At 39.7% G+C, this 72,089-nt stretch overlaps 4 protein-coding genes across 6 annotated transcripts; 1 reads left to right on the top strand and 3 right to left on the bottom strand.

Moving 5' to 3' along the window:
- Nucleotides 1-8,941: 8,941 nt before the first annotated feature.
- On the top strand, nt 8,942-18,816 carry gal (galanin/GMAP prepropeptide). Of its 2 annotated transcripts, XM_039809285.1 has the most exons (7): nt 8,942-9,035; nt 9,442-9,522; nt 10,290-10,344; nt 13,015-13,086; nt 16,492-16,578; nt 17,610-17,681; nt 18,401-18,816. In XM_039809285.1, exons 2-7 carry the CDS (start codon nt 9,442-9,444, stop codon nt 18,460-18,462), a joined length of 429 nt encoding a protein of 142 aa, XP_039665219.1. In that variant the 5' UTR covers nt 8,942-9,035; the 3' UTR covers nt 18,463-18,816. The 2 variants fall into 2 exon arrangements, with proteins under 2 accessions (XP_039665219.1, XP_039665220.1); XM_039809286.1 differs by lacking the exon at nt 13,015-13,086.
- A 13,189-nt stretch (nt 18,817-32,005) lies between these two features.
- LOC120564046 (CD209 antigen-like protein E) lies at nt 32,006-39,694 on the bottom strand. The gene is made up of 6 exons (XM_039808683.1): nt 39,652-39,694; nt 34,699-34,743; nt 34,328-34,495; nt 33,354-33,517; nt 33,156-33,268; nt 32,006-32,265 (listed from the first exon to the last, which is right to left on the bottom strand). Exons 2-6 carry the CDS (start codon nt 34,736-34,738, stop codon nt 32,106-32,108), a joined length of 645 nt encoding a protein of 214 aa, XP_039664617.1. The 5' UTR covers nt 34,739-34,743; nt 39,652-39,694; the 3' UTR covers nt 32,006-32,105.
- A 209-nt stretch (nt 39,695-39,903) lies between these two features.
- Nucleotides 39,904-52,811, bottom strand: LOC120564045 (CD209 antigen-like protein A). Of its 2 annotated transcripts, XM_039808681.1 has the most exons (8): nt 52,657-52,811; nt 48,901-48,972; nt 45,699-45,785; nt 45,240-45,473; nt 42,490-42,558; nt 41,228-41,361; nt 40,669-40,769; nt 39,904-40,570 (listed from the first exon to the last, which is right to left on the bottom strand). In XM_039808681.1, the coding sequence occupies exons 1-8, from the start codon at nt 52,736-52,738 to the stop codon at nt 40,429-40,431; spliced, it is 921 nt and encodes a 306-aa protein (XP_039664615.1). In that variant the 5' UTR covers nt 52,739-52,811; the 3' UTR covers nt 39,904-40,428. The 2 variants fall into 2 exon arrangements, with proteins under 2 accessions (XP_039664615.1, XP_039664616.1); XM_039808682.1 differs by lacking the exon at nt 48,901-48,972 and having other exon boundaries at nt 39,905-40,570.
- Nucleotides 52,812-61,362: 8,551 nt separating this feature from the next.
- On the bottom strand, nt 61,363-69,706 carry LOC120564047 (CD209 antigen-like protein A). The gene is made up of 6 exons (XM_039808685.1): nt 69,537-69,706; nt 68,148-68,234; nt 65,639-65,713; nt 62,581-62,714; nt 61,953-62,053; nt 61,363-61,855 (listed from the first exon to the last, which is right to left on the bottom strand). Exons 1-6 carry the CDS (start codon nt 69,616-69,618, stop codon nt 61,714-61,716), a joined length of 621 nt encoding a protein of 206 aa, XP_039664619.1. The 5' UTR covers nt 69,619-69,706; the 3' UTR covers nt 61,363-61,713.
- Nucleotides 69,707-72,089: the final 2,383 nt, after the last annotated feature.

The raw sequence follows: 72,089 nt of genomic DNA, 5'->3' as shown, positions 1-72,089 counted from the left end.
GCACCACTGTGCAACTCTGTTAGGAATGAACGGGGCTCTGGCTCCAACGCTGTATCCAGTTTTTATAATACATCTGTTAAAAGGGGAATACGACTTAAGAATTCTTAATACTCCAAATATCCCAGACTAGTGTTTTAGGATTACATACTGTTAGTTGTTGCAAAAGTAGACATTTTTTGGGTTATTAACTAAGTTTGAATTTATCTTCCAAACAAAAGTCTTGGAACAGTGGCCCATTTTGATTTAAAGGAAGAACACAGACAGTGTGTTAGACGGTAAAGATCATAAGAAGCAAAGAGAGAGAGTCCCCACAAAGAGAGCCAGCCATTACACCTTCTCTTCCCAAATAACACATAATTGCCATGTCACGATGTAATGTGTTTAGATGGCTGGCGTGCGGCTCTGTTTGAAGATGACCTAAATGACGAGTGATTAAGTGTAATTTGCACATATTATTAACAGCGGGAGGTGACAGAGTGGTGCTCCTCATCTGCTGGGTTTAGTGGAGAGGACAGCCGATTAGCTCTGTGATCAAAAACACAAACCAAGGAAAATGACTTGATGTTTAGTGTTGTTTGATTGCGATGACCGTTAGCTGAGAGAGAGCTCAATGATCAAACCCTCTGGAGTGCTTCCTCCTCTCCAAATAATCTGATATTTTATATTACAATGTTACCAACAGTGATGCTAAGATACTTTAATAATTAAAACCAAAAATATGAATACAATTTTATTTATACAGCACCTTTTTATATGCAACTCATGGTGCTTCAGAGTAATGACAAAAGAGAAAAAACAGTTAAACAGTTTCAGTATATGAACCAAATGGGGAACGTCCATGAGTATTGAATAGACAAGAATGTCTTTTTAAGAAAAACTGAAAGGGTTCAAATGAAAATTATTATTCAGAGTTAACTTTATAAAAAAAAAAAAAAAAATGTCCTAAAAGAATACTTTAATAGAAATGGGGAATATAATTAAAACATGACACAACCTGATCAGAACAGAACACTGCTCAAGAACCTGAACAGTTTTTTCTCGTGTTGCAGCTGTGCATTAAGGAGACGGAAGAAAGAGTTCAAAGTTAGTTCAGAGGACACAAAGACGATGAGGACAAATTAACCCTTACACAATACCGGGTCCTGAGCTGGCCCACGGTCCCACTGAGGATGAAACTGCTCAGGGACAGATGCTCGTCATCCAACAGAAATAGAATTTTAATCTGAAATTTCTGCTGTTTTTTCTGTTTCTGCTTTTGTGTGTGACTGTGAGAGTCTTAAAACCTCTGATGGATTTTGTGTGTGTGTCTGTGTGTGTGTTGGTGTGGATCTCAGGATGGTTGCAGCCTCTCTAAATGCTAATGATGTGTGCAGGTGAGTGATCCAGAGAGCCCAGCTTTAGACCAGCAGGGAAGCACAAGGAATATAACTGACCTACAGATACTCAGCCTTCTTCATTCACTGCGGAATAATCATAGGTTCAGATTTAGGAGCTGTATTACCTGAGGAAACCTCTCTTGTGTGCCTTATGTGTCCAAATTCCACATGATGAGGCAAGTTGGGGGGGTGGATGGCTCAAACATACACAGGACTTTCAGCGAGGAGAACGTTTTTCAAGTTTTTTGTATTAACTTTATGAACAAACAGAACTATGTCACGTTCCGGAAGTGAAGTAACGTCTATTTTGAACCCAAACCACCATCTTTTTCTAAACTTATCTTCTTTTATCTTTTGGTACTTAAACATAACTAAACTGCGACCGTTTCATAACGTTAATGGTGTGTTTAAAACAGAACGTTAGGTTCCCAGGATGCCATCCATTTAACTTGATTTCTGGAAAGGAGCACTACAGACCCCATCTAGCAGAATTACATTAGGTTTTATCCTATCTAATATTTCCTCTATTTCTAATCAGATATCTATGCTGTATTCCCCTGTATCTTCCTGTAAATCTGTGCCAGAGTCAAAAGGGTAGATTCTAATCTTGAAAATAAAACCCAAGTTGGAATCAGTCCTAATCATCCTTAATTGCTTCGAGGGACCCAATTCCTGGTTTCAAGAAAGTTATATCATGACAATTACTATCATCCTGTTTAAACTGCTTTAAGACAGTTTCACTTCAAACATTAAAAACCCTTTAGATAGATTTCTCTTATTCTGGCGTACCGGTCTGTCAGTGCTGCCGTGTAATTTCCCTTTAAATAAAGCCGATTTCAACCCTGACATGCTCCGTGTCCTGCTGAGGCTGTCCTATTGTGGCCGTCTCTCCAGCTACCTTTTCCGGGATCTGTGAATGATGCTGAAATAGCTCACTAGCCACATCCTTTTCTCTTTCTTCCCAGCAAGACCTCTGTTCATTCTCAAAGAACAGAGGTCTGTTCCGCGCCGCTGCTGCTGGCTCTCCTTTGATGATGAGGACAGACCCCCCACCCACAAACTCTCCCTTCTTGGTAATTGGGAATATGGGGAAGAAAAAAAAGGCTTTTCCTCAGTTTCCCTCTCCCTGAACTTAAACATAAGGGTGTGTTAATGAAGTCTATTACATGGCAATAAAGTGCCCGTCATCTTCCTGACCATGGGTCATTATTAGAGATGGTCCGATACCATTTTTTCCTGAACTTGCGTACCGGCCGATACCGAACACAGATCCGATACCAGTGTGTTATATATTTTATTATGTTTTAACAGCAGTATGCTACTATCCCTGTATGGATGTGATATGATTGCAATCATTGTTGTTATACTCTATGTGAAACATGAAAAAACACAAACAATAAACGCCACAGAACTTTCTTTTATTATCCAGTTTGACAGTCAGTCATAACGGAAAAAGAAAATAAACTACTTTAAAGTAGATTCTGTTCAGGGCTAAATTACGTATCGGATGGGGGCATAATCTCCAGTATTTGCCTATACCAGCATTTTAGGTGGTATCAGAGGCTTTTCCGATACTGGTATCGGTATCGGAACATCTCTAGTCATTTGCCTCACTATGTTCATTTTTGGATGTTACCATGACCTAGAGGTCCTGATCCTTTGTGTGGAAGATGAATTCCACACACACTAAGTAATACCAAACCTGATTTGAAGACATGGATCCAGACAGGTCAATAGTTTACAGTGTACAAGATCTACTCCTAGCTGTCACTTTAACCCAATTCAGCCCTCCACAGCGGTCTGTATTGACAGAGGTGGAACAAGATTGAGGCAAAGCAGAGCAGGATGATCAGGTTCCGAGCACCAACGCAACACTTCGACCAATTGTAACTTAATCCATCCAGCTCCACAATGATGTGGCATCCAGACAGCTAGAGATAACCAACAACATCACGTCAGCCACAAGACAGAGGAGGCGCTACATTACAGTAGAAGATAGTTCTCAGTACGGCTGAGCAAGAAATCAAAGGCCAAATCAGTGATTCAAATATAAACCAAAGGTTAAAGGGTGATTTAGATTTTCTTTCAACATGGACCCTATTTTCCCTTGCATTGGTGTCTAAGTGACTGAATGTGTTGCCAACCGATAAGTAGGCAAATGTTCATTTATTGAGACACGTCTCCTGCATGAAAGTCAGACGCACTACACACTCATCCACCTCGAAAGACTTACTTTGCAGCTCTATACATAAAGGCTTTACTTCCTGTTTGGTGCTGAGCATTGGGACATAGTGTACATTGTGAGGTTCAGAATTAGACACTGGCCTGCACGAAGTGCTTGGCTAGCTCATTCTCCTCTTTCCTCTTATCCTCTTCCTTTTGTTCACCTTCTCCACTCTCTTTCACCTACTCTGCCGTCTTCTGTTTGTTCTCATTTCATTCCCTCTTTTCCTTTGTTCCTTCCTCCCTCTCTTTTGACATGTTACACTCCCTTCCATTTCCCCTTGTATCATGTCTCACGATGTCTCTGCTCCATCATCACCATCCGGTGCCCTGACTAGGTGCTAATTTGTGACAGCAGTGACCGTCATTACAGCCAGTAACGGTAAATCCTCAGGCGGGTCAGTGTGTTATCACAGAGGGAAGGTGCAGCATGAAATGGATTCCTACCTCTCTGCTGTACTTTTCACCTGCGGCGGCATTTACTATTACCATGGGTTTATTTGGACCTCCGCAGGGAATATGTTTAACACATACCAATATATTTTGTATGTTTCCCCCCATACAAACATTTTTAGATGAATTTCATTAGTGTGTTTTTCTTGATCTGGGCTTCTAAATGGGTTCTAATAACCCTCAAATATAACTATGATAGTAATAAAACAAATCAATGTTACTGTTACTGAAGGCTGTTGCGTCTCAGAGGCTTTAATCTACCATCCCTGCATGATGTCCCTCTGTACGAGCTAAGCACCGGCCTGCAGACATGCAGAGCAGTGTCAATTGGCACATGATATAGTGTCTATCCATATTAAGAAGAGTGTGAGCTTTCATTTCTGTTCCTGCGTCAGATCGGCTCAACCTATCTCCACAGCGCTGTGGAGTAAGGTCTGGCTACACAACAGATGCATTCTGGGATAGGAGAAAGAAACCTCTCTGGGTTGTTTGCATTTCTTTAAACCAATCACAATCGTCTTGGGCGGAGCTAAATTTAGGATGCAGTGACGGTGGCTCTGCTAAATAGTCTCAGGAAGGAACTTGTTTTGGTGGAACATTTGCACCTCACAAATGAAAATGCCACATACAATATTAAATGAAGTTAACTGTTGACACAACACAGTAATGTGAGGTATTTAAATTAGCTGATACATGGTTAAACCTCATTGGCTCATACCAGTGTATCTCCGTGTGTAATCCCACCAATCAGTCCCAAACGTCCCAGTTAAAGAGGAAATGCCCTAAACATAATCTTTATAAATCTTTACAATCATTCCCTGAAAGAACCAAGCAGGCCTGCCTTAATGCACCATCCAAACTTTGTTTCATAACTTGACATTTTCAGCGTGTAGCTCGCTAGCTCGAAGTTTGTTGTTGTTTCCTGAAACAAAGGGTGAGATCGGCAACACACAGAGAGCAGACATGTCAGGCTTTATCCTGAAGATGTACTTCCATTGATCCAGACTACAACATTCTCTCACACAAAGCTGCTCAGGTTGTACACTTCTGAAAAGAAATCCATTGTTTAATCTCCCAAACCAAGTGCTGATTAATAATTTAGGATAATGGTGTTGAGAACATTAGCAAAATCCAACACAAATTCACAATCATACTGTAAGTTACATATGACCAACCCAAACAATGTAACATATTAAACTATATACCTACAATTCAGCATGCACTTTGTTAATTTTCCCATACAAATGCAATGAAATGCAGACAGATATTGTCGCGGGCCACTTATGCCTCAATGGCTGTTAATATATACAGTCATACCGTTAATACACACATTTCTTAAAGTGCCCTCCACTGCTTTGAAAAATGTTTTAAAAAAATGCAACCTCTCTTTCCATAAAACAATGTCCCAGTCCCTCAGGATAATCCACAGACATCACTGCCAGCACTCTCACCTCTTCTCACATTTCCAGTCATTTATGAAATACATGCCATTCAACATCACCCGATGGGTCCACGTAAACACCCTTCCCCCCTCTGTTCCACTCATTGTGCTCACTGTGCTCACTGTTCTACGATCCAGCCAAGCACCGTATGATTTCCCTCATTTCAGGAGCTTGGTAATTTTGTGTGAGGATGTTTAATGTGTTTGCTTTGCAGAGATGTGCCCAAGGACCAAAAAAACGGAATGTTATTACAATTGGTTATTAGTTTTGTGGCCTGATTAGCACTCAGTGTGGTGTCCAGGGAATCTTAAAGCTTCAGCAGTAGGTGCCACTGGGGCCTCACTGAGATGAAACATTGTTTCATTTATGTCCGTAATATATGTAATAATCGTGATGATGTTTCTCTCTGTTGTTGTAGGTTGTGCTCACGCTGCACATATACAGTGTGCATTACCATACCAAATTAAAATCCCAACAGAAATCATCTCACAAGGTCCAATCTAATCAAAGAGCATTTACAAGGACTGTGAACCCGTCTGCACGCATTGGAAATAACACAATAATTCTTGATGGGAAACTTTAAAAGGGTTTGTCTAGGTTACAGAACCTCATTGGAGTCTTTTAAAACATAACAGGTTTCTATGCAACACATCCTCAGACCTAAACGACACAATAGGTCAATTGTCAAGGACTCCCAAAACGACATTCAGTACATGACCGTTCTATTTGCTGTCGCACGGTGGCTGCTTTAAACACGTGACAGTAATATGTGACCGTAATATGTGACCGTAATATGTGACCGGCGGTGGAAAAGCAGAGGTTGTGGATAGTACCTGGTACTTTTTTTGGTACCACCTTGGTTGAAGATCCAAGTGGAGGCAAAGGTGGAGTTAAAACACTGCAGACCAGTGATTGGGCAAAGAGAACCGTCACTAGATCTAATATTTAAAGCCCTGAATAGCCTGGCTACTGCCTATATCTGTGATTTGCTAACTCCCTACGAGCCAGACCGATGCCTGAGATCCTCCTGATCTACTTATGGTTCCAAAACCTTGTGAAAAGTGCTTTACCCTAAGCTGTACCATGCAGTGGAACTGTATTGTGATGTATGAGCGCGGAAGGGGTACAGCAGTTGGTTACTCCGAATTTGTGTAAAAGAAAGTTCAAGAAAGAAACTCAACTACATCTGGAAGAGCTTTTCTAAAAAATGGAAAGGCTGAATAAAACTCAAAAACTCCTACAATAGAACCAAAAAGGCAGCATCCATGGGATGTACACTACGTTCTACCAACAATCCCACAATGCAATGGGTTTGATTTTATAGATGTGAAAGTGGACGTTTTGGAACACTACATATGTCAGTGATGACACAAAATGATGCTGATCGATAGAATGTACTGTTCAGGACACCGAGTGTTCATAATGCTGGGAGCCCGGGGAGGACACAAGGATTTGGGACACTTTCATGGAAATTAGCTTCTGCTATGTCCATGGTACTGAATTATTTTGGCCCTGTCCGTGGTGCTGAAGCATTTGGGCGCTGTCCATAGTGCTGAACCATTTGGGCCCTGTCCGCGGTGCTTAAGCATTTGGGCCCTGTCCGTGGTGCTGAACCATTCTGGCTCTGCCCGTGGTGCTGAAGCTTTTGGGCCCTGTCCGTGGTGCTAAACCATTCTGGCTCTGTCCGTGGTGCTGAAGCATTTGGGCCCTGTCCGTGGTGCTAAACTATTCTGGCTCTGTCCATGGTGCTGAAGCATTTGGGCCCTGTCCGTGGTGCTGAACCATTTTGGCCCTGTCCGTGGTACTGAACCATTTGGGCCCTGTCCGTGGTCCCGAACCATTTGGGCCCTGTCCGTGGTGCTGAAGCATTTGGGCCCTGTCCGTGGTGCTGAACCATTTTGGCCCTTTCCGTGGTGCTGAAGCATTTGGGCCCTGTCCGTGGTGCTGAACCATGGCCTCCCTCCATGGACCATCACACTTAGCATTATCCATGGCATACTGAGCCTTTAACTGGGCTGACATGGGCTCCGTTAAATCGACAACACCTCCTGCTCTGTCAACCATTGATGACTTCCCTGGAGTGAGACTATTTAATGGCCAGAGCAGTAACACTGGAGCTGGGGCCACAGCTTCATGGTTATTCATATCAGGAAGGTGGAAAACCTAATCTGTTATCTGTAATGTGCATTATTTACTGCTGGGATAATTTCACCTCTTGCCTTTTTAAAAATTTAACATGTTTTTATGTGTTACATTTGTAGTGTTTGTTGTTGTGTCTTTTAATACTTAGGGAGTAACGCAGTTTCGTTGTAATACTGTCAGACAGTGGTGCAATCACAATAAAGCTTCTTATCTTGTCTTTTCTTATTTTTACTTGAATTTGTGTTAACCTGCATGAGAGATGTTAAAAAGTATATTTGAACTTGATTTGAAGGCTGTGATGGTCTGCAATCCAACCACCTCCCCTATCTATGGCTACTTTAGACATCTGTGTAACTTGAGCAAGGCACGGCAGCTTTATTTCTACAGCACATTTCAGAGACATTTAGTTTTTTGTACATTCTGCACTCAATTCATTCAGTCAATCCTCCCATTTATTATGTTAAACAGCTATTTTGTATACATATTTGTTTCTGTATTTGTTTATTTCATTAATATGTTTGTTTATGTATGCACAAATCATTGAAGCGAATTCCACGTAAGTGTAACTTACTTTGGCAATAAACCTGATTTATGATTCTGATTAAAGAGCAATTAAAAACAAGTAAAAACATGTGTTAGAGAGAATATATGAACAGCTTAAATAGAATGAGACACGACAAGAATACAAGTTACAGTACAGTGTAAGAAACGAACAATTACTTACTTAAAAATGCAGCATCAAAAAGAAATGTCTGCCTGGATTTAGGACCTGTACTGTCCCAGCCACAGTAGCCCACATGTAATTTACCATTATTCTCCATCGTTATCAATACTGGTCTGCTGTTACAACGTTTCAATTACATAATTTGATATAAAATGCTTAATAAAATCTGCACCAAAGACAATGATGACAGCAACAAAAGAAATATAAAAGACATTAAAAACGTAAGGCACTCATAAAAAATCACCATCCATAAAAATCGATGCTGATCATTGATAAGACCATGTTTTATTGTGCACATATAGAGGCTATGAAGCTGGAACATTGTTAAAGTCACATATCATCAGATTAGGACAGAAGAATAGCGTATGGATGTATATTTTTTTTCTTCCCTTTTTTAAATTCAATTCAATCCAATTCCATGTCTCTGAGGGCGACATAGAAAAATCTGATGATGGCATTATATGATATTATTGAGTTTCATTATGCGTTGTGTTCGTGACCTGTGTGTGTGGGACACACATACAGGGAGGGGGGGCGGTTGTGACGTGCGCGTACAGCAGCAGTGTCGGACTAGAAGGACATAAAAGGTGGACGGAGTCCTGATTTCATCCGAACCACAACAAGAAGCTTCTGCTGCTGATCTAGAGTGCAACAGGCAGGAGAGTCTTTTCAAAGGTTAGTTACTGCTTCAGACTCCTCGTTTTACTCTCTGAGGAAGATTAATTATTACTGTTCTAGTTTCCTCTTTTTAATCTCTGGGGAAGGTTAGTTATTACTGTTTTAGTTTGCTATTTTTATTCCCTGGGGAAGATTAGTTATTACTGTTCTAGTTTCCTCTATTTAATCTCTGGGGAAGGTTAGTTATTACTGTTTTAGTTTGCTATTTTTATTCCCTGGGGAAGATTAGTTATTACTGTTCTAGTTTCCTCTATTTAATCTCTGGGGAAGATAAGTTATTACTGCTTTAGTTTACTCTTTTTGGGGAAGGTCGCTGATGGAGAAAGTTGTTCTGAATGTTCTCTGATGTAGAAACCTTTCCAAATACTCTCTCTCTTTCTCTCTCTATCTATCTCTCTCTCAGATGCAGAGGGGCTTCGGGATTGTTTGTGTGTCACTCATCTTTTGCGCAGCTCTGTCTGAGACCATTGGCTTGGTCATTGCGGTAAGCTGTTCACATTTAACCTTCACACAGCTTTAGGTATTGTTATTACCCTGTGTGTGTGTGTGTGATGGAAAATGTAAAACAAACAAATAGCAATGTAGAAAAACTACCTTGGAGTAGAGTGTTGTCCATAGAAGTCAAATGATATATCAACATATTGGGGGATATTGCATGAAGCACTTTACATGTATGAAAAGTGCTATATAAATCAATGATTGATTGATTGATTGATTGATTGGTTGGTTGGTTGATAATATAATGTGTGTAATGTGAATACAGTTGTGATCTTATCCGGAGGCAAACCTTTCAGTTTGTCACACAGTGAATGTAGAGGCTGGCAGTGCGGACCGGAGCTTTTATTCAGAGATTTATTTGGCTGGAACCGGTGCATGTTTCCCCCCTGATAAATGGCACGGAGGTCATAACCTGCTTTTATTCTATTTAACATGACACCAGAGCTTTCTGAGTATTTCTTTTATGTAGTTTCACTGGTGCAAAGATAACAGAAATAGACTAAATAAACCTCAGACAATAAAAACAGCCTCAATCTGAATATCTTTGTCAGGGAGTGTAGTCGATGTACTTTATTTTTAAATGTACACTAAATATGAACATATTTCATATTTTGAGAGACTGAAGACACACTTGATGAAAGAAACAACATCACAAACACGGATTAGAACTAGTCAGCATTAAACAGAAGACGTGTGGTCTGATCATTGTGTGTGTGTGTGTGTGTGTCTGTGTGTGTGTGTCTCTCTCTGCAGGCAAAGGATAAACGTGGCTGGACACTGAACAGTGCTGGCTACCTGTTAGGTCCCCGTAAGTACACACACACACGCACGCACACACGCGCGCACACACACGTGCACACACACACACACACACACACACACACACACACACACACACACACACACACACACACACACACACACACACACACACACACACACACACACACACAAACTGCAGCAGTAATCAGCTGCAACACATCTGGAAATGTAGTTTGGGACAACGCATCTTGCTTCCAACATGTCTAAAAACATTTCTCTGTCATATCCTGAAAACATGTTACACATTTTGCAAACTAACAGCTTTCCCAACACATGGACTTTGTTGAATTATTAACCTAACGTTGATTATTTTGGTGACTATTACAGTAATAGAGATTATTTTCATGCAATGAATATACATGTCCTGTGAGATCAGGCTTTTCCTCACATCGTTACAAATGTGAATTGAAACTTTGGCTCATAGCAGTATACTGCATAGTGACCTAGTGCAGTTTTATTTTATCTATACTAACCTGCTATAAGAAGTGAATAACCAAGATATCAATATATTGTCTGTTACGTATATTACCATTTGTCTGTTAGTAGGCAGAGAACAATAATTGAGTTCTGGATTCCTGAACAGTGTTTGTACTAAATGACACTTCCAGACCGGCTGAAATATCAACATTTTAACACCAATTTAATCCATGCAGCTGATTTTCAACCCTCACATGCACGCCTCTGCTGCTGCTGGAACGTAATCTCTCTGTGCGCTCAGACTCAACTCTTTTACATTTGATCATCTCATCAATTCCATGCTCTGGTCAAGTGTCAGCAGCTATTTAGCACCTGAATGTCCATTAGTTTAGTTTTAGTTTATTTATTTTGTTTGTTTACACATATACAAATACTACAGATTAATATACAATCAATAAAAGATGTGATGGAGAGATGCACAACCCCCCCCCCCCCAGAGGGGCTTAATCTGGGCACTCTCCAATGTATACTCTAATTAAAATAGAAATAAACTAAAATACAACATTATGTCTTGGACTGTATTCAACATAGTAGTCATATTTATCAGCTGTAAAACTGAGTTTCTCCACAAAGAATCATGCAAAAGCACCACTTTAAATATTGGGTTTAGCAGAGATGTGCTCACGAGTTTCCAGGAAATAAATCATTCAGCATAAAAAAGCATAAAAAAATGTCTAAATGGACTAAAGATATCTTAGTGGACAGAGACCAAAACCAGCGATTAGTTGCCTTATCGACTCAGCCAGGGCAGCCACAGTTATGTTCACTAAATTAGTGGATGGAAGAAGGTTTGGAGGTTTTCGTGATAGATCAAATGAAACAACAATTTTACCACATTGAAAGCCTTTAGCAAAGGCGGAGCCAGGAGTAGAGCCAGTGAGTGACGCACTCTCCTGTTAAAACAGATAAATAAAAGAAATGGGGCTTTGAAGGCTGTAAACCAATCTTCAGACTGAAACACATAGAAATTGTGTAAAAGTGATGCATTGGCAAGTTGGCATTATTGCCTTTAGCGGAGTTAGGATCAAAGTCTCAGCAGATTACACAGCGCAGGAGGAATGTGAAGCCGGCACACTTTTTGTTTCGTCAAAGCAGAAAAAAGCTCAGGTGGAGTTAATAAAAGTAATGACACTCTCCGTAAGTTTTAAAGCAGCGGAACAAGCTGAAAACACATTTAGATATGACCATTTTACAAAGCTGAGAAGGTGAACGTGTTTACAAACAGTTGCCTTCACACATCCAGCAGACACAGAGCAATATTAGCATCTAGTTGGAGTCCTGTTTGTGTCACCTGATGAATGTAAAGTTCAATATTCATTCTCTCTGTTCTGTCCATCCAAAAACCAAAGTGTCAAAATGTTTACAGATCAAACAAATTAGATATTACCTGTTAATCAGTGCTCTGGATTTATTTACCTTTAGACAGAGCCAGGCTAGTTTCCCCCACTCTCTATGCTAAGCTAAGCTTCATATTTAATAAACAGATATGAGGGATGTATCAATCTTCTCATCGAACTCTCTACAAGAAAAGGAATATTTCCCCAAATGTCACATTTAGTTTGAATATAAAGATATTGATAAGTGTAGCTTTAAAGGTTCAGTACTGGACATTCAGAAGATAAAGATAGCAGCAAACATGAGTTTCTATGTGAAGATATGGTGGAGTAATGGCGTCCTTAGTGTGTTAGTGCATGTGCGTGCCTTGTGCGTCGGTATCAGACGCCGAGGGCTGTGACAAAGTGTCGGTTTTTGACGAGTCGGGGAACGGTCTGTGAGAGCCACTTGGAAGCAATTCTGCCCCACTTATTTTTAGTACTTCAAGTACAGCCCCTTTAACCAAAGTGTGTGTAGGGGGAGGATAGGAGTTTTAGTTCCAGACTCTGAGTAAATGAGTTTATTGTTAAATATTGACCTTACACACTACTAGACCATATTAATAATCTAATCTCTTTGAATGCTCCCTTGGTTTTTGAGCTCACCTGTACAGTTTGTTACACAGCTCAAGCTCATCTTCTGTTTCTCATCTCTGTGTCAGCTAATTCAGTTTAATTTAAAGATAGCATCATCACCATGAAGACTGGGTATCCAGATGTGTGTGCGTTATGCATGCATGTGTGTGTGTGTGTGTGTGTGTGTGAAGCCCAGGTAAAGGTTGCTCCTGCCTCATCCTGTGTTTCAGGTCGTATTGATCACCTAATTCAGATAAAGGATTCTCCCAGTGCCAGAGGCAGAGACGAGCTGGTCACTCAATGTAAGATAGAAACGTACGGCCGCTGCAGGGCCTTGGTGTCAGGCCACGAATTGCTCTGTTCAACGCATCCCGCCTCTTAGCTGCATTCTGTCACCCGTCAGGCGAGGACGTGCGTCTTCCTGCTGCTCTCTGTGTGCTTACGCATCCAAACATTGCTTTTTTTTGTCTCACTGCGCTATAAGCCAGGACGTTCATGTTGAACTCTCCGTGAGTGTCTGCTGGGTAGGAAAGGTTAGACTACACTGTGTTTACTTGCAGTGGTTAGTTGTTATATGAACAAACACTAGCTTAGGTGATTGTATTAATGTTAATAATTGGATTTTATATGGATGAAGCTGACAGTGAACGTTACTTTCCAGCCATTTTGCTAAAGATTCTTAACCCTTGTGTTGTCCTCGGGTCAAATTTGATCAATTTTCAAAGTTTTTTATATCAGAAATATGGGTTTCTTACAACTAAATTGCCCAAAAAATAACTTGAATGCATGCATGTCCATACAACATTCTTCGCAGGTAAAATGAATGATTATTTCCATTGAATTTTGTGTGTTTATTCAATTTCATAGTATTTGAAAAATGTTTTTAAATGTTTTTAAAACAGTATCATGACTAAACTTTGACATAAACTTCACTCAACATCCTTTGATCTTATCTATTAGTCATCATAATTTCTACTTTTTGTAACTCAAAAATTAGGTGTAATGTCATTTAAATTAGGTTTATTGACCATGAATAAAAGAAAGCGTTGAAAATTTTTTGGGAAAAGCGCCAAAAAAAGTTTATTTAGAATTTTGACCTGGAAGGACAACAAGTTAATGGTCGACAGGAAGACAACACGAGGGTTAAGACTTGAATTTTGGAAATATGCTTGTTTACTGATTTACCCGATTAGAAGAGAAAGATCAATTTCAACTTTGTGTGTCCAGTAGGCTGCAGAGAAACACGTTCAGTCCAGTGTCTGACAACATTAAGGCTCTCTACAGCGATAGACCTATTTGTTAAAGAGTAAGATCCTCTTTGTTTAACATGAAACAGCTACTATGTATTTCTTCGGTGGCCCTGAAGTACAAATCACAACAGCAAAAGAAAAACGCAACAGCAAATCATAGAACACAACAGCAAATAGGAAGAAATTTCAACAAATCATAAAATACAATGGCAAATAGGAAAACAAAACGGCAAATATGAAAACAAAATGGCAAATCATAAAACACAACAGCAAATAGGAAAACACTTCAACAAATCATAAAACAGAGCAGAGGACGACCCTCCTGATTGGACAAACGGACTGTCTGTCTTTTAACAGGAAGGAGAGGTGAAAAACATGGAAAAGTCTGTTAATGTCTGTTAACAGATGGACTGTCTGTTAAAAGACAGACAGTCCGTCTGTCCAATCAGGAGGGTCTGTCCTATGCTAGATAGGCCCTACCTTTGCTATCATGTTTTCCTATTTGCTGTTGTGTTTTCCTATTTGCCATTTTGTTTTCCACCGTAATTTCCACATGTAAATGGGTGAATTAAGGGTTTATTTCAACCAAACCAGAGCAGTGATTGTTGGAAGAGTGGAAAGACGAACCAAGACGGCTTGTGTCAAATATTAGCTTTATGCCAGCACGGGAAGAACATGTGACGGCAATAATCATTCTACAATAAGTTAGAGAAGTAATGCGCTCCGGCTACACTGCACGCATAACGTTGTTACATAGCAGCCTAGTGACCCTCTCTGAAAAAACTGGCTCTGCTGTCATTTTTAGAGAAAAAACACCTTCAGTTGTGGCTTGCCTTCCTGCTGCCGTTTGATATTATTCTATTATTATTCTAATATTATTCTATAAAAGTTTTTCACCTTGACTCTTTACCGTAGTTTGCTAATTGACATTACCAAGGAGCATTTTTCCACGGGGGTCCTTTAGATGTTAGAACCAATACATAAATTATAATTGAAATTAGTGGAAGTTTATATGCTACATACTTGATTATAAAACACATCAGGATATATGAAATTAAATGTAGAGAGCGGAAGGGCACATAGAGACAGGAGGAGCAATTTATACTTGAAACACAAAAACATGAAAATACATTATTTTCCCTCCTTGTGGGTCACTCCAATGTCATGTATTTTAATTGGGCTTATAGTTCAACACACACACAAACAGTGCAGGGGTTAGCAGCTCAAGCACTACTTTAGCTGATGAGGAAGAAGTTAAGATGAGTCAAACACTTCCAAACACTTAATGTGCTGTCTCTTCAACCACTCGTAATGTAAAGCTGTGGAAAGAGTGTGTGAACTTAAAATGACACATACTTGTAAAGACTGGTGAGTAATACTGCAAAGTGGAATACAACAGATAAGGTAGATTTAGTTTCTGTAGTTTAGTGAATATACACTTTTTCATTAACGTAAGTCATCAGCAAACAGACAAAAGATTCAAAGTGAGCCCCAGTTTGTATTATTATTAGAGTCACGGTGCTAAGCATCTGTTTTTCTGAAAAAACTACAAAAATTAGCAACTCTCCCCATTTTGTACTACAAACTAGCTATGAGCATGAAGCTATAACAGACTGGAAAGTAAAATAAATATAGACAAATAACGATTAATAATGCTTTAACATTTTGGCGCACACAAAAAATTTAGCACAGACATTTTTTTCTGCTTTCCATCTTTGTTTGGATTAGGGAATAGTCACAACTTGGGAAATAGTTTCAATTCTTTTTTATTATGCAGAAGTTTGCAGTCGTCACTTTGCTTGTGCATTTTTTTATTTTATTTGAGATTCATCATTATTATTCAAATGCATTTCATTGTCTGTTAAAACCGCAGTCTGTTCTATTTTAGATGTGCTTTTTTTATTTCCTTTGTTGGTCAAATCTGTTTTACTGCAATTCCGTGAGCCAAGCCCTGCAGCTGGTCCGTAAAAAGTTTGGAAATGAACCAAACAATTACAAACCAAACACCATGCTGAAATAACCAAGTGTACAACAATGTCCTTCAGATCTTCTTACGAGCATTAAGTAGAGGGGTGCCATGTGTGCACTGTGTACGTATGTGTGTCTAATGTATGATGCTTCTGAAACAGTGCCATATTTAGGACATGTGTGTGTTCTCTGTTGTTATGTTAATGTAGCACACCACAGTTCAAGCTTGGTAAAGTCATTTTCGTTTGTCAAGAGATATTTCCAGTTCAAGCAAATATTAAAGAAATTTATTCACAGCTGAAATATGGGAAAACCCGGAGCAGCTGGGAAAATTAAACATGAAAATGACAGCTTTAACTACATAGCTATAATACTTTAGTCAAGTTGAACTGCAGTTTAACTTTTGGTCATTTGGAGTGAGTTGAGCTTAGGGCTGCAGCAGTGCCCCGTTTGCTGTTTGTGTGACTGTGATCACTCCTCACTGTCCAGATGGAATAGATGGACACAGGACACTTGGAGACAAGCCGGGTCTGGCTGGCAAGAGGGACATGAACCAGGAGGAGGACTTCAGAACGGGTCTGTCTCCATGTCGATCTGTCTGTCTGTCTGTCTGTCTGTCTGTCACACAGAAACAGGATGATCTCTTACTGTTAAATCCGTGATTGTGTTCTGCATCCCCTTCAGCTAAGTTCCCACTACAAGACTATTAAAGTCTCCAGTTCGCTGTATTGTCCACATGACACAACTTGCTGTCTTGAATTGAATTGAATTGGCAAGAAGTTCGCCGGATGTCCACCAGATGCTAACGTAGCACAGTGATGGGCTCGGGCAGGCTTCAAACTCATTATGTGAGCGATACCGGAGAGAAATTGGAGCGGGATTGGGTGGGAGATAAGGCCACGGTCCAACATTTTAAAAAATCTGCTCTGCGTGCCGTCCAAAATCCGCCCGCTCCACTCACATGCTCTGACGTGCAACAACAACTTTGGTCAGTGTTGAAAATGCAACTTATACAGTAATTCAATTCAAAGCACTTTATTTGTCCCCAAGGGGCAATTTTAAAAAGGCACATTACAGTAGCTTATCTCAGCATTCCAAGGAACAACAAGGGACAAATCAACAGCCTGTAAAGTACAGGCGACCGCTCCCCAATGTTTCCCCATCAGCCCAGGTCTTGATCGCTCATTGGCTGCAGCTCCCCGGCAGAGTTCCCGACAGCTGCAGATATTTAGCCTGCTAGATATCTGGAATGTGTCTGTGAGGCACCAGCCAACACAGATTTCGCTCCGATATGGGACTTTTGTCTTAGAGCTCCAAAACCTGTCAGCGAGCGGAAAATCAGGGCTACAGTCATGTAGTGGGAACATGCCTTTAGTGACACCCTATAGCAACTTTGTTTGTTTCAGTTTTCTCTGTATTTCACATGTCAGTCATGTTTAAGAAATGTTAAAGGGTGCTTTAAGATTCCTCCTTGGATGAAGATATCTCTGTATCTGGAGATTCATTTCCACCTATGTTGTTACCAGAGCTGCTGTCAAAGTTCACAGTGTACTGTCAACTTCAGACAACATGACAGCTGGCTGCACTTTGTTGCTTTGCCTCCACAGGTGCCCTGAGAATAGGAGATATGGATATCATCCACACTGTCATTGACTTCCTGTCGTATCTAAAGCTGAAAGGTATGCTGTTTTATCTAACCTAAAAGTGAGCCTGTTCAAGGCCTAAGAGTGCTGCGGAAGGCTACACTATGCTGATGGGAAATCTAACGCTAACAATCTTCATTATACCCCACACTACAAACGTGTTAGATGGACTAACATAATGACAATTCTGCAATAGTCAAGAGTTTCAATTCAGCAGCCTATCATTATTTTCGGACAGGCTATTACTTTAGCTAACGCTATAGAAAGTCCCACAATAACATTAACTAACTGGGTGATGGAGGCAGTGGTAGAGCAGCCACCCTTGTGTTCTGCGAGGTAAAATTACTGTTTTTGTCCAAACAGGCTTTGAAGAGAGTAGAGAAAACAGGTTCAGTTCCCTGTCGTAAAGGGCCGTCTGACAGCAAGGTAATGCAGATTTTAAACCAGCTCTGTGTCCTGGCAGTGTGTGCAGACAAACGGCTTCCCTCCGTGGCACCAGCTATCAGTTTCTTAGTTAAAGCGGAGTGATACTTATTGTTCAGAGGAATTAGACATCATAGCCATGGTATGTGGTTACAAACCAATCAGACTGCTTGATTTGAGCTTCCTGTTTTATTTATATTGTTATATTTGGTAGATATTAATTGGATGGGAAGTATATGATGGCACTGAGGATTTTGATTGGTTGAACTGTCAAACTTGTCTGACATATACGTCTGTAGTCATTTTCTCTCCGTGTCTGTGTGTGGTTACAGAGATGGGAGCCTTGGACAGCCTGCCTTCCTCTGTGACATCAGACGAACTGGCCAATCCCTGATGCGTCTGCCTCTCTGCAGTTCATCTCCATGTACACAAGTCTATGTTTCTGCCGTCCCAGCTACCACTGCCCTAAAAATTTCACCTCACTGTAGCTCCATTCCCACTCTGATGCTGTATGTGTCCCGGTACCAGAGATCGGATTAAACTCACTGAGATTGATTGTCACCCATTACAAAAATCTAATCTTTCTGCTCTCCTGTGTAAATAAAATGTTATATTCACTGAAGGTCAGTGAGTGTCTGCTGACTGTAGGTGGATCTAGGTAATCAGAAACCAACAACGTATTATCATCTTAATGTACTGTAAATGATTTAAGAGGATGGAGTGAAATAAATAAACAAATGGCACTGGACTCAACGAGCAACTTGAATTTGTTTCTTTTCATTAGTCACTGTCACTAGTCACAGTCACAATGTTTATCACTTTTCAGCTGCAATTGAGTTAAAAAAAAACAAGAACAGATCTTTTACAGATTATCTTTGCTTCTGCGTTAATGAAAAACTGTCTTGGATATACCACATTTGTTTGAAAACATGAGAACTTATGGTTTTATGTTAACTGTATTTAATTTAATGTTTTGTTAATGTTTGATATTGTAATTTAGTACTTGCAATTACTGTTATCACACTTTGGGTTAATCAAGTTCCTGATGAAAATGATCTTGACCATCAAGAAAGATATCATTGACACAGGTCATTGAAATCGATTTAAAAAAGTAAAGGGCCAGTAATAGATCCTTGTGGCACACCTTGAAGAAGCGTGGACCTTTGACACGTAACCATCAATAACTACAAATTGTTCTCTGTCAAATATAACAAACCAGTTGAGAACACCCTGAATTCCATTAAAGCTTAAATATAATGTTATAATCAGTCTTTTGTGAGGTCCAAATAAAAGATGTGTTGTTATCCAGAGCAAAAGATATAATTTGAACAATTTCAGCAGATATATACTGATGTTTATACAGGGTGTTGTTTCTCGTTAAATGATGATAAAATGTTAAATAAACCAATTTTCTCAGAACCTTTGAAAACAGGGTAATCAGAGTCTTTACAGGGAGAAAGAGTAAAAAGGCCTTTTAAAAAGTGTTTGAAAGCACCCCACTTTGAAAGGAACCAGTGCTGAGGAGCAGAGTGAAGGGCCCCGCCGGGGATCTCAGGCTGTATTCTGCCTCAGAACAAACCAACATGTCCCAAAAGTAGTAGTGTACCAATGATAAATATATTTCATTAGATGGTTAGTTATCACCATCTAGTGGACAGATAGCAAAACTGCATCATCTGATGTGTTATTTCTCTGAAACTGACTGGGTTTGTGACACTTGCTAGACTGGTTTTGATTTGTCACACTGATGTTATTATATATAGACTCTGAGGTTATTATAGAAGTTATTTTTTTTCAAAAAAGACTGTTATGATTGTATGTTTGTTTAGTAGAACAGAAAACATTAGGCCAAATGGTCTCAAACGTTTTTAACTGCAGTTCACAGCTTGTTCATGAATTCTGACTCAATGTTGAATCTAGTTTGTTAAAGATGGTGGTTGTTGTTTTTTGCAAATTGCAAGATTTTATATTTTGCATTCAAATAGGCCTAGGCTATGCCGGTTGTATGTTTTTTTTGTTAAGTTAAATAAACTAGAGAATAGTTGCTTACTGTCTTCATAATAAATGCATAACAACTAGAATATTGCATTATTTGTCTGATGGTGTTGAATTATCCATGTTACATCCATCCATAACAAAGGTAATTACTAACTAACTTACTATTTTACTATTCTACATGAATGAAGGTGATTTTGACCTTTTTTCATAGACTTTTCAGTGTCCCACATTAGGAAGCTGCAGATTGTCTCAGATAACTTGTGCTAAGAGCACTAATATGTCTATAATTGCTTTTGTGGATGTCTGTCAGTCTTTCTGTTATCTGCATGTTGTCTTTTGATTTGATTAGGGCACATCCTGGGGTTTTTAAAATGGTGTGGATTTAATGTATTGGCTTCAAATCGCAATGTCACAGAAGTCTGAAATGCAAAACATTTCCCATATTAGGGCATTTCACCCTGTGTTCATAACATGTTGATAATTAAAATGAAATCATGGAAAGAAAAGGAATGAATGAATGACTTAATGAATGATAACGTTGACTTCACACAGCCTGTGACTTTTTCGTCTAAATTTGATTTTACTTTTCATAATCTGTGGCTTTATTTTTTTCAATAAACTCAAATTATGCAATGCCAGTTATTAGAGTTTCAGCTGACTTGAGTCAGCATTACATTTATTGTGCTGTATATGTACCTGTAAGTGATCCTACCTCTTATAATACACCCAGGGATCCTGATATCAACACACTGATATCAAGATGGTGAAAGTAAGACAGGATACTTTCGTCCAATCACAACACCCCGTGGGATGAAAGTCATGCGGTATAAATAATTAGCCAATCACATTCTGTCCTGAAGGAAAGTATCAACAGGCCAATCAGGACAGAAAACAACTTTGTTTTGTATGCTACTACATAGCAAAAACATAATTTCACAAACATAAAATCAAAACTGAAGCTTCAACTTGACTCTAAAGATTTTTTTGCTGTTGTAGCACGCCTCTAATATTTAAAAAGCAAAATTTTTTACCATTTATATTAAACTCGTGAAAAAGCATAAAGCTATTGCTATTCATAGTTAATTTACACTCACCTAAAGGATTATTAGGAACACCTGTTAAATTTCATGTTAATGAAATTATCTAATCAACCTATCGCACGGCAGCTGCTTCAATGCATTTAGGGGTGTGGTCCAGGTCTAGACAATCTCCTGAACTCCAAACTGAATGTCAGAATGGGAAAGAAAGGTGACCTAAGCAACTTTGAGTGTGGCATGTGGTTGGTGCCAGATGGGCTGGTCTGAGTATTTCACAATCTGCTCAGTTACTGGGATTTTCACGCACAACCATTTCTAGGGTTTACAAAGAATGGTCTGAAAAAGGAAAAACATCCAGGATGCTGCAGTCCTGGGGGGCCAAAATGCCTTGTTGATGCTAGAGGTCAGAGGAAAATGGACCGAGTGATTCCAGCTGATAGAGGATCAACTTTGACTCAAATAACCACTCGTAACAACCGAGGTATGCAGCAAAGCATTTGTGAAGCCACAACATGAACAACCTTGAGGCGGACGGGCTTCACCAGCAAAAGACCCCACCGGGTACCACTCATCTCCACTAAAAATAGGAAAAAGAGGCTACAATTTGCACAAGTTACCCAAAATTGGACAGTGGAAGACTGTAAAAATTAGGGGTGGTACGGTTCACAAAACCCACGGGTCGGTTCGTATCACGGTTTTAGGGTCACGGTTTTCGGTTCAGTACGGTTCTTGTTATTTTTTCTTTTAATCTTTAACACTCCAGAATATACTTCAGCATATGATATATATAGCTAAAATTAGCATATTGAATGCATGTTGCACAAAACATGCACACAGTGGCAGTTCTATATATTGTTTTATTTCATCATAGGTACCATGAAATCCAAAATGTTCCCACACACCAGACTATAAACGACGCTGGCGCATCCTACAGCTCCGGTCAGCCTCTCTCCCACTTGACATTTCTGCATGTGACGTGACGTGCAGCGGCACCCCACTCCACTTGAGGAGCGGTCGGCTCGGTGTCTCTCAAAATCTGACAAAAATCTTTTAAACTGACCTTTGTCGATCTGAAATGAAGACAGATTCAGCAACTGCATGGCATATTTCTCGCTTAAAATGTTTTCAGAAACACGTTTCGGTGAACTATTTTAGTACAATATGAGATCGTATTCTGAACGAGCCGCCATGACAGTCTGTTCTGAAATTAGGGACCAGCCAGACCCATGTGACGTGAACGTCCAATCAGCTGCCATGGGTTGCGTTTATCACGCCCATCCCGCTCGTCATTTCCAATAAGTGTTTTAACATAGGTGTATAAAGTGGGCACTACGGCAGTAAGAGGTTAGTGCACATTAACAGTGTACTGACGAACCGTGTGGTACACACATGCTCCGAACCGAGACTAGCGAACCGAGCGGTTCGGGTGTTTTTTCATGAACCGTACCACCCCTAGTAAAAATGTTGCCTGGTCTGATGAGTCTCGATTTTTGCTGAGACATTCAGATGGTAGAGTCAGAATTTGGCGTGAACAGAATGAGAACATGGCTTGTTACCACTGTGCAGTCTGCTGGTGGTGGTGTAATGGTGTGGGGGATGTTTTCTTGGCACACTTTAGCCCCCTTAGTACCAACTGGGCATCGTTTAAATGCCACAGCCTACCTGAGCATTGTTTCTGACCATGTCCATCCCTTTATGACCACCATGTACCCATCCTCTGATGGCTACTTCCAGCAGGATAATGCACCATGTCACAAAGCTTGAATCATTTCAAATTGGTTTCTTGAACATGACAATGAGTTCACTGTACTAAAATGGCCCCCACAGTCACCAGATCTCAGCCCAATAGAACATCTTTGGGATGTGGTGGAATGGGAGCTTCGTGCCCTGGATGTGCATCCCACAAATCTCCATCAACTGCAAGATGCTATCCTCTCAATATGGGCCAACATTTCTAAAGAATGCTTCCAGCACCTTGTTGAATCAATGCCACCAAGAATTAAGGAAGTTCTGATGGCGAAAGGGGGTCAAACACTGTATTAGTAGGGTGTTCCTAATAATCCTTTAGGCGAGTGTATATGTAATATAAAGTTAAAGTTGTTTAGCTGGTTAAATATTTGCGTGTTTTGTGATTCCCAGAGGACCCCAAATTATCTGTTTTCTATTCAAGTGCTGTGAAAACCATAAACTCAGAACATTCAGTTTCATCTATAACTTCTTTCCCAATTCTTTGTCTTTGGAGCAGCTTCATCATACCTGACATCACTCATTTCAGTTTAAGCACCATGTATTTTGGGAGCCCTAATCTTAAACATAAGGTGATAAAGGCACAAGGAGTACGATGGTACAGCAAAATCATTACACAATTTATCACATTGTTACAACTTTGACACAATTTCACTCACACTCACACTCAATTTCACTCACACTCATATTTACTGCCTAATGTCATCCCAATATTTGAATCTTACCTTTTCTCCTTTGAGATGTGAGGACTCCAGAGGTGCCCTCTCCTCTTCCTGCCCGCTGCTCAGCAGCCACCGGTGGTTTTGCAGCATGAAGGGTCTGCTCTACTGTGAAGTCAGCCTACAGTGGCCGAAAAGGGCATACACGTTGAAAAATACTGCGGCCCAGGGCTGGCGGAGGGTCAACAACTTTTTTTTGAAAAGGACAACATTTGTCCTTTCCAGATAACAAGAATAAGCCTTTTAGTCTAACTTTGATTTCCTTCATTCATTTCTACAAGTAGTTCACGAATATAATAATATCTTTTGGACTTCATGCACAAGACCTATTTTGACTGTCAGAGGTGGAAAGTAACGAAATACATTTACTCACATTACTGTATTGAATAGTTTTGTTGTGTATTTTGATTTTTCAAGTAGTTTTTAAAATCGGTATTTTAAAATGTACTTGATTACATTTTGAGTGAAAGATTGTATTTTGCTACATTACAAATCCCGTCCGTTACTGAGTAAAAAAAAAACGAAAGGAAGAAAAAAAATTGCGCCCGGAATGACTACACCAGACCAAACTGTGCACCCTGAATGCACCAGCATTCTTTATTTTGCGCGAACGTATGCAGCTTCTTCTCTGGTTGCAAGTCGCAATTAAAAAGAAGTAGAAGAAGAACTGCAATGTGTCGCACCGTCGGACCTTTTATATATGTCAATGCATCGGACCCATAGCTAGATATATATGTATATCTGTATCTATCATGGTATCTATGCGTTGGACCCATGGATGTATTAGTCTGGTTGGTGTGTAACTGCTTAAAGGCCGGGACACACCAGGCCGATTATCGGCCGTAGGACACTCTGGCGAGATCAGTGACTCAAATCTGTTCGGTGTGTCCCGTGCCGTCGTCCGTCTGAGGGACTGTCGGCGTTCATTTTGGCGGCAGGGAAGTCGGGACTCACCCGGAAATGACGAGCGGGATAAGGTGACTACAGTCTCTCAAAATCTGATGAAAATCTTTTAAACTGACCTTTGTTGAGCTGAAATGAAGACAGATTCAGCAACTGCATGACCTATTTCTCGCTTAAAAGGTTTTCCGAAACACGTTTCAGTGAACTATTTTAGTCCAATATGAGATCGTATTCTGAACGGCCGCCATGACAGTCTGGCTTTGAATTTCGAGAGAAAACAAACCCATGTGACGCATTCGTCCAATGAGCTGCCGATTTTCATTTCTTGGGCAACATTACAGATTAGCGCCGCCTGCTGTTATAGAGATGTATTACGTCTCGTCTCCTCTCGTCTTTTTGGTCTGTTCTGTGGCAGTTTTTTGGACCTCGGGGACGCGACTGATCATATTGACGGGGTCGCCCGTCGGCTATATGTGTCCCGGCCTTTAGAGAACGGTCGGACCTGGATGTGTCGGTGAGCGGCGAACTGAGCGGGAGACGTTAGCGGACCTAAATGAGCTGTTATCCCTCAAAAATGACTTGACTGATGCAGAGTGCGCACCGACATCTGAAGCTTTGCTAGTTCAGCTGCAAAAGCAAGGCATCCAGGGATGCAGCAGTCAGGACCAGCTTTGTGACAAACCACAAAATCGCCAAAAGAGACATTTTTTGAAGGGGAGTTTATTGAAGAGTGTTTGGTGGACGCTGCTGAGCTAATATGCCCAGAGAAAGAAAGAGACGTTCTCAAACGTGTCGCCTGACATAAAATTAATATTGAGCAGAATTAAGTTTAGCCTATTGGTCCGGCCCTCCACAACAGTCCCTGTTTCTCATGTGTATGGAGTTATATTCCTATCTTTAATCAAGAGCGCATTCTTTCAATTTGAGAGCATTTCTCACTGATATTACGTTCAGATTTTGTAATAATTTCCCTCAAAACCTTGCTCTCACACTCAAATAGTCACTGCTCGCGCTTGGATTTGCTCTGCTTGTGCTCAAAGTTTGTGCTCGCGCTTGGATTTGCTCTGCTTGCACTCAAACTTTCTGCTTGGACTCAGATATGTTGTTGTTTGGACAGATTTCCTGCTCTCAGCTTTGAACCTTCTCCTCGCACTCAGGCTGATTCTGCTCACTTGCAAAGTTTCTGCCTCCGGATTTCTCCTCTTGGCGGCTTGGATTTTTTGTGTTATAACCCTATCAAAAGTCAACAACCAATAGAATGCCAGCTGTAGTGTTGACCAATGAAATGATCCCAACCCCGTTGAGGGTGCGCTTCACTTTACTTTAGAACGTCTGTTGAGGGCGGCTGCACTGTAACCTGACTGTAACCAAGTTTATATATCCCGCCCGTTTATAGCTTTATTATAAGTATATGTCAACAATGTGCACAGATAATCGCGCACTTTCACCTGCACCCGTCAGGAAACGGGAGAAAGCTTTGAAGTGGGACGTATGAAGTTATGTCCACAACTACGAGGGTGAGTAACATAACTTAAGCACCTAGCTAGCTAGCTAGCATATGGCGCTAGCATATAGCCTAGCTTGATGTCCAGAAACAAATATATGTTCTTTATTGTATAGCTAGCTAGATTGAACGACATATGACGGACAGTGTGTGTATATGTGATGACCCTACTTTGTATTTTTTCCTCGTTTGGTTAACCATTGTTCCTGGGATTTGGCTAATTTCATGTTAGAGCCAGTAGTAAAACATAAACTGTAATATAGCTGAAAGAACACAAGAAACTGGATTGTTTGTGTCAGTTTTTGCATCACTGTTGTTTGTTGTTCATCAGAATTTAGTCTTCATTCCTTCATATAACATTAGTTTCAAAATAGATTCATAGCAATCTGTATAAAACGTAATGTTAAGTTCAATTTTATCACTATAATAAAAACAGATCTAGAAATGATATGGTTTCTTATTTGCTCCTTAAATAGCAGTTATTTGTTTAATTGATACAAAGCAAACTGAACTGAAAAAACAAGTATTTTGTTTTACTTTCTTTTCATCCAGGTGGGGCTGAGGGGTTTGACCCCTGTTGATCTGTGTGTGTCATATCACCAACCCATGATAGCTAGAATTCACCCTGCTACTCCAGATCTACCTGCTGTACGGCTGGCTACAGACTACAACCATCTGCTCCTGATCTACCTGCTGTATGTCTGGCTACAGACTACAACCATCTGCTCCTGATCTACCTGCTGTACGGCTTGCTACAGACTACAACCATCTGCTCCAGATCTACCTACTGTATGACTGACTACAGACTACAACCATCTGCTCCAGATCTACCTGCTGTATGTCTGGCTACAGACTACAACCATCTGCTCCTGATCTACCTGCTGTACGGCTTGCTACAGACTACAACCATCTGCTCCAGATCTACCTACTGTATGACTGGCTACAGACTACAACCATCTGCAAGTTTTGTTTGTAGTGAACATCATCAACAGCTGCACTTAAAGTCTCTTGGGTTCATATGGGACTTGGTTGTTCTCCATACTGCATCAAACACTGTATTATTTTTTTGTGTTATATTAGTACAGACAACAGTAAGTATCATTACTTAATCACAGTATATCTTATTCTGGTGTACACTGTTGACTTGACTCCATGCTATTGACTATACTTTAGCTTGCCACCTCAAAACTTTACCTTAATTGCTCTTGTATAGTTAATTTATCTTCTACTAGTTGTACATACCTCCTATTTAATTGAATTATTCTTAATTTGTGTTGCCATACCTGAATCATCCCTCTTGTGAACACTAGGCCTATCTTATCTTTATTCATAACCCTGCTCACAAACTCACCTGAACCTGGGTCATCTGTTTGCCAATATCAATGTTCCTGCTACAGTAAATCCTATAGGCACATTGTACTGCTTCACCGTAGTATGAACCATACACTTTTAAGGTTTTGTGTCAAATATTGTGCAATTTGTTATGAATTACTCATTGTTTTGACAAGGTAAATTAAAGCTATTTACCAAGTGTCAGCTCTGGTAAATTTAATTGTACTGTTTTTTTTTTATAAATGTTATGCAACATGAAAAACAATTTGCCTTGATCAGGGTTTTAATTTGTTGCAAATGTGAACATGGTTTTAATAATCTGTATCTTATTGCTCTGAAAAACTACAATGATTTAAGAAATAGCAGTGATACTTATCAACATTTATTGAATTGATTGAATATATGGACAGACATTACAGGCACCTATTCATGTCAACAGAGAAAACAATAATTTGTTCTCTCTTTTATCACTTTGATTATACGCTGATGGTGCAGAAAAGGGTGAAGTCCTTGTAGATCTCTGGCACTTTGAGGACAGACCGATCCAGGAACTCTCCACTGTTGTCTTTGTATAGTATGCTCCTATTAAAGACAGATTCATAGACATCAACACGTAATATATTAGGTGTACATAGCTTGCTTTAACATCATTACTATCTTACCTTACCTTCTCTGATTTGGTTTTGTGGACATCAGTAATTTTCTCTCCCAGGCCTGGTTGTGCACCCTGTGAATTTAAGCAAGAAACATAAGTGTATGTAACATGGTTTTACTATTATATTATTATTATTTTTACAATTGCATTATTATCAGACTTGCCAACCTTCTTGGTTTGTGCTACTGCTGCCTGTCCTCTGCACACAGGTGAGTGATGTGCTGACTGGCACAGGTCCATGCACATAGTGCAGCTGTGATGCAGCTCAACGGATTGCTTAAGTCACACCTGGAAGAAGAGAAACAAACCAACAAAATACTTGTTCTTTCTGCTCAGTTTGCTTTGTATTAATTAAAAAATTACATTTAAGTTGCAAATAAAGCATATCATCTCTATATCTGTTTTATTTGGTGAAATTGTACTTAACAGACTGGGTCCGTGTACTTTTCGTTCATTTGATTTTCATTTCATAAACAGGTATTAAAAAACAAATGGTTATTTGATTTTCGTTTTAAATCATGGGGATCAGACCTCCGGTGCTGGGTCTAATATTCTAATATTAGCTGCTGCAGCTAGCTAGCGCTAGCTACCAGCCCTGTGAGCTTGGTCCGCCGCGCCGCCGCTCCGGTGCTGACTGACTCTTGTCCGTCTGCAGAGAAGCGTTACCCGCTCTAGCTGACCGGGGAATCTACCGGCTCGTATTTATTCATATTTTATTTACTTGCAGTGATATGCTATGCACTGATGTCAGGCAGGCTTGCTGCTGCTTTTAGTCTGAGCCTGTGAGATAACTAAACTTCCTTTGAATATAACGTGCATATAAATAGACGGAATAAATAAAAGCCCCCCAAATAAATATAAGTAAAACATATGTATTTAGGCTATTGAACTATAATGACTAATGCCTATATATGTATTGCCTCATTTATGTATTTCATGTTCCATTTCATAGCCATATTTATTATGTAAAGGGGGCAAAATGGACGATCAGTCGCTCAGGAAGTTATAGACTACAGTTTCCCTCAACAGCAGCGGGGACATTCTAACGCTTAACGTGAAAAAGCTTAACGTGGTAACTTAATGTACCTAAACAATGATCAATCAGATATCAATCAGTTATCAGTCACATAACGTCCATAATAATTGGACTTTGGGTTAGATTTTTTTGACAGTTTTCAGTGGTTATGAGGAGCAATATGAGATTCATCATCATTGTTTAGGTACATTAAACCACCTCTATTTGTTTCTGGACATCAAGCTAGGCCATATGCTAGCTAGCTAGTTAGGTGCTTAAGTTATGTTACTCACCCTCGTAGTTGTGGACATAACTTCATACGTCCCACTTCAAAGCTTTCTCCCGTTTCCTGACGGGTGCAGGTGAAAGTGTGTCGACCATTCTGTGCACATTGTTGACATATACTTATAATAAAGCTATAAACGGCGCGGGGATATATAAACTTGTTACAGTCAGGTTACAGAGCAGCCGCCCTCAACAGACGTTCTAAAGTAAAGTGAACCTACCCTCAACGGGGTTGGGATCATTTCATTGGTCAACACTACAGCTGGCATTCTATTGGTTGTTGACTTTTGATAGGGTTATAACACACAAAAAATCCAAGCGCGCAGGAGAAATCCGAGAGCAGAAACTTTGCAAGTGAGCAGAATCAGCCTGAGTGCGAGGAGAAGGTTCAAAGCTGAGAGCAGGAAATCTGTCCAAACAACAACATATCTGAGTCCAAGCAGAAAGTTTGAGTGCAAGCAGAGCAAATCCAAGCGCGAGCACAAACTTTGAGCACAAGCAGAGCAAATCCAAGCGCGAGCACAAACTTTGAGCACAAGCAGAGAAAATCCAAGCGCGAGCACAAACTTTGAGCACAAGCAGAGCAAATCCAAGCGCGAGCAGTGACTATTTGAGTGTGAGAGCAAGGTTTTGAGGGAAATTATTACAAAATCTGAACGTAATATCAGTGAGAAATGCTCTCAAATTGAAAGAATGCACTCTTGATTAAAGATAGGAATATAACTCCATACATGTGGCCCCTTGGGAAAATGAATTGCCCACTCCTGCCAGGACAAGGTATGTAGGAGACTGGCTAAATTAATTCACATACTACATCTAATTAGCTCATATGGGCTACTTACAGTATCTCACAAAAGTGAGTCCACCCCTCACATTTTAGTAAATATTTCATTATATCTTTTAATGGGACAATACTGAAGACATTTGCTACAATGTAAAGTATTAAGTTTACAGCTTGTATAACAGTGTAAATGTGCTGTCCCCTAAAATTGCACATTATACCTTTCTAAGGGTCTTAAATAACATGTGTGACATGTGTTATGTTGTACATGTATACCTTTGTATAGATTTGTCTTTATTTAAAAACAAAATAGTTTGGGATTTATGACCCCTTGTCCTATTTTCACTACATGGGAGAGATCCCCCCGTTTTACAGTTTTTAAATGTAACTAAGTAACTTTTACTTAAAGTACATTTTAAATGAACTACTTATTACTTTTACTTGATTAATTTTTCAGATAGGTATTTTTACTTGTACTTGAGTAATATTTAATCAAAGTATTGGTACTTTTACTTGAGTACAATATTTTAGTACTTTTTCCACCTCTGTTGACTGTGTAGTTTTTGAGTCATCCAATTTCAAAGTTCTTCTCTAAATAAAGACAACAAACATCAGCAGAATACTGCAATAAATACCGTAACATAATAAAATATGATGAAAATTACAAAAAATGTACTTACAAACTTGTTGCTGTTGCATCTGAATTTAGATAAGTTTTATGAGATGTATTTTATTGCTATTTGTTATCTGTTTTTGTTTTTACTAACTGAGTATTGTTTGGTTTTTAAATTGTTGAATTTGTGCTTTCTGTGGGACTACAGATGCAAATTAGCCTAAGGCTAACTCTGTTGCAATGCATTAAATGATTACATTTATGTTTAAATTGCACACTGTCCCTTACAAATAAAATTGAAATTGAGACTGTCTCCACAATTTTGTAACTCCCTGTACCTCATCTTGCCAAAGGCCACGAGTCAGTCCCCCCAGGTTCAGTGCCCCTCCTTCTCTTGTCTGTAAAAGAGATGGGCATATTCCAGTAGGCAGGCTTTGTTGCACATGAGGGGGGTCCCGCCTCATGCTCTGCCTCATGGTCAGCCAGTTAACTGGCAGGAAATTGTCCATAACTCAGGTTCTTCCACAGCAATCCTGTCTAACATGAATGGAGACATCTGACACCACGACCTTAAAATCTGATAAAGTGGGGTGAAATCACAGGACTTAATGAAATGCTGCATCTATTGTACTGATGAAACAGGTGTGTGCTTGATATAGAGCACTTTACCATCTGAATGGGTTTTGCTCAGCGTTGTGAAGCTAGAAACCCACTCAACACTGCCTGCGTCTTTGACTTTGGCGATTGGGCTGCTTCCTTGGGCTGCAGCTGTGGCTCAGGTGGTACAGCAGTAGCCTAACAATCGGAAGGTTGCTGGTTTGATCAGCCCTTCATTCCCATGTTGAAGTGTCCTTGGGGCCCCCGAATTTCTCCCATGCTGCGCCATCGGTGTGTGAATGTTTATCTGATAAGCAGGTGGCACCTTATATGGCAGCCTCAGCCACCAGTGTGTGAATGGTGCCTGCAGTATGTAAAAGCACTTTGAGTTAGTTGTTAAGACTACAAACTACAGAATCTACTAGAACTACAGCCTTCTGTTGGCTGAGAAAGGGTTTGAACCTGCAAATCGCCGTTTGCAGCTATATTTTTGTATTTGTTTTCTGGTTTACACTACAATAACAAGAAAACAGGATATGCTTTTTCTATTCATAAAAATACAGTATACAGTGTATATTAACAAATGGAGGTTCCCACTAAAAGCTAGTAAAAAAAACAATAATCTACCAAATAATAATACATTCGATTTAGCACAAAGGCAACACAAAATACCTCCAAGCAACACAAAGTATGTCACAAAGTGTATCATATAATATCCAAAGCATCACAAACTTGCACAAATTAGTCTTTTGTAATTGTAAATATGTCTTTAATTCTCTGAGATTTGTTTATTTTATTTATCCATATTTCAGTTTTTCATTGATGTTATAATGTATTGTTGTGACTATCAGCCTAGGCGAGGATATTTCCATCTTTCTCACACAGCCAGCGGCGCTTGGCTCCACAGGGGGCGTCATTCCAGCTGGCCAGCACTGGGTTCTTGTGATACATCTCCACACAGTCCTCCACGTTGTTGGGACCACCACCATCCGGCTGGCCAGACTGCCAAAATCTAAATGACAGTGTAGCGAGGTTGGTCAGAGAGATGCAGTTTGAATATTCAAGGAGTGACGGTATGACGCTTCTGGAGCCTTTGTCACCAATAAATCAGGTTGTTTAGAGGAATGATAACAAATATAGACATTTATTTGTCCTGACATGTCAGGACTGATCTAGTGTCCATGTGTCTGTGTCACCTTAATGTGCTCATATTATGCTTTTTATTTTTGGCTTTTTCCCTTTCCTTTATTGTGTTATATATCTTTTTGTGCACGTTATAGGTTTACAAAGTGAAAAAGCTCAAAGTCCCCCCCCCAAAGGGACTTACCATCTCCAACAGAAAACACTGTTCACCAACTGCTCCAAACAGCTCTATTGTAGTCCAGCCTTTACTTCAGAGACAAACGTGGGTCACTTTGGAACACACGTTATAATGCTCGCCTAGCTGCTAGTGTGGCACGCCCTCATACTCTGCTTCTGACTGGCTAGTAGTCCTTACCTAGCTACTGAGCATGTGCGACTCCCAACAAAGATGGAACAGAAGTGTAGCTAAAACAGAGAGCTCATGTGCAGTACAGCAACTATATGGTGTTTTTTGAAAATTAAACCACGTAAACCTATTCTGATATAACCTCTAAATACAATTATGAACCTGAAAAATTGAGCATTACTTTAAGACCTAAATCCCCATTTTCCCCCCTCCCAAGTGTGAGGCAAAACAAGGAAATAAAGTGAAACACAACACACATTCACTGTTAGGTCTGTTGGTCTGTTTCAGATCCCGTCCAAAATGTTTGACCTGTCACTATCTCTATAGCCATAGACAGCATTTATTACTTTGATACTTAAGTCTTGAATCAACCTGTCTAGCAGAAAAATACAGAGTTATTCTAAAATCCTTACGGTTTGGTCAGCGCAGATCCATCCACCCATTTCCACCCAGTGGTTTCAGTTGTGTCATACAGACCGATCCAGAACAAGAGATCAGCATCCCCATCCAGACGGTACAAGGCCCTCTGTGTATTATACAGAAAATGTAACGATACAACTTCAACATCAAGAATGCAAACACCCAAACAACCAGACAGAGATTTCCTGTACCTGTTCCTGTTCGCTGCTGATCACCACCAAGTCAGCACCTTTACTCTTACAGTATTTCCTGCTGTCCTCCCAAGTCTTCTGCTCAGTGGAGAGGAAGTAACATCTGGAGTTGATCTCCCACCACCCTGCTGGACACTGCTCACAGTACACACGTCCACTCAGCTCTGGAGGGCGCAAAGTCACACATCATAAATGAGACTCGAAGGCATCAAGCAGGAGCTAGAAGTACAACTTTGACGATGAATTTATTTAAAGTGCTCATATTATGCTTTTTGGCTTTCTCCCTTTCCTTTATTGTGTTATATATCTTTTTGTGCACGTTATAGGTTTACAAAGTAAAAAAGCCCAAAGTCCACCCCAAAGGGACTTACCATCTCCAACAGAAAACACTGTTCACCAACTGCTCCAAACAGCTCTACTGTAGTCCAGCCTTTACGTCCACTAGCGTGGCACGCCCTCATACTCTGCTTCTGACTGGCTAATAGTCCTTACCTAGGTACTGTCAGGGCACGCCCTCATACTCTGCTTCTGACTGGCTAGTAGTCCTTACCTAGCTACTGCACATGTGTGACTCCCAACAAAGATGGACCAGAAGTGAGATGCCTCACTCTGTAGCTAAAACAGAGAGCTCAACACACAGGGTGAAAAGAGGAGCTGCAGCAATGTGCAGTACAACAAAAATATGGTGTTTTTTGAAAATTAAACCACATAAATCTATTCTGATATAACCTCTAAATACAATTATGAACCTGAGCACTTTAAAGACAAATACATACTTGATTGTGTATCTCTGACCATAACACCTGTAAATACCTACATTACAGCTATAAAATTATATAATCATGTTTAGGTAGTAGTAGGTAGCAGGAGATGTCCCAGGGACCAAACTGACAAAAATAGATGAAGAATGAGAAAGGAAGAAATGAAGAGGAAGTAAAGTTAAGGTGAGAAGACTTGGCCTGATCCGTCCTCACCTGTCTCCAGATTTGTCCTCAGCCTGTCTCTCTCCTCCTCCAGGTCCTTAATCATGTTGGTGAGCTCAGTGTTTCTGTTTTCCAGCTGTTTTTTGTATTGGGTCAAAGCATTGAGTCGATCCTGTAATCCGTTGCACTGACCAGGCGGCTCTCCACTGGCTCTACAAGCTGGTGAAGACATGTGAGTGATAAACAAACCAGGAGGAGAAAAAGTACAGTATATCCTTAAAAGAATGGTAGAAAATTGATTGTGGTTGATTTAAGAAGAAAAAATGACACAAAAGAGGAGTAAAGATCATTTCACAAACAGCACTGATTTACAATAAGTGTTATTTTAAGGAGTGATATATTGACAGCGTGTCCAGTCTTACCAGTGAGAAACAGCAGCAGCAGAGGAGCTGTCAGATTCATGGCCACTGTTGGAAAAAACAAAAAATCATGGCGCAGCCTGTCCTTGTATGACAGGAGGTGAGAGAAAACTAGAGATAAGGAGGGGAGACCAAGGGGTGGGAGCTTTAAATCAGGGGTTCACACCTATAAATACAAGTGCCACAATTTCCAAATAAAACATATAATCTTTAGTCTTTAGCAATAATCAGTCAGTCCTGAAATTTTGTTTCCTTTAAAAAAAAAAAAAAAAAAAAAAGATGAAGCAGTCAAAAGAACAAGAACAATGACAGCTCAAAGTTTTTATTTTACATCTTTATTGAACTAAATCTGTGTTTAGAATCACCTCAAATGAGCAACCATCCAGTACAGTATATCTCACAACCACTAGTGCTCTGTTGGATAATAAATGTCCGTGCACATCACCTGTCCAATCATGAATAAGGCCTGAATGATGCATTTATGGGCAATATAGGAACAATTATTGTAATCTTTTATCAACTCCTACATTAGGCCAATATGGTGGGATCAGGGGAGAACTTGCTTGGACGCGTGTTCTGCGTGCCAATAATCAATGTCCACAATTTGTCTGCATTTCGGTGCTGTGACCCATTTATTTTACTTAACGGCCTGCTCACCATCCCACAAGCATTACAGTCCATTTCATTTCATTTCTGGTTTAGTTCCATTCATTTTCCTTATCAAGCTAATCAAACAATGACACGCACTGACACGACACACCTGTGTACCTGTGGCTGATTACCTTTATGCCTTCCCAAAGGCAATGCTCCACCCAGTGCTCAAACATAAAACTGCATATTAATTGGCATAACAAACATGATAGCCTATATAAACAAAAGTGGTGTAATGGCTCCAACAATTATTATGCAAATCTTGGTCAAGTTGGGGCTTGGGTAAGAGTTTGACGATGTAACAGTTGATCAGCTTTCCCAGTTTGATGCCAAATCTTATAACAAAAGCTATGCTACTGAAATTCTCCAAACCTGTATATTTGGGTTTAAAATGAAATATATATATATATAAAAAAAAAAAACTGGTTTACCTTATAGTTTTAGATATTTTGTTAAGAATTCACATTTCTATAATTACCCAATGAGAACTGAGAATCTTCATCTTCCTTTGTACAAAACATCCCGCGGTCACTTCTCTATCAAATTTCATGGTTATTTTGTGGAATTAAACATGCACTTTTAATGGATTCCTCTGTGTCATTTTCTATGTATAAAAAATTGACTTAGAAATGCCCTGCTGTCTATACTGTGTGATTTTTGGGGAAAATGATAACTCTTAGAAAACCATTCACACACATTCAGACACAGGTGGTCGAGGATACCGTACAAGGTGCCACCTGTTCATCTGATAAACATTCACACACATTCAAACACTGATGGTGCAGCATCAGGAGCAGTTCACGGTTCAGTGTCTTGCCCAAGGACACTTCAACATGTAGACTGCAGGGACCCTCCAATTGGGAAGCGATTGCTCTACCACCTGAGCCACAGCCGCTATCCGAATAAATAATATTTTAAAAAGGTACTGTGACGTCATGAGAGGCTACACAGCTGTCAGCGGGGTGGCTCAAGTAGTGCAAGGAGACAAGGTTCAAATAAGGAATTTATTAAAGTTCTTGGAAGTCAATGAAAACATAACAGAATGCAGACATCTTGTTGCTCTTTAAGGGCCAACACTTCAGGGATGTCTCTTCGGCATCTTGAAATCATAATTCTCTCCCTCAGGAAAATAAACAGTTTTTCTCAGCCTTACGGTAGTTCAGGCTGTAGCTAGTGGCCAAGCCAGCAGTAAGTCCTTCCAAATGTCTCTCACATATTTCCACAGGTGAACACTTCCAACGGTGAGTCTTTTCCACAGATAAGCCTCTCCAACTCTTTATATTCCTCATGGCAATAGTAGCACAGCGCTCTCATCCTCCTGGGAGCCCAGCTTGGAGACCGTGTCTCCCCACCACACACAGACCTCTCTAAGTGTGTGTCTATCCCTTAAAAACCCTTCAGCTCATCAGCTCCTGATTTGTCACAGCTGTGTGGGAACATTGGCCACAGAGGGGTGGAGTTCCCGATTATACCAGCGGATGGAGCCATAGCTGTCTGTGCTTGCAGCCAATCTCAGGGGGATGTAACGTCCGTCCAGGACACAGCCTCTCGTGACGTCACAGTACAATAAGTGATGTTATTGAGTACACGTTTTTGTCGAATTGAGTGAATATCTCCTCACAGTCATTTAGCTCTCTATTTTCTGTGTGCGCTAAAAAACAAAACGGCCTTTTAAATGGAAAACAGAAAGGGGTGCACAGGGCTGAATTTGTTCGCAATCATAAGATGGATCAGGGAGGGCCCCATCGTCCATCGTGAAATGGATGCACACAAGGGAGTTTAATGTATGCTCCACAATAATGAGCGCAGCATCGCTTACTGCACCTTTAATAGAACATATAGTTGATAAATGTGTGTTAAATGTCCTATTTGGTACCACCTTGTTCTACATAAAAAAGCTAAGGCTGCAATCCCTCTTTCATCCTGTCAGTGGCTGAAGCTTTCAGGTATATATAATCAGATAAGCACAGGAAGTTGAACAGATGTGTGCAGTAATCAACCCCTCTTGACTGAGAGGAAAATGAGGAAGCTGCTACTTCTCTTTTTTAAAGGAATAAATTCAGTTGGGAGTAAATGCCTCTCTTGAATAAAAGCTAATTTTATTACTTTTCACTATCTTCCTAAGACTCTAATATTCCACCAAATTATATTAAATTAAATTCACATAGTACTCTACTTGCATCCATGCTATTTTCTATATTTTTAACCATTTTTATTCATTTTTAACAAAATACAAAACATACAATTTGCAACATGAACATACGCCCACCCCCCCCCCCTATGTGGCTGAAGCTTTCAGGTATATATAATCATATATATATATAATCAGATAAGGAAATACATGACAAGGACTCATTTATTCTCCTCTCACCAGTTAGGCAGTAGATACTGTATATTTCAAATGGATCTTTTCACTTTGTTGTTTTAATTTTTCTAGAATATTCCCTGATCTATTTGGTCTTTTCTTTCTGTTTACTCTGCCCTAACTCAGGTTTGCTTTTCCTCCTTTAAATTCAAGTTCTTTTTAATATAACTTCCCAACCCACAGCTGTGTAAATAGCAAGCACTTGCCAGAGTTCTCACAACTTTCCACTGCACGTTACTCAAGTTGTGTCAACAGTTTATGATACAACATGTGGAAATAGTCAATGTCTGAGTATAAATAAGTAGCAGAACGACATGAATATTCATAACTTGAAGGTTCAACTTACAAATGAACTGTTTTCTGACATTTTACAGCATGTGTGTGACAAGCATCCACGTCCGGAAATGTGTCGTTTTGGATTAGGAGTCCAGTTAACGTCCCCTGCCATAAAAATTAAACCATGTAATGCTGAGAGTTGGAAACACATTATCATCTACATTTCTATCATTATCATTGGGATTATATCTACTTACTAAATGTTCTTTATTTTATGAACCTCAGATGATCTTGTATAGTTTTATGTATCTGAAGTTGAACAGATGTGTGCAGTAATCAACCCCTCTTGACTGAGAGGAAAATGAGGAAGCTGCTACTTCTCTTTTTTAAAGGAATAAATTCAGTTGGGAGTAAATGCCTTTTTTGAATAAAAGCTAATTTTATTACTTTTCACTATCTTCCTAAGACTCTAATATTCCACCAAATTATATTAAATTAAATTCACATAGTACTCTACTTGCATCCATGCTATTTTCTATATTTTTAACCATTTTTATTCATTTTTAACAAAATACAAAACATACAATTTGCAACATGAACATACGCCCACCCCCCCGCCCTCCTCATTACCACCCATCCAGACAAAGCTCAAGAAAAGACATCCCATAACTACAATATTCAAGACGCTACAACAAAATAATAACAACATAGTAGTATAATACTAATACATAATAATTAGGGCTGTCAATCGATTAAAAAAAAACAACTAATTAATCGCACAATTTGCTGTAGTTAATCGCGATTAATCGCGTTTTTAAATTGAGAAGCTTGTAGTAATGGATATTTAAATGCTAAATCACTTAACTTTGCAAATATGAAGAGAAAACAAACAAGGAAAGGTTCTGCTAAGTTCAGAATGTTTAATATCTTTCAGAACAACAGCAGCAACAATTTGGCTTATTTAGTCCTGCTGAAGGCTGCTGAAACGGCTAGAAACTGTCCGACTTGAGAGCAGATTTTTTTCACCACCCCCAATATTAGCCACATACCTAATATACCATATTCTGAATAATATACAAATATATATATATATATATATATATATATATATATATATATATATATATATATATATATATATATATATAATATAAATTACAATCTAGGCAGTACTTAATATCATAAATATTATAATATACATAGTGTTTAATCTGAATGACTAAGCAAAGCACATAAATCTAAACACAGAAATGCACATCAATATCAATATCAATGTTACACATTAAACCAGTAACCCAAAACCACAAAGGTGTATGTTGGCCTAAAGTGAAAACATTGAGTGTAGTTTTAGATAGCGACGCTGTGCACAGCAATCCATTACCAATGTAAAGCGATTGACTACATTTCCCTTCCAGCACCGCAACCAGGAAGTAGCTTGTGTGACAGTGAGACGCACCAATTTCAAACATTTACTGGAATATAGTCACGGATACTATCGAGTCGACAGCGTTAAACATCAGACTGCAAATAAGGTTTTATTAGCGTGACCAACATAACAGTTATAAAGCAAACAAATTGCGCACGTACACATCGGCAGCACAGCAGTAGAGCAACAGACAAATCAAACTTAAACCACAGCTCAATGTAGCGAAACAGCAGCTTACCGGTGGCGCATCTCTCCTGACGAGACAACCTGTCGGAACTAGTACTCGGTCCCGTTTATAGCCCGTGCTCATTCATTTCTGGATTCTAACACATCATCTTTTTTCTCTTTTGGGATCTTACTGGTCCATGTTTCAACTCTTGACTGGCCCGTAGGCCTACTTCAATCAGGTAAATCCCTCCTAGAGTAGCGCCGCCTGCTCTTATGGAGACGTATTACGTTTCTCAGCCGCCACATGAAGTAAACAAACAGCTGCGTTAATTTCGTTCATTTTTGTTAACGAGTTAAATATTAAAAAATTAACGGAAAATTAACGCGTTAATTTTGACAGCCCTAATAATAATACAACATAGTGACAAAGAAAACAGGTCATAACTAAACCAATGAGACAGGACTAGACCCCCCCCCTGCCACCCTGCTGTGATGTGGCTGGAAGAACACATCCCCCCTCCCACCCATAAACATTTATACATTCATTCAGCAAGTAATAAATCAAAGCATGTATTACATATTGCAGTTCTTTTCATTTTTTTTTCAGCCAAAGAAGTGACCCTCGTTGGACATTTGTTTCTAGATGTTAACAGGTCACTTTACTGCAGCGGAATATAACCAGGCTTCAGATTATCTCACACTGAGCTGGAAATGATTTTCACTTGGAAATGATGTGTCCACATGAGCATATTCAGGTTGCTTTTGTGAAAATATAAATTTGCACTGAACTATAGAAAAACAGCAATTTATTTATTAAGTTTTCTGTCTGGTGGGTTTGGTTGCAGAGTTATGGACGGACTTTCATTACACAGATCCAGTACACTGAGCTGGAACAGCTTTCATCATTCCAGCTGTTTTCCAAATTATAATTAAATATTTGCCCACAGTTTTCACTTTCTTCACCGTTAGGCTCCCCGGAATCCCAGTAGCTGAAACAAAAAAAAAGAGCTTTTATCAGAAAACACAACCCAAGAAGCACAAGATAGTGATTTAGTTTGAATGGACCAAATGGTAAAAATGTGTGAACCTTTTGGTCAGTGGAGTCCCATCCACCCATTTCCACATCCCCTCTGTCTCTGAGTCAGTCAGGCCAATCCACAGTCTCTTCTGATATTTTCTTGTGAAATCCTTGTTTAAAAAAAGAGTAACAAACTTTAAACAATATATATGCACCTGGATATCTCAGTTGGTAGAGTGTGCGCCCATATATAGAGGTTTACTCCTCAACGCATCAGGCCCGGGTTCGGCTTCGACCTGCGGCCCTTTGCTGCATGTCATTCCCCCTCTCCCTCACCTTTCATTTCTTCAGCTGTCCTGTCAATAAAGGCTGAAAAATGCCCAAAAAATAATCTTAAAAAACAAAAAACTTTAAACAATATAACAAGCTTTCCAGCATTCACACCTGTAAAACTGATCCTCTACCTCATTGATCTTTGCATTCATTTAACATTTTTACTCTTTATTCTAAACTGTTTGTCTGTCTGTAAGTCACACACACACACACACACACACACACACACACACACACACACACACACACACACACACACACACACACACACACACACACACACACACACACACACCTGTTCTTCTTTGCTGTTGATAATCATCAGGTCTGCACCCTTTTGAAGACAGTCATCTCTACTCTCTTGCCAGGTTTTCTCCATAGAAGAACTGTAGTAGAATTTACCGCTGAAATACTCCCATCCTCCTTGACCTTAGTGAAAACAGAAAGAACCCAAATGCCCAACAAAATTAACTAATCTTTTTCTTTGGACTTTCATTGGGACAAAAAAAGGGCAATTGATTATTTTGGGGAAAAATAAAAATGATTGTAAAGTCAACAAATGTAATTGTGACAGTAGTTATAAATGTTGAATGCATCCAGTATTATAAATTATATGTGAGTAAAACTGTTTACATTCACAAAACCAATATATAAATTCTTAAAATCTATTGCACCCTTCATTCTGTAGCTCGTAGTCTTCTTACTTTTGGACTTATGCTATAACTTAGTAATGGAAGAATGAAAAAGGAAGGGAAATTGTTTACATATTTGAAATGCAGCACATTGTTTGTGACAGACTACATCTCTTGACATTTACTGCATGATGATACTGAGAAGCACACTCTGTAATGTGCTGTTGAGTTATCGTAATTTGGAACAGACAAGGGCATGATGATGATTTTGTGCCTCATTCACTCGAAACAGTAACTGTCATACTATATGGCTATTGTTCAACTTTTAAAGATATATTAATTAAATCAATTATCACTTTTCCACATTTCTTACAACTTCACCTTCTTCTTACACATTTTAACCAGCAATAAAGTTTAGCTTTAGCATTAGCTTTTCAAAAAAACCTTTAATTATTCAATTCAATTCAATTTCAATTCAATTTTATTTATAGTATCAAATCATAACATAAGTTATCTCGAGACACTTTACAGATAGAGTAGGTCTAGACCACACTCTATAATTTACAAAGCCCCAACAATTCCAACAATTCCAGTAATTCCCTCAAGAGCAAGCAGTGCGACAGTGGCGATGTATTCCACATCTCTTTTACATTAGTGGTGTTATTCAACTTGTCAATTAAATTCATACCAATTAAAACCATTCCCACTTTTCCAACTATTCTCACTACGTCTACTACTCTGGAGCATCTCATCAACTTTCTTCTTTTGTGTTACTTAATGTGGCTGACTTGGACAGAAACTACAAGACAATCATAATATTTACCAGGAGCTTTCCATGTAAAAATTATCACTTTTATTTGCCCAATATAAGACTTGCACCCTTCTGGATCCAAACTCTGATTATTGAATTATTCATCACACTTACCTAAGTTATTCAGCTTCCTCTTCAGGTCATCTCTCTCCTCAGTCAGGTTTTTGAAACGAGCCTCAACATCTGAAATAGAATTCTCTACGAATGTTAGCATAGCACAAGTTCTCAGTAGTTCTTCAGAGTATCAGAAACTGCTGTGCCATTGAATGACTGCATAGTAAAGAAACTACAAGGGTGGATTATAATTAATTAAGTTATCTAAAAGATGAATTTCATCTAAACCCTGATTATTGGAGTAGTTCATCATTGTACTTAAAGGGGTGATAGAATGATTATATAGGGTATTTCACACTGTTCCTTAAGGTCTCCTAATAGGGTATGTAACATTGATTGGGCTGAAAATTGGCTGGTTGCTATTTTATGGGTCCTTATGCATCCCTGTGTTTTGGCCCTATTTGGAACGAGAGCTTTTCTTCCAAATATGGTATGCTCATGAATATTTAGATGAGCTACACGCTGATTGGTTGACATACACATGCATTGGAGACGAGACAGCAGGTCTCATATTTCAGACACTGCAATGTTTCATTACTAAATTCACTTCTGAGACTTTTTTATGCGAGAAATCTACTATATAAAGCTCAAATATGGGCCCTTTTTACGAAAATTGATGGCTAATTGCAAATTTGTTAAGACGTGTCGGACTTCAGGAGGTCCACACAGTCTGACGAGACAGCGGCAGCCCCGCTGCGCTCCATACCCAGGAGAAAGTCATCGTTTCTGGGTTACTGGACAACCAGGGCTCAGGGCACCACGGAGCTGGTCAGCTGCCGGCATAACTATAGTATATTTACAGTTTGAATTTCGTCATGCCACTTATAGTGTCCATTCAATCCTATGGGTAGCTAAAGATCGCTGCTAGCTAGCTAGCTACACTTTCGGCATAAATATAATATATTTACAGTTTGAATTTCGTCACGCCACTTATATAACAACTACCCTAAGGTCTTACTAAAGCTAACGCTTGTGTCCGATTTCAATTTAATGCATTTTTGTGAATAGGAGGGGTTTTGTTAGCTGCTAGTGTCCCTTCAATCCTATGGGTAAAGATCGCGGCTAGCTGCAGGCCCTGGAGCTTTGACAGGGCCTTGGCATTTGGTAGTCCAGTAACCCAGAAATGGTGACTTTGTGCGGGTATGGAGCGCAGCGGGCTTCCAGTCGTGACGGAGATCCATCTAGCTCACATTTAGCCTGCTGAGCTCCTGCTGAACTGCGAGACACAGTTGGACAAAATTTGCAATTAGCCATTTGACATCAACTCGGTGGTTCGTTGAGATTTGCCCGTTTTCAGAGGCAGTTTCAAATTCTGAGATTTGCAGAGGAAAGAGGTGTCATTGGGATTTTGAGGTTCTATATGTATGTCCTATTTACACTCCAAATTGTCGTTTTCAACTATGACAAGGTAAAATCGATTTGCATTCTATCACCCCTTTAACAAAGTTGTTTCTCTTAAACTCGTCTCTCTGAAACATGAGAGGAGAGGTTATTATTATTTTCAACAGAATCAGATTAATGGTAGTTTGTTTAGTTTAACTTTGTGAAGACAAACGTCTTGTATTCTCTACGAACAAAGAGCCGAGATGGTGTCAATGAACATGTTTACATGCCCATAATATTTCAGTTTTTGCCCTTATTCAGAAAAGGACAATATTCAGACTAAGCTGTTTACATGGCTAATGGAAGTACAGAAAGAACACAAATTAACAACAAAATTAACAAATGGTCTTTCATTGGGACAATTAAAGGGCAGTTTGTTATTTTGTGGAAAAATAAAAATGATTGTAAAGTCAACAAATGTAAATGTTGCATGAGAACAGTTTTATGAATTATATGTGATCAAAACTGTTTACATCCACAAGGCCAATATATTAATTCTTAAAATCTATTGCACCATTAATATTTGAAATGCAGTACATTGTTTGTGACGGACTACATCTCTTGACATTTACTCCATGATGATACTGAGAAGCACACTCTGTAATGTGCAGACGAGGGCATGATGATGATTTTGTGTCTCATTCACTCGAAACTTTTTTGCAAACTGCAAAACAATGGAGTTACACCTTTATTTTGTTGTTTCACATTGTTATGTTCTCAGCGCCAACAATGGTTTCTTTGTAGTAAACACAGGAAGTGCTGAGTTGTTAGCAGGAGAAGTCACAGGGACCAAACTGACATTAGTCGCTTTCCGACCGGCGGGATTTTTGCAGCTCTTAGAATCCCCGCTGTAAGTCTCTCAGACCGGACACACACAGACACACACACACCCCGCTGTAAGCTGGAGGTCTCTCAGACCGCTCTCGTAAATAAGAGGCTTTTATTTCACCATTGACGGATCGTTTGTTTAAATATCACAATATATGTCCATCATAAGATTAACGGGAACCTGTGGTTAACTGCCTTTTGACAACTTTGCTGGTTGGCCGTCACACACACACACACACACACACACACACACACACACACACACACACACACACACACACACACACACACACACACACACACACAAACACACACACGGGGGAGAAAGAGAGAGAGATAAAAGTTTCTCATTGGGAGACTTGTTCAAATTATGACAAATAGACTATATACGTTAGATTTAGTATTTAGTTCATACTTTTTTTGGTACTATGTTCCTGTAAACTACTTGGTCGGAAAGCGGCTAAAAATAGAGGAAGAATGAGAGAGGAAGAAATGAAGACGAAGTAAAGGTGAGAAGACTTAGCCTGATCTGTTCTCACCTTTCTCCGGATTAGTCCTCAGCCTGTCCCTCTCCTCCTCCAGGTCCTTGATCATGTTGTTGAGCTCAGAGTTTCTGTTTTCCAGATCGTTTTTGTCTCGCGTCAAAGCGTTGAATCGTTCTTTTAATCCGTTGCACTGACCAGGTGGCTCTCCTTCACAATCCTTCTGCACTTTCTTCACCTTGTCTTGGTAACTAAAATTTGTTGCGTTGCAGTCCAAGTGGGTAGAGTATACTGATAGGATATACATAAATAAAAAAAATAAAAAAACATTTTAAATGAATTTAAAACCAAAATTTATGTTCAGGTTTAGTTTGACAGCAAAACAGTTGCGTAGCGGTTTTGACAGCAACATGTGAAGCTACATAACTGAGCGTTTGAACTTGCAATATGGTGGTGCTGTTGATGCAACTGTTTTACCACATTTTAACTTGCACAATACGAAGAAACCATACTCACATGTCAGGCGTAGAGAAACATTGAGAATGGCTTGTATGACGCACAGAAGCCCAAAGCTGAGGAGAAGCACCTGGCAGAGTCTTCTCTCTGCAAAACCAACACAGACTCACCAATAAAAATGTATAACCACTCTGGCAGCCATGGGAGGCTGCCATGTGCTGTTGACACATTAAAATAATGATAAATTAATTCAACTTTAAGTAAGGTTTTCAAGTATATTAACTAAACTAACCAACCAACATTAGCATGCTAATGGTTGGCTGAATGGAGAGTTACATATACAGTGCCTTGCGAAAGTATTCGGCCCCCTTGAACGTTTCGACCTTTTGCCACATTTCAGGCCTCAAACATAAAGATATAAAACTGTAATTTTTTGTGAAGAATCAACAACAAGTGGGTCCCAATTATGAAGTGGAACGAAATTCATTGGCTATTTCAAACTTTTTTAACAAATAAAAAACTGAAAAAGTGGGCGTGCAAAATTATTCAGCCCCTTTACTTTCAGTGCAGCAAACTCTCTCCAGAAGTTCAGTGAGGATCTCTGAATGATCCAATGTTGACCTAAATGACTAATGATGATAAATAGAATCCAGCTGTGTGTAATCACGTCTCCGTATAAATGCACCTGCTCTGTGATAGTCTCAGAGGTCCGTGTAAAGCGCAGAGAGCATCATGAAGAACAAGGAACACACCAGGCAGGTCCGAGATACTGTTGTGGAGAAGTTTAAAGCCGGATTGGATACAAAAAAATTTCCCAAGCTTTAAACATCCCAAGGAGCACTGTGCAAGCGATAATATTGAAATGGAAGGAGTATCAGACCACTACAAACTACGAAGACCCGGCCGTCCCTCTAAACTTTCAGCTCATACAATGAGAAGACTGATCAGAGATGCAGCCAAGAGGCCCATGATCACTCTGGATGAACTGCAGAGATTTACGGCTGAGGCGGGAGACTCTGTCCATAGGACAACAATCAGTCGTATACTGCACAACAATTCGGCCTTTATGGAAGAGTGGCAAGAAGAAAGCCATTTCTTAAAGATATCCATAAAAAGTGTCGTTTAAAGTTTGCCAAAAGCCACCTGGGAGACACACCAAACATGTGGAAGAAGGTGCTGTGGTCAGATGAAACCAAAGAACGAACTTTTGGGCAACAATGCAAAACGTTATGTTTGGCGTAAAAGCAACACAGCTCATCACCCTGAACACACCATCCCCACTGTCAAACATGGTGGTGGCAGCATCATGGTTTGGGCCTGCTTTTCTTCAGCAGGGACAGGGAAGATGGTTAAAATTGATGGGAAGATGGATGGAGCCAAATACAGGACCATTCTGAAAGAAAACCTGATGGAGTCTGCAAAAGACCTGAGACTGGGACGGAGATTTGTCTTCCAACAAGACAATGATCCAAAACATAAAGCAAAATCTACAATGGAATGGTTCACAAATAAACATATCCAGGTGTTAGAATGGCCAAGTCAAAGTCCGAGACCTGAATCCAATCGAGAATCTGTGGAAAGAACTGAAAACTGCTGTTCACAAACGCTTCTTTCCATCCAACCTCACTGAGCTCGAGCGTTTTTGCAAGGAGGAATGGGCAAAAATGTCAGTCTATCGATGTGCAAAACTGATAGACATACCCCAAGCGAATTTACAGCTGTAATCGCAGCAAAAGGTGGCGCTTACAAAGTATTAACTTAAGGGGGCTGAATAATTTTGCACGCCCAATATTTCAGTTTTTTATTTGTTTAAAAGGTTTGAAATATCCAATAAATTTCGTTCCACTTCATGATTGTGTCCCACTTGTTGTTGATTCTTCACAAAAAATTACAGTTTTATATCTTTATGTTTGAGGCCTGAAATGTGGCAAAAGGTCGAAAAGTTCAAGGGGGCCGAATACTTTCGCAAGGCACTGTAATAACAACTTGGGTCTTTTTTTTTTTTCAAGCTTTGGTCGTCTTCTCTGTCAGTTCTTCTCTGTCGCTGCAATAACGTCCAATAGGGCATGAAACATGATTGCTGTAATGTAACAATTTATGTATATCACAGGACTTTAACACTAGAGCTCACTAGAGCTGCAATTTTGAAAATTGATTAATCAGTTTGAGTAAGCAGCGCCACTCTTCAAGACGTGGCTAACAAAACTTACCTCCGTATTACATATGGAGCAAGATTTCCGCTCATGTTCAAAACTTTGTACACATTCAAAATACATTATATCTCATCTGTGTTCTCTGAGGTTTGGAGGAGTCGTGATATTTTGAGAAAAATAAAGTGATAATGCAATAGGCTACTACAAGAATAAAGTCACTCTATTTCAGAAAATAATCCACCTGCACCATAGTCTGCTGTGCATTACGTGATTGCTCTGTTGATATGGTAGATCTCATACCTCCTGACAGACACAGAGCCCCGCTTGGGACGCTGGTCTCTGAATGAGACAGTTTAGGGAAGTGGCTGTACGCTGCTCTACATCGGAGGTGGAAACACAGAACTACGCAGAAATAGGGACACATCTGCCGCAGAATGCCCACAGCAGAGCGGCCACAAGAAGCCTGCGCTGCAGCTCCGTGTCTATCAGGGGCGTAGCACAAGACCCTGGGCCCTATGCATAGGCAGTCCTGATGGGCCCCCATGTTCCTCAAACCCCCTCCCCCCAAAAAATAAATAAATAAAATAAATAATAATCAGGCCTCTGTAAACATGAATTTGTCTGCCTAGATGTTTATAGGCTAATAACTATTAACTGTAATGCTTAGAGTAGCCTGATAACACACATTTCAAACCTCCTTTCTCAACATTCTCTAGCCTACTGTACTGTGGTTACTACTACATTTTGTTTGTTTTCTCTGTACCTTTACTTGCCAACCTGTGTACTATGGTGTCTCTCTGATCATCTGTTAATTTATCTGGCCATAGTCCTGGATCCTCTGGCAAAAACTGGTCTGCACTGCTCTGCCTACTTTCCAGTTCCTCAGCTCTCATTTCCACACTGTGCTCAGAGCTCCCTGCTGTCTTCACTCCCATCATCCTCAATCAGATGTTCTCTATCATCTTTCTCTATTAAGGATACATTTGATATTAACCTCTTATCCTAACTGTAACCTAATATAATAAAACACACTAAGATGTTAGTGTTACTTAACACCTTTCAGTCAAAATGGCTAAACATGGTTTGCTTTAATTTTGATATAAGCTCACCTTGTCTCAAATCCAAAGAGGAGGATGAGGGGTCTGTTGTTACTCCACTCCCTGCTGTGACAGTTTCTGAAACTGAGGCCCAAGTGTTTCACAATGTTAACATCTGCTTCTACTAAATCTGACATAACTATAATGTTGACATGATATGTATCTACCGATGATCTACCAAGCTACCTATGACACTGATTAGCCTATTATTGCTAATTATATAGCCTATTCATTTGAAATTAAACATGTTTTAAATAGGCTATTACTATTGGATGCAAACAGCGTTGTTAGTGTAGTTTCTTTATTTTACCTCAGATTACATGTACACAGTGGTTTAATTGGCTTTTGTAGGGAGGGGGAGCCCTTATGGGGAATGGTCATCATTCAAAATCGCGCTGTAAAATGACTTCATGTGTTTTGACACCAAAGGGCTCTTTTTCCAGTATTAATGTGTAAGGTAGGGTTGATTAGTTATTCAAACAAAGAGAAATACTTTACAATTCACTTACTTTATTATTATTATTTTTACTTTTTTTACCTTTTATAGGGTAATGTTAACAGGCAGGCAATGGATGTAAAAATCTTTTTAAACAAGAACATTATGTTGATTTAAGAGAATCAGAAACCACTATTATAGCCTTTTTAACAGTGATTGGCTTGCCCAGCTTGTTAATAGCCAGTGTATGTTCATTTAAGCTTCCAGTTTGTTAGACGGCACCAACATTTGGTCTAATCATAACTGGCCTGGCAGCCCAAAGGCCAAGGTTTTGCTTCCAGATTTGTGTGCTGACTTATGATGTGGGGGTCTGGGGGTCCTCCCCCAGAATTTTTTAGCATTAAACACTTTATTTCCTGCATTTTGGTGAATTTTTATGCACCTATTTCTACTACCTTTTTCTGAATAAATAAGCCTGAAATATCGTTATGTAAAGGGAAACAAATCTAAAAACATAATGGAAAATATTGCAGTAAGGCTGTAAGCTGTATTGCTTTCATCTATTTATTCTCCTTTAGATCGACTTTTCAAATTATATCTGAGTCAGCAAACATGTAGCCTAGGCATCATTTATTTTTTGTTTGGGAAGTAACCTCCGTAAATGTGCATATGACAATAATTCACCTTAGTGATACATTATTCATTTAATTTATTAATAAACCTCTGGACTGTAATATTTCAGATGTTTGAGCAAGATTTCTGCTCATGTCCAAAACTTTGTGCACATTGAAAATATAACTCATCCCATCTGTGTTCTCTGAGATTTGGAGGAGTTGTGATATTTTGTGAAAAAAATAAAGTTTATAATTACGAGCTATTACGAGAATAAAGTCACTATATTTCAGAAAATAATCTACCTGCACCGTAGTCTGCTGTGCATTACATGATTGCTCTGCTGATACGGTAGATCTCAGACCGTCTGACAGACACAGAGCCCCGTTTGAGACGTTTAGGGAAGTGGCTGTACGCTGCTCTACATCGGAGGTGGAAACCCGAAATGTATGGAAGAAATGCACGGAGCTCAAACGCGAAACATCTGCCGCAGCACGTCGACAGCAGAGCGCATCCATAAACCGGAAGCTGCACAGCTTTTTACAGCGAGAGTGGAAACTAAACGATGTCCTGTTTCATATTTGTCAGTCAACTTTTCAAAATGCATTCGGGGCTACACTCAAAACATTCGGGGCTGAAACCCCGGCAAAATGCTTGATGCTGAAGGAGACGGAGCTGAGCTCCGGCAGGGTGTGTTGTGGACCTGAGGAGGCGGAGCTGCGCTCCGGTGCGCTCCGGCCCAATTTAACCTCTGCATGTACAACCAAATTATCATTTGAAAGTGTATGTTCTGCTCTTTCAATAGGTTGTCTCAGTTCGTTTTTAGCACTAACGGTCGCGGAGATATTCAAGCAGTTTAGCACCATGGATCTGGTTTTCTAGTTTGTGCTCACCTTTCTATGAAAAGAAGTCAGTTACCAATTGTTTCCCCTCATTCTGTTTTCTCTCCTTCTCCTGTCTTTCCTTTCTTTTTAGTAGCCTGATTTGGCTTTCTTTGAAAAAGACATTTCTACAGCAGAAGTTTGCGCTCCACCAGACGCTCAACTGAACTAACATAAACAAAATGCGTGCAGATGGACTAAACCATTTGGCGCGTTAGCTAGGGGTGATTGAGACCTTAGCTAGTCTTTTTTGTATAGAAAATATAGTCAGTCAATCAACAAAGTTATTCAGCCAATACACTAACTTTACATTTGATCTGATATGCATTATGAAATTTTATTAGGAAATAAAATATATTCCAGACTTTTCAAGGGCCCTCTCTCCCCTTGGGCCCTGGTAATCAGTATTGGGTTCACCCCCAGTCCGACGCCCCCGGTGTCTGTGCCGCTGCTCGTCTCTATTTTTACGGCGAGAGAGGACACTAAGCGACGCGCACCTCTTCTTCAGAGCTCCGTGTGTTTGAGTCTGACCCGTAGACTGGAAACGTTGTGTAATGAAAGGTTGACAAGTAAACGTGTGGCTGAGGGGGCGCCTTAGGATGATCATGTTTAATAAACACGTTTTATTTCGCTTGTCGTTCTAATTCTATTATTAATGGGAAGTAAACCTAAGGGCGACACGGCGCCCTCAACACATTTGACGCCCTAGGCAATCGCCTTGGTCGCCTATGGCAATCGCCGGCCCTGTCTGTATTACATATGGAGAAAATCCGATATGGCATGACGGACAATCTTAAAAAATTCTACAAGATTTGGCAGCAATTCTTAGACCATCTTGCTCAATTTGACGGAGACATGGAACACTTAGGAGATTCACGATAGGCCACTCCCCTCTTCTTTGATAAATTCTGTTTTAATTGAGAGTACCAGTGATGCAACAGTACCTTTCATTGTCTTAAGGAATACTTCCTCTTTTTCTTTCCTCTTTTCTTTTCATATTGGCATAATGTTTTACTCCTAATCTTTGTCTCTTTGTATTATACTACTTGGAAAACACTTCATAAACATATTGAACAAAAAAAGAAAACTTTTGATTTCAGTTTGTTAAATGTGAATATTTTCTAGTTTCTTCTCTCCTCTGCGACAGTAAACTGAATATCTTTGAGTTGTGGACAAAACAAGACATTTGAGGACGTCATCTTGGACTTTGGGAAACACGGATTCACATTTTCACCATTTTCGGACATTGTAGAGACCAAACAAAGAATTGATTCACCGATGACATAATTTACAGATTAATCAACAATGAAAATAATTGTAAATTAGCCCTAGAGTTCACGTCCTGAGCCTCGTGTGTGTTCATGTAAATAATGCAATGAAAACACTTTGGTTAAGATCGTGGTTTTGATGGAATATTTAACAGTAAACACTTTTTCAGTACTCACCTCTTTTCTTTGGCTTTTAACACCAGGTAGAGTGTTGATCTTATGTGTATACTTGCTTATTTTAATTGTGAGCGGACAGTGCATTTTAGTTTTTATTTATTTTACGTATTTAATTTTATTTTAATTTTTATTGCATTTATCTTTATATTGGGTACCTCTGTGCTTTTATTGTGTTATCTATTTATTCTGTTTTATCTTTTTGTGCAGCACTTTGGAAACCTTGTGTTTGTTAAAATCGTGCTATATAAATAAAGTGGATTGGATTGGATTGAAGGACAGGATTGTTGGGCCATGCCACTAGTGCAGCTTAAAACACTTGATAGAGTACAATAAGTAGAACTGTGTTGTTTAACAGTAGCTACACATAAACCATCAACTGATAAAGTGTTATTACCTGTTTGATTTGCATCCCCACTGCCTTTCTGCTTTGGTCTCGGTCGCTCATTAACATAATCAGATACCTCCATTTGCTGCATCCTCTGCGTCTGCTTGATATTTGGTGAGAAGTCAGCTTCAGCGTGGTCTCAGCAGTGAAGTGTGTTTCCTCTTTGGGAGAGTGAGCTTAAAAACCCATTATTACACAGTTAACAGATTAAGTAAGAGGTCGGATAGAGGAAGAAACTAGTTGACTCACACTGAAATCTGTTCCGCAAAAACAATAAGCTCTAAATCATGCCATTACTTCATCTCCCGTTAACCTTTGTACATACTATATGTATTTTTTATCCTACTTCATGCACCTATGGGAAAAGTGTAAAACGGATATTGAATAGAAAGGACCACAATCCTCTTTATTACTGTTTGTACTCTGTCCTGTACAATCAGTGATACATTGTAATGGGAGAATGTGCCTGCATCTATAAGTTAGGATGCTTTATTGTGGCTGTTTTAGTTCATTTTCATATTTTGTTTTTAATAAAGCAGTGGGCAGGTTAATAAGTGGTCCATAATAAAATAATAAAAAAATATATATATTTAAAAATTCGATAAAAGCAGACATGAGCCAGAGTGTAAGGATTTGTAGACAGAGAAAACAAACTGAGTAATGAGATACATCGTGTTAGGTGAAACTGTGTCTATTAGAAACACATACATGACACTTCCACATATGATCATCACCTAATAAAGCATCAGTCACACACACTACGCAGGAAACTGGTACTGGACAACCTGGTTACCAACATTGTACCTTACAACAACTAAATCTAACTAAAGACCATAATATACAGTTGTTTTTGTTGTTTTTTACATCCGATTTTAAAATATGGAATAAAATGCTTCCAATCTGAAGACAAAGAATAACACAAAAAAGAGATGAAAGTTGAGTATAGTAGGCTATATAAATGAACCTTGGATTAACATTTTACAGATCACTGTGTTAACTCCACACAAAAAACATACAATCAGTGAAATTGGCTAACAACTGAAATGAACCATATATATATTTTTTATTATACAACATATCTCAACTTATTTTTAAATTTCCAGTGCATCATATCACTCACAGCTCACTCTCTTGTGTCTGCTTATTTTACTAAGTGTGATAGAAGTATGCATGTTGCATTTCTATTTATAAATGTCAGATCTTTATCTGTAGGAAGTGATGTAAGCATTCTTTTCCTGTTTACATGCTGTTTGTACATCTGGTCCTAGCTGAAGAAGTAGCTTTGACTTTAACCTACCATATATGCCCTGCAGTGCCCTGCTACGCCCTGCTACACCCTGTAACGCCCTGCAGTGCCCTGCAACACCATGAACTACTACAACTACTATTTCTAGTCATAGTTCCATTATCTTTATTGTGACTATTATTGCAACTGTTCATCACACCCCCAACCGGCACCGTCATGGTCTGTCCGAGGTTTCTCCCTAAAAGGAAGTTTTAATCACCACTCAAGGTTTCTCCCTAAAAGGAAGTTTTAATCACCACTCAAGGTTTTTCCCTAAAAGGAAGTTTTTCCTCGCCACTGTCGCACGAAATGCTTGCTCTTGGGGGAATTACTGGAATTGTTGGGTCTTTGTAAATTATAGAGTGTGGTCTATACCTACTCTATCTGTAAAGTGTCTTGAGATAACTCTTGTTATGATTTCATACTAAAGATAAAATTGTATTGAAAATTGAATTGAATATTTACACACTACACCATACGTACAACTGTTAAACTGTTGTTGGCATTATGCTGTATGTTCCTGTACAGAGTGAATATTTGTCGAGCTAGATAGATAGATACAGGTTTGTTGGGTTGGGTGTGTGATGTTCTTGTGGTTTCAAATGCAGCCTCACGCCTAACTCTGAACATTAGTTTTGAAAACTTCCTCTTCCTATTTCTGCTTGTCTTAGTTATGATTAATGACCCCAGCAGGAGACAGATGAGGAGAGGAAAAGAACTAGTTCAAAAGACCAGACAGAAACAGTTGTGGCAACATTTCCATAACTAATAACCATAATTTAAAATAACCATTTAAAAGACCTTTCACTTTGTTTTGGCACACCTCAGCTTTTCATCAGAAAACCGGTCCCAGCTTTGACAGCAGTAATGAAAATTTGGATTTATCACCTTAAGATTTCTTAGAGAAGAAATTCTGCATCTGAACATCTGTACATATTGTTGTGATTCTGTATCTAAATCCACCTCAAAGCCATGTGTGCTGTGTTTCACTTTAATGACTTATTTAATGTTTTATCAGTAATTTAAATGTTTACCTTTGTCTTTAGTTTCTATTGTATATTCAGTGTATAATGTCATGTAATCTGTATATTGGTGATCAAATATAAATCTCTATTGTAATCTCTATTTAAATACATTGTCATTAGTACTAAAGATATTACTGGTACCAGGTTATTTTTAAATGTGTGTACTCTGATTATCCTCCTTACCTGAAGGAATATTTAATTCCATACAGACCCAGCTATGGATTGAGACACACTGAATATCCCTTCTTCACTGTGCCAAACATCTATAAAGAAATTTAAATTCAGACTGGAATAGCCTGCCTGGGTCTCTAAGATCTGTCACTTCTTTGCACTCCTTCAAAACATTGGTCTTTAGGGACTGTTCATTATTTATTTAAGGGGCCACCGGAGAAGTTTTGGGACCTTTAGTCAAATTAGACATGACCCTCCCCTTGCCAATAATATTTTTTCTATGGCCCTCCAAAATAATTTGGAAAAACGGCAGGACCCTGCCTAAACAATTTATCGATTCCCATTGTTTTTTACAGCCATCACTTACATAACTAAACCTCTGCTTTCTCATCTTACACATCCCACTCCTCTGTTATGGTGTGTGGGCCATTTCAGTAGATTTACTCACTAACATTGTTGTGGAAACACAATAAGCATGGAAACTAAATGCACACTTCCTGCATTACTTCAAATACTAAGTTACTCCTCTAGTAAACTAGTATTAAAATGAAATAAAACATTGAGACCATTCATCAAAGGACACTGGTTAACATTCAACACACAAACTGGTTGCTATGGACTCGTTACTAGGCTTCCTCCCCTTCGCCGTTTAAACAAAGTGGAATAAACGTAAGTCCAAATCTACACAAAACCCGTGTTGAGGGTAGATGTAGATGAGTAGTCGTGAGCAGGTGTAAACACTCAGGAAAAGTTGGAGATGAAGTTGACAAGATGGGATTTTTATTGTTTACCCCAATTAAGGCCAAATGAGGGAAAATCGTGAAATAAAAATTAACAAAACAATTAAAGAAAACAGAAAAATATATACTTTCAAGAAAATAAAATACATTGACTTGGGAGTCAAAACAATACGATAATACAAATATACAACTGCTCATTAATTGACCTTAAATCAAGTCATTACTCTGAGGACATCCAACAGACTTACATGCTACTCCCTCAGGTGTTCCTCAAGCTGTGTCTCTTGAACAAATACTACTGCTAGGCTATATAGCCTGAAGCCCCGCCCCACAAATTGGAACATACCAACACAACAATACAATGCAGGGGTGGCTCAGGTGAATAGACAGTAAGGGCTCCATACAGCCAACATTAATATATCTAAGAAGCTAGACATTTACAGCTTATCATTTATATAATTGACATTCAAATTAGCCAAAGCAAAAAATATGCACCAAACAAGCCACTTTGAAATTTTGCTGTTTCTATGAATACAAAAGCTTGGTGAAAAGGCCACGAAATCCAGGAAGGACTGCCCTTGTGTGTTTTTTTATGTGTCATCTCATCTCTTATATGCAGTGTCTCTATGATCCTATCCTGTCCTAGTCATGGTAGCCTACTCGTGGACATTGCGCAGTCATCACGTGCCTTGATAATACTGCATAGGGGTCTGGTGTTGGCTCGTTACGCCACTGAGGACATCTCTGACTACATAGAGTCACTTTTAGAAGCACTTTTACTTTATGAATTTAGAGATGACCACATTTGTCCTTTCCAGAGAACAAGAATAAGCCTTTTTGTCTAACTTTGATTTCCTTCATTCATTTCTACAAGTAGTACACAAATATAATAATATCTTTTGGACTTATCAAACTTCATGCACAAATAGTATGACCTATTTTGACTGTGTAGTTTTGAGATAAGTTCTTTTCTAATTAAAGACAACAAACATCAGCAGAATACTGCAATAAATACTGTAACATAATAAGAAAATACGACGACAATTACAAAAAATGTACTTACAAACTTGTTGCTTTTGCATTTGAATTTAGACTGAGTGTAACTCCCTGTACCTCATCTTGCCAAAGGCCACGAGCCAGTCCCCCTCAGCTTCAGTGCCCCTCCTTCTCTTGTCTGTAAAAGAGATGGGCATATTCCAGTAGGCAGGCTTTGTTGCACATGAGGGGGGTCCCGCCTCATGCTCTGCCTCATGGTCAGCCAGTTAACTGGCAGGAAATTGTCCATAACTCAGGTTCTTCCACAGCAATCCTGTCTAACATGAATGGAGACATCTGACACCACGACCTTAAAATCTGATAAAGTGGGGTGAAATCACAGGACTTAATGAAATGCTGCATCTATTGTACTGATGAAACAGGTGTGTGCTTGATATAGAGCACTTTACCATCTGAATGGGTTTTGCTCAGCGTTGTGAAGCTAGAAACCCGCTCAACACTGCCTGCGTCTTTGACTTTGGCGATTGGGCTGCTTCCTTGGGCTGCAGCTGTGGCTCAGGTGGTACAGCAGTAGCCTAACAATCGGAAGGTTGCTAGTTTGATCAGCCCTTCGGTCCCATGTTGAAGTGTCCTTGGGACCCCCGAATTTCTCCCATGCTGCGCCATCGGTGTGTGATTGTGTGTGAATGTTTATCTGATAAGCAGGTGGCACCTTATATGGCAGCCTCAGCCACCAGTGTGTGAATGGTACCTGTAGTATGTAAAAGCACTTTGAGTTAGTTGTTAAGACTACAAACTACAGAATCTACTAGAACTACAGCCTTCTGTTGGCTGAGAAAGGGTTTGAACCCGCGAATCTCGTTTGCGCCTATATTTTTGTATTTGTTTTCTGGTTTACACTACAATAACAAGAAAACAGGATATGCTTTCTCTATTCATTAACTGTATATATTAACAACAAATGGAGCTTCCCACTAAAAGCTAGTAAAAAAACAATAATCTACCAAATAATAATACATTCGATTTAGCACAAAGGCAACACAAAATACCTCCAAGCAACACAAAGTATGTCACAAAGTGTATCATATAATATCTAAAGCATCACCAACTTGCACAAATTAGTCTTTTGTAATTGTAAATATTACTTTAATTCTCACTGAGATTTGCTTATTTTGTTTACCCATATTTCAGTTTTTCATTGTTATAATGTATTTTTGTGACTATCAGCCTAGGCGAGGATCTTTCCAGCCGGATCTTTCTCACACAGCCAGCGGCGCTTGGCTCCACAGGGGGCGTCATTCCAGCTGGCCAGCACTGGGTTCTTGTGATACATCTCCACACAGTCCTCCACGTTGTTTGGACCACCACCATCCGGCTGGCCAGACTGCCAAAATCTAAATGACAGTGTAGCGAGGTTGGTCAGAGAGATGCAGTTTGAATATTCAAGGAGTGACAGTATGACGCATCAGGAGCCTATTTATCTGTCAATAAATCAGGTTGTTTAAAGGAATGATAACAAATATAGACATATATTTGTCCTGACATGTCTGGACTGATCTAGTGTCCATGTGTCTGTGTCACCTTAAAGTGCTCATATTATGCTTTTTGGCTTTTTCCCTTTCCTTTATTGTGTTATATATCTTTTTTGTGCACGTTATAGGTTTACAAAGTGAAAAAGCCCAAAGTCCCCCCCAAAGGGACTTACCATCTCCAACAGAAAACACTGTTCACCAACTGCTCCAAACAGCTCTATTGTAGTCCAGCCTTTACTTCAGAGACAAACGTGGTCACTTTGTAACACACGTTATAATGCTCGCCTAGCTGCTAGTGTGGCACGCCCTCATACTCTGCTTCTGACTGGCTAGTAGTCCTTACCTAGGTACTGTCAGGGCACGCCCTCATATTCTGCTTCTGACTGGCTAGTAGTCCTTACCTAGCTACTGAGCATGTGCGACTCCCAACAAAGTTGGAACAGAAGTGTAGCTAAAACAGAGAGCTCATGTGCAGTACAGCAACTATATGGTGTTTTTTGAAAATTAAACCATGTAAACCTATTCTGACATAACCTCTAAATACAATTATGAATCTGAAAATGAGCATTACTTTAAGACCTAAATCCCCATTTTCCTCTTCCCAAGTGTGTAGCAAAACAAGGAAATAAAGTGAAACACAACACACATTCACTGTTAGGTCTGTTGGTCTGTTTCAGATCTGTCAATGTTTGACCTGTCACTAGCTCTATAGCCATAGACAGCATTTATTACTTTGATACTTAAGTCTTGAATCAACCTGTCTAGCAGAAAAATACAGAGTTATTCTAAAATCCTTACGGTTTGGTCAGCGCAGATCCATCCACCCATTTCCACCCAGTGGTTTCAGTTGTGTTATACAGAACGATCCAGAACAAGAGATCAACATCCCCATCCAGACGGTACAAGGCCCTCTGTGTATTATACAGAAAATGTAACAATACAACTTCAACATCAAGAATGCAAGTTGGGGCTTGGGTAACAGTTTGACGATGTAATAGTTGATCAACTTTACCAGTTTGAGGCCAAATCTTATAACAATAGCTATGCTATTAACATTCCTGAAACCTGTATATTTGGGTTTAAAACGAAATATAAAAAAAATGATTTACCTTATAGTTTTAGATATTATTTTGTTAACAATTCACATTTCTATAATTAACCAACGAGACAGGCTGAGAATCTTCATCAGGACACAACATGTAGACTGCAAGGACCCTCCAATTAGGAAGCGATTGCTCTACCACCTGAGCAACAGCTGCTATCCAAATAAATAATATTTTAAAGGTACAATAAGTGATGTTATTGAGTACACTTTTTTGTCGAATTGAGTGAATATCTCCTCACAGTCATTTAGCTCTCTATTTTCTGTGTGCGCTAAAAAACAAAACGGCCTTTTAAATGGAAAACAAACAGAAAGGGGTGCACAGGGCTGAATTTGTTCGCAATCATAAGATGGATCAGGGAGGGCCCCATCGTCCATCGTGAAATGGATGCACACAAAGGAGTTTAATGTATGCTCCACAATAATAAGCGCAGCATCGCTTACTGCACCTTTAATAGAACATATAGTTGATAAATGTGTGTTAAATGTCCTATTTGGTACCACCTTGTTCTACATAAAAAAGCTAAGGCTGCAATCCCTCTTTCATCCTGTCAGTGGCTGAAGCTTTCAGGTATATATAATCAGATAAGCACAGGAAATACATGACAAGGACTCATTTATTCTCCTCTCACCAGTTAGGCAGTAGATACTGTATATTTCAAATGGATCTTTTCACTTTGTTGTTTTAATTTTTCTAGAATATTCCCTGATCTATTTGGTCTTTTCTTTCTGTTTACTCTGCCCTAACTCAGGTTTGCTTTTCCTCCTTTAAATTCAAGTTCTTTTTAATATAACTTCCCAACCCACAGCTGTGTAAATAGCAAGCACTTGCCAGAGTTCTCACAACTTTCCACTGCACGTTACTCAAGTTGTGTCAACGGTTTATGATACAACATGTGGAAATAGTCAATGTCCGAGTATAAATAAGTAGCATAACGACATGAATATTCATAACTTGAAGGTTCAACTTACAAATGAACTGTTTTCTGACATTTTACAGCGTGTGTGACAAGCATCCACGTCCGGAAATGTGTCCAGTTTTGGATTAGGATTCCAGTTAACATCCCCCGCCATAAAAATTAAACCATGTAATGCTGAGAGTTGGAAACACATTATCATCTACATTTCTATCATTATCATTGGGGTCATATCTACTTACTAAATGTTCTTTATTTTATGAACCTCAGATGATCTTGTATGGTTTTATGTATCTGAAGTTGAACAGATGTGTGCAGTAATCAACCCCTCTTGACTGAGAGGAAAATGAGGAAGCTGCTACTTCTCTTTTTTAAAGGAATAAATTCAGTTGGGAGTAAATGCCTTTTTTGAATAAAAGCAAATTTTGTCTGGCCATTACTGGCTTTGATTTCACTATCTTCCTAAGCCTCTAACATTCCACCAAATTATATTAAATTAAATTCACATAGTACTCTACTTGCATCCATGCTATTTTTTTGTGATTAACAATTTCTTATTAATTTTTAACAAAACACAAAAAATACAATTTGCAACATGAACATACCCCCCACCCCCTCCTCATTACCACCCACCCAGACAAAACTCAAGAAAAGACATCCAGTAACTACAATATTCAAGACCTACAACAAAATAATAACAAAATAGTAGTTAGGAGCCCTCCAGAAAGTTCAGGTACTTTCACCATTTTCTAATATAGACATCCAATCTCGCAAACAGTATATATGACATCTTTTCAAACTCCCCCACCCTAGTCATCTCACAAGCCCACTCCTAAATTGATGACACCCCTTCATTCCTCCACAAGCATCCTTTTAACCGTACCTTGAGATGTGTTAAAGAGGCTGCCTTCACAACATAATGTCAAAGAAAAGACAGGACTAGACCCCCCTGTGATGTGGTCAGACGCACACATAAACATTTATGCATTCATTCAGCAAGCAATGAATCAAAGCATGTATTACATATTGCAGTTTTTTTCTTCTTCTTTTTCAGCCAAAGCAGTGACCCTCGTTGGACATTTGTTTCTAGATGTTAACAGGTCACTTTACTGCAGCGCAAATAACCAGGCTTCAGATTATCTCACACTGAGCTGGAAATGATTTTCACTTGGAAATGATGTGTCCACATGAGCATATTCAGGTTGCTTTTGTGAAAATGTAAATCTGCACTGAACTATAGAAAAACAGCAATTTATTTATTCTATTAAGTTTTCTGTCTGGTCGGATTGGTTGCAGAGTTATCTACGGACTTTCATTACACAGATCCAGTACACTGAGCTGGAACAGTTTTCATCATTCCAGCTGTTTTCTAAATCATAATGAAATATTTGCCCACAGTTCTCCCTTTCCCCACCGTTAGGCTCCTCTGAATTCCAGTAGCTGAAACAAAAAAAAGAGCTTTTATCAGAGAACACAACCCAAGAAGCACAAGATAGTGATTTAGTTTGAATGGACCAAATGGTAAAAATGTGTGAACCTTTTGGTCAGTGGAGTCCCATCCACCCATTTCCACATCCCCTCTGTCTCTGAGTCAGTCAGGCCAATCCACAGTCTCTTCTGATATTTTCTTGTGAAATCCTTGTTTAAAAAAAGAGTAACAAACTTTAAACAATATATTTGCACCCGGATAGCTCACTTGGTAGAGTGTGCGCCCATATATAAAGGTTTACTCCTCGACGCATCGGGCCAGGGTTCGGCTCCGACCTGCGGCCCTTTGCTGCATGTCATTCCCCCTCTCTCTCCCCTTTCATTTCTTCAGTTGTCCTGTCAATAAAGGCTGAAAAATACCCCAAAAAACTTTAAACAATATAACAAGCTTTCCAGCATTCACACCTGTAAAACTGATCCTCTACCTCATTGATCTTTGCATTCATTTAACATTTTTACTCTTTATTCTAAACTATGTTTGTCTGTCTGTACGTCACACACACACACACACACACACACACACACACACACACACACACACACACACACACACACACACACACACACACACACACACACACACACACACACACACACACACACACACACACACACACACACACACACACACACACACACACACACACACACACACACACACACCCACACACACGTACCTGTTCTTCTTTGCTGTTGATAATCATCAGGTCTGCACCCTTTTGAAGACAGTCATCTCTACTCTCTTGCCAGGTTTTCTCCATAGAAGAACTGTAGTAGAAACTACCTCTGAAATACTCCCATCCTCCTTGAGCTTAGTGAAAACAGAAAGAACCCAAATGACCAACAATATTAGCAAATCTTTTTCATTGGACTTTCATTGGGACAACAAAAGGGCAATTGATTATTTTGGGGAAAAATAAAAATTATTGTAAAGTCAACAAATGTAAATGTGACAGTAGTTATAAATGTTTCATGCGGCCAGTTTTATGAATTATATGTGAGTAAAACGGTTTACATTCACAAAGCCAATATATAAATTCTTAAAATCTATTGCACCATTCATTCTGTAGCTCATAGTCTTCTTACTTTTGGACTTATGCTATAACTTAGTAATGGAAGAATGAAAAAGGAAGGGAAATTGTTTACATATTTGAAATGCAGCACATTGTTTGTGACGGACTACATCTCTTGACATTTACTGCATGATGATACTGAGAAGCACACTCTGTAATGTGCTGTTGAGTTATCGTTATTTGGAACAGACAAGTGCATGATGATGATTTTGTGCCTCATTCACTCGAAACAGGAACTGTCATACTATATGGCTATTGTTCAACTTTTAAAGATATATTAATTCCCTCTTCGGGAACCATCACCTTATCATGGTGGAGAGGTTTGTGTGTCCCTATGAACCTGAGGGCTGTGTTGTCTGGAGCTGTGTGCTCCTGGTAGGGTCTCCCAAGGCAAAGTGGTCTCAGGTGAGGGGCCAGACAAAGAATGGTTCAAAAACCCTATGAGTCAACGAGGAAGAGGTGAAGTTACCCTACCCGGAGGAAGCCCAGGGCCCCCGTCTGGAGCCAGGCCCAGATGGTGGGCTCGTCAGTGAGCGCCTGGTGGCCGGGTTTGCCACGGAGCCCGGTCGGGCACAGCCCGAAGAAGCAACGTGGCAACTCCCTCTCCATCCCATGGGCCCACCACCTGTGGGAGGAACCGCTGGGGTCGGGTGCGCTGCTACACAGGTGGCGGTGAAGGTCAGGGGCCTCGACGGACCAGACCTGGGCAGCAGACGCTGGCTCTGGGGACGTGGAATGTCACCTCTCTGTGGGGGAAGGAGCCGGAACTGGTGCGGGAGGTGGAGCGCTACCGGTTAGATCTAGTGGGGCTTACCTCTACGCACAGTCTCGGTTCTGGAACCATACTCCTGGATAGGGGTTGGACTCTTTTCTTCTCCGGAGTAGCCCAGGGTGTAAGGCGCTGGGCGGGTGTGGGGATACTCACAAGCCCCCGGCTGAGCGCCGCTACGTTGGAGTTTACCCCGGTGGACGAGAGGGTCGCCTCCCTACGCCTGCGGGTTGTGGGGGGGGGAAACTCTGACTGTTGTTTGCGCATATGCACCAAACAAGAGTTCGGAGTATTCGGCCTTCTTGGAGACCTTGAGTGGAGTCCTGCATGGGGCTCCAGTGGGGGACTCCATAGTTCTGCTGGGGGACTTCAACGCGCACGTGGGCAATGATGGAGACACCTGGAGAGGCGTGATTGGGAGGAATGGCCTCCCTGAGCTAAACCAGAGTGGTTGTTTGTTGTTGGACTTCTGTGCAAGTCATGAATTGTCTATAACGAACACCATGTTCGAACATAGGGATGCTCATAAGTGTACTTGGTACCAGAGCACCCTAGGCCAAAGGTCAATGATCGATTTTATAATTGTTTCATCTGATCTGAGGCCTTATGTTTTGGACACTCGGGTGAAGGGAGGGGCAGAGCTGTCAACCGATCACCACCTGGTGATGAGTTGGGTGAGGGGGTGGGGGAAGACTCTTGACAGACCTGGTAAGCCCAAACGGGTAGTGCGGGTAAATTGGAGAAGGCGTATGACTGGGTCCCCTGGGAGATACTGTGGGAGGTACTGCGGGAGTATGGGGTGAGGGGGTCTCTTCTCAGGGCCATCCAATCTCTGTACGACCAAAGTGAGAGCTGTGTCCGGATTCTTGGCAGTAAGTCGGACTCGTTTCAAGTGAGGGTTGGCCTCTGCCAGGGCTGTGCTTTGTCACCAATCCTGTTTGTAATATTTATGGACAGGATATCAAGGCGTTTTCGGGTTGGGGAGGGGTTGCAGTTCGGTGGGCTGGGGATCTGATTGCTGCTCTTTGCAGATGATGTGGTCCTAATGGCATCATTGGCCTGTCACCTTCAGCACTCACTGGATCGGTTCACAGTCGAGTGTGAAGCGGCTGGGATGAGGATCAGCACCTCTAAATCCGAGGCCATGGTTCTCAGCAGGAAACCGATGGAGTGCCTACTTCAGGTAGGGAATGAGTCCTTACCCCAAGTGAAGGAGTTCAAATACCTTGGGGTCTTATTCGCAAGTGAGGGGACAATGGAGCGGAGATTGGTCGGAGAATCGGCGCAGCAGGTGCGGTATTACATTCAATTTATCGCACCGTTGTGACGAAAAGAGAGCTGAGCCAGAAGGCAAAGCTCTCGCTCTACCGGTCAATTTTCGTTCCTACCCTCACCTATGGTCATGGAGGCTGGGTCATGACCGAAAGAATGAGATCCAGGGTACAAGCGGCTGAAATGGGTTTCCTCAGGGGGGTGGCTGGCGTCTCCTTTAGATATAGGGTGAGAAGCTCAGTCATCCGTGAGGAGCTCGGAGTAGAGCCGCTGCTCCTTCGCGTCGAAAGGAGCCAGTTGAGGTGATTTGGGCATCTGGTAAGGATGCCCCCTGGGCACCTCCCTAGGGAGGTGTTCCAGGCACGTCCAGCTGGGAGGAGGCCTCGGGGAAGACCCAGGACTAGGTGGAGGGATTATATCTTTTCCAGATTTCTTACAACTTCAACTTCTTCTTATACATTTTTACCAGCAATCCAGTTTAGCTTTAGCATTAGCTTTTCAAAACTATAAGACAATCATAATATTTACCAGGAGCTTTCCATGTAAAAATGATTTGCCCAATATAAGACTTGCACCCTTCTGGATCCAAACTCTGATTATTGAATTATTCATCAAACTTACCTAAGTTATTCAGCTTCCTCTTCAGGTCATCTCTCTCCTCAGTCAGGTTTTTGAAACCAGCCTCAACATCTGAAACTGAATTCTCTATGAATGTTAGCGTAGCACAAGTTCTCTTTAGATAACACAGTAACAGAAACTGCTGTGCCATTGAATGACTGCATAGTAAAGAAACTACAAGGGTGGATTATAATTAATTAATTAAGTGATCTAAAAGATGAATTTCATCTAAACCTTGATTATTGGAGTAGTTCATCAATGTACTTAAAGGGGTGATAGAATGATTATATAGGGTATTTCACACTGTTCATTAAGGTCTCCTAATAGGGTATGTAACATTGACTGGGCTGAAAATTGGCCGGTTGCTATTTTATGGGCCCTTTGCATCCCTGTGTTTTGGCCCTATTTGGAACGAGAGCTTTTCTTCCAAATATGGTATGCTCATGAATATTTAGATGAGCTACACACTGATTGGTTGACATACACATACATTGGAGACGAGACAGCAGGTCTCATATTTCAGACACTGCAATGTTTAATTACTAAATTCATTTCTGAGACTTTTTTATGTGAGAAATCTACTTTATAAAGCTCAAATATGGTATATCGTTTTACGAAAATTGATGGCTAATTGCAAATTTGTTAAGACGTGTCGGACTTCAGGAGGTCCACACAGGGGCTGACGAAACAGCGGCAGCCCCGCTGCGCTCCATACCCAGGAGAAAGTCACCGTTTCTGGGTTACTGGACAACCAGGGCTCAGGGCACCACGGAGCTGGCCAGCTGCCGGTGTTATGGGGGCAGCTGTGTTCTCCCGTCCTGGGTGTGTTTGTTCTCTCTCTCCCCTTTTCCCTGTGTCTGTCTGTTTTGCTGGAGCGGCTGGAAGAAGATCAAGGGGCGTGGCCGGGCGATCAACCTACCTGCACGGCTGCCGGCGATTCTGCGATCTCCTTCTGCTCAGCTGTTGCTGATTCCTCTGATCACGGCTGCAGTATTTAGACATGGTTGGAACCTGTCTTCGGCGCCAGATCGTTACAGCTACCAAAGTGGTAACTTGGCTCCCAGTAGTAATCGCCATTGTCCGTGCTCATAAGTTGTGTTTTTTTGCCTCGTCTGTTTCCTCGTGCTCCACTTACCTGTATGTTTCTTTTTGTCAGCCATTCGCTCCTCAGACCTTCCATCTCCCTGCTTGGATTCCTGTGAGAGTTTTTTGGACACGCCACACTCTGCCCACGCCCGCTGCAGTCCTGTCTCCCCCACCGGCGCAGCTAACTGTCCCTGGCTGCTTTGTTTATTTCTGTGACGATCATTAAAAGACGTTCTAAACGTTTTCCTCCATGTCCGACCCGTGTTGTGATACTCTGTGTTCTGGGTCATAGTCACAGCCATAACATCCGGCATAACTATAGTATATTTACAGTTTGAATTTCGTCACGCCACTTATATTACAGCTACCCCTAAGGTCTTACTAAAGCTAACACTTGTGTCCAATTAGAAATTTAATGCATTTTTATGAATAGGAGGGGTTTTGTTAGCTGCTAGTGTCCATTCAATCCTATGGGTAGCTAAAGATCGCTGCTAGCTAGCTAGCTACACTTTCGGCATAAATATAATATATTTACAGTTTGAATTTCGTCACGCCACTTATATTACAGCTACCCCTAAGGTCTTACTAAAGCTAACGCTTGTGTCCGATTTCAATTTAATGCATTTTTGTGAATAGGAGGGGTTGTGTTAGCTGCTAGTGTCCCTTCAATCCTATGGGTAAAGATCGCGGCTAGCTGCAGGCCCTGGAGCTCCGTCAGGGCCTTGGCATTTGGTAGTCCAGTAACCCAGAAACGGTGACTTTGCGCGGGTATGGAGCGCAGCGGGCTTCCAGTCGTGACGGAGATCCATCTAGCTCACATTTAGCCTGCTGAGCTCCTGCTGAACTGCGAGACACAGTTGGACAAAATTTGCATGTATGTCCTAGTTACCCTCCAAATTGTCGTTTTTCAACTATGACAAGGTAAAATCGGTTTTGCATTCTATCACCCCTTTAAAAAGTTGGTTCTCTTAAACTCGTCTCTCTCTGAAACTGTCATCATGAGAGGAGAGGTTATTATTATTTTCAACAGAATCAGATTAATGGTAGTTTGTTTAGTTTAACTTTGTGAAGACAAACTTCTTGTATTCTCTAACACACAAAGAGCAGAGATGGTGTCAATGACCATATTTACATGCCCATAATATTTCGGTTTTTGCCCTTATTCAGAAAAGGACAATATTCCGACTAAGCTGTTTACATGGCTAATGGAAGTGAATATTCCATTAATGTTCCCGTTTACATTTAAATGAATTTAAAACCCAAATGTTGTTCAGGTTTAGTTTGACAGCAAAACAATTGCATAGAGGTTTTGACAGCAGCATGTGAAGTTACATCACTGAGCGTTTGAACATGCAATATGGTGGTGCTGTTGATACAACTGTTTTACCACATTTTAACTTACACAATACGAAGAAACCATACTCACATGTCAGGCGTAGAGAAACATTGAGAATGGCTTGTATGACGCACAGCAGCCCAAAGCTGAAGATAACCATCTGGCAGAGTCTTCTCTCTGCAAAACCAACATAGACTCACCAACAAACATGTATAACCACTCTGGCAGCAATGTAAGGCTGCCATGTGCTGTTGACACATTAAAATAATGACACATTAATTCAACTTTCAGTAAGATTATCAAGTTCATTAACCAAACTAACCAACCTACATTAGCATGCTAATGGCTGGCTGAATGGAGGTATAATTACAACTTGGGTCTTTTTTTTTTCAAGCTTTGGCCGTCTTCTCTGTCAGTTACTCCCAAATGAATTGTTGACATCGCTGCAATTACATCCAATGGGGCAAGAAACATGATTGCTGTTATGTAACAATTTATGTATATCACAGGACTTTAACACTAGAGCTCACTAGCTGCAATGGTGAATCACTAAGTTGTCAACTATTAAATCAATCACCAACTATTTGGAATTTGATTAATCAGTTAGAGTAAGCAGCGCCACTCTTCAAGATGTGGCTAACAGAACTTACCTCCGTATTACATATGGAGAAAATCCGATATGGCATGACGGACAATCTTAAAATATTCTACAAGATTTGGCAGCCATTCTTAGACCATCTTGCTCAATTTGACGGAGACACTGAACACTTGTGAGATTCACAGTAGGCCACTCACCTCTTCTTTGATAAATTCTGTTTTAATTGAGAGTACCAATGATGCAACAGTACAGTTCATTGTCTTGAGTAATGCGGCCACGTTTTTTTTTCTTCCTCTTTTCTTCTCATATTGGCATATTGTTTTACTCCTAATCTTTGTCCCTTTGTATTATACTACTTGGAAAACACTTAATAAACATATTGAACAATAAAAGTATTTTTTTAATGACGAAACAAAATGTGAATGTGAATATTTTCTAGTTTCTTCTCTCCTCTGCGACAGTAAACTGAATATCTTTGAGTTGTGGACAAAACAAGACATTTGAGGACGTCATCTTGGACTTTGGAAAACACTGATCCACCTTTTCACCATTTTCGGACATTGTAGAGACCAAACAAAGAATTGATTCATCAATGACATAATTTACAGATTAATCAACAATGAAAATAACTGTAAATTAGCCCTAGAGTTCACGTCCTGAGCCTCGTGTGTGTTCATGTAAATGATGCAATGAAAACACTTTGGTTAAGATCGTGGTTTTGATGGAATATTTAACAGTAAACACTTTTTCAGTATTGAAGGACAGGATTGTTGGGCCATGCCACTAGTGCAGCTTAAAACACTTGATAGAGTAGATTAAGTAGAACTGTGTTGTTTAACAGTAGGCTACACATAAACCATCATCTGATAAAGTGTTATTACCTGGTTGATTAGCATCCCCACTGCCTTTCTGCTTTGGTTTCGGTGGCTCATTAACATAATCAGATACCTCCATTTGCTGCATCCTCTGCGTCTGCTTGATATTTGGTGAGAAGTCAGGTTCAGCATGGTCTGAGCAGTGAACTGTGTTTCCTCTTTTGGTCACTGTCTTCGTGTGAGAGTGAGCTTAAAAACCCATTACTACGCAGTTAACAGATTAAGTAAGAGGTCGGATAGAGGAAGAAACTAGTTGACTCACACTGAAACCTGTTTCGCAAAAACAATAATCCCTTTTATCATGCCATTACTTCATCTCCCGTTAACCTTTGTACATACTATATATATTTTTTATTCTACTTCATGCACCTATGAGAAAAGTGTAAAACGGATATTGAATAGAAATGACCACAATCCTCTTTATTACTGTTTGTACTCTGTCCTGTACAATCAGTGATACATTGTGATGGGAGAATGTGCCTGCATCTATAAGTTAGGATGCTTTACTGTGGCTGTTTTAGTTCATTTTCATATTTTTTTTAATAAAGCAGTGGTAATAATAAGTGGTCCATAATAAAATAATTAAAACATATACAGTATATATATTTAAAAATTCGATAAAAGCAGACATGAGCCAGAGTGTAAGGATTTGTAGACAGAGAAAACAAACTGAGTAATGAGATACATCGTGTTAGGTGAAACTGTGTCTATTAGAAACACATACATGACACTTCCACATATGATCATCACCTAATAAAGCATCAGTCACACACACTACGCAGGAAACTGGTACTGGACAACCTGGTTACCAACATTGTACCTTACAACGACTAAATCTAACTAAAGACCATAATATACAGTTGTTTTTTTTACATCCAATTTAAAAATATGGCATAAAATTCCTCCAATCTGAAGACAAAGAATAAAACAAAAAAGAGATGAAAGTTGAGTCCCTCGCTTATTTGGGGTTCCCCATTTCACGCGGCTTATATATGATAATTTGTACTTTATGAGATTGTGTTAAATGATACATTGATGACGTGTGAAATAAACGTAAACGTAAATGCTGAGTACAGTAGGCTATATAAATGAACCTTGGATTAACATTTTACAGATCACTGTGTTAACTCCACACAAAAAAATACAATCAGTGAAATTGGCTAACAACTGAAATTAACCATAAATTCATTATGATTTCCCTTCCTTCCACACTGTGTTAGCCCTATGCCTAACTCTGAACATTAGTTTTGAAAACTTCCTCTTCCTATTTCTACTTGTCTTAGTTATGATTAATGACCCCGGCAGGAGACAGATGAGGGAAGGAAAAGCACTAGTTCACAAGACCAGACAGAAACAGTTGTGGCAACATTTTCATAACTGATAACCATAATTTAAAATAACCATTTAAAAGTAATTTCACTTTGTTGTGGCACACCTCAGCTTTTCATCAGAAAACCGGTCCCAGCTTTGACAGTAGTAATAAAAATTTTGATTTATCACCTCAAGATCTCTTAGAGAAGACATTCTGCGTCTCAACATCTGTACATATTGTTGTGATTCTGTATCTAAATCCCCCTCAAAGCTATGTGTGCTGTGTTTCACTTTAATGACTTATTTACTGTTTTATCAGTAATTTAAATGTTTACCTTTGTCTTTAGTTTCTATTGTATATTCAGTGTATAATGTCATGTAATCTGTATATTGGTGATCAAATATAAATCTGTATTGTAATATCTATTTAAATACATTGTCATTAGTACTAAAGATATTATAGAGTAATGCAGTAAGGGTTGTAGTGTAGCCTATAGTTGTGTATTATTAAAGGAGCATTAGGGATGAAAGGATGGTTAAATGCAGTAATTCAATTTCACAACATTGTACTGTGTGTATTTGACATGTTTTTATTTACCATTTTTCGTGTAACAAAATGGTATTAAACCAAAACTTGCTGCAGTTGCCGAGACATAAATGAGCATGTGAATAACCATAATCTAAATAAGCGCCTAACCAAAACACAATGTATTACAGATTACTGGCTAGAAAAACATGACACAGATTGATCTTCATATTCCCAGCCTTGAGCTCTATGTGGCGTCTACTGTCGACCTGCCATCTTTAGGGGTATTAACTTGTGTAAAAGGGGATTTGTCCTTTTTTTAGGTCTTAGTTATTTATTAATATGTTTAAAGTGCCAAATGTAGCTTTACACATTGGGCAATCTTATTTTACTTCCCAAAGAGTTTACCACACAAACTACATTTTTCTTGACAATGAGTTCTACCTGTACCCATTTTGCCGAAGATAAAGGCAATTTGAAGACAATTAAATATGAAGAGTTAAAAAATAAAACCCAGGATGGAAACTTTGGTCAGAACAATGAAGAGTGTTTACATTACCACCAGAGAAACAGTTAATTCATTAGAAATGTAAACTATAACCCTATTTGGTCAAGATCATAAGTAACAACTTTGACAGTGAATCAAATGAACCAGAAATGTAATTGGAGTGAGGGATTTGATGAGTAAACAAGAGAAAAAGTCATTAGAGATGAATGATTTG

Source organism: Perca fluviatilis, chromosome 8 (assembly GCF_010015445.1).
Source record: "Perca fluviatilis chromosome 8, GENO_Pfluv_1.0, whole genome shotgun sequence".
Classification (NCBI taxonomy): Eukaryota; Metazoa; Chordata; class Actinopteri; order Perciformes; family Percidae; genus Perca; species Perca fluviatilis.
This window is presented reverse-complemented; position numbering and strand designations above follow the sequence as displayed.

What these genes read in the sequence shown, in the direction of transcription:
- LOC120564045 (XM_039808681.1), bottom strand. Translation starts at nt 52,738, where the DNA reads ATGCAGCAAATGGAGGTATCTGATTATGTTAATGAGCGACCGAGACCA. An exon ending in GAGGAAGCTGAATAACTTAG is followed by an intron (nt 41,362 to 42,489) that starts GTAAGTGTGATG and finishes GTTTTCACTAAG; the next exon opens with GTCAAGGAGGATGGGAGTAT. An exon ending in TCAACAGCAAAGAAGAACAG is followed by an intron (nt 40,770 to 41,227) that starts GTGTGTGTGTGT and finishes TTTTTAAACAAG; the next exon opens with GATTTCACAAGAAAATATCA.
- LOC120564046 (XM_039808683.1), bottom strand. Translation starts at nt 34,738, where the DNA reads ATGAATCTGACAGCTCCTCTGCTGCTGCTGTTTCTCACTG. An exon ending in GCTGCTGCTGTTTCTCACTG is followed by an intron (nt 34,496 to 34,698) that starts GTAAGACTGGAC and finishes TGTCTTCACCAG; the next exon opens with CTTGTAGAGCCAGTGGAGAG. An exon ending in GAGGACAAATCTGGAGACAG is followed by an intron (nt 33,518 to 34,327) that starts GTGAGGACGGAT and finishes TGCGCCCTCCAG; the next exon opens with AGCTGAGTGGACGTGTGTAC.
- LOC120564047 (XM_039808685.1), bottom strand. Translation starts at nt 69,618, where the DNA reads ATGCAGCAAATGGAGGTATCTGATTATGTTAATGAGCCACCGAAACCA. An exon ending in TGGGGATGCTAATCAACCAG is followed by an intron (nt 68,235 to 69,536) that starts GTAATAACACTT and finishes TTGGTTTTGCAG; the next exon opens with AGAGAAGACTCTGCCAGATG. An exon ending in TCAACAGCAAAGAAGAACAG is followed by an intron (nt 62,054 to 62,580) that starts GTACGTGTGTGT and finishes TTTTTAAACAAG; the next exon opens with GATTTCACAAGAAAATATCA.
- gal (XM_039809285.1), top strand. Translation starts at nt 9,442, where the DNA reads ATGCAGAGGGGCTTCGGGATTGTTTGTGTGTCACTCATCTTTTGCGCA. An exon ending in CCATTGGCTTGGTCATTGCG is followed by an intron (nt 9,523 to 10,289) that starts GTAAGCTGTTCA and finishes CTCTCTCTGCAG; the next exon opens with GCAAAGGATAAACGTGGCTG. An exon ending in GGAGGAGGACTTCAGAACGG is followed by an intron (nt 16,579 to 17,609) that starts GTCTGTCTCCAT and finishes TTGCCTCCACAG; the next exon opens with GTGCCCTGAGAATAGGAGAT.